Source organism: Stegodyphus dumicola, chromosome 1 (genome assembly GCF_044657685.1).
Source record: "Stegodyphus dumicola isolate Sdum_Otavi_A_Nest chromosome 1, ASM4465768v1".
NCBI lineage: Eukaryota > Metazoa > Arthropoda > Arachnida > Araneae > Eresidae > Stegodyphus > Stegodyphus dumicola.
Window position 1 is genome coordinate 247,019,153 of NC_140768.1, and position 72,089 is coordinate 247,091,241.

A 72,089-nucleotide genomic window follows, 5' to 3' on the forward strand; every position below is an offset into this window, starting at 1 on the left:
CAGGCGTGGTAAGAGAGCTTCTCCGCAAATTAGTTTTGGGGTTGCCATAAAATGGTAAGGGATGACAGGGTTGCCAGATTTGGCGAGAAATCGCTCATTTGGTGATAAAATTGGCGATATACCATGGATGGATGGAGAACCTTCTGGAACGAATTCTTACCGGTTTAGCCCAGAATGTTCTCGAACATAAGCCAAAAACTATACAAACCCTCGTGGTTCCCTGCTCAGTTAGAGTGTGCCTCGTCTAGAGTGCAAGATAGTGTCTCGAGTTAGTCAGTCCGTGCGGAGTCGATCGAGTTGACAGGCGGGCAGCGAGTGCCGAGTGGCTCGTCGAGTGCATCGAAGAGTCCTATAGTGTATCGCGGTTAGTGCATCGTCGAGAGAGTGTGTTAAGCTCCGGGAATGTCTGAACCGAAGAATCGGGAGCGGTGCTCTGTGTGTCGTCGTGTTCATCGCGAGTTGTAGCGTGGAGAGTCTCGAGAGTACGTGGAGTTCCGAGAACGACCGAGCAGAGTCTGGAGCTGTATTCTGGTGCTTTGCAGTGAAGCTGTCTCCACCGTTATTGCCTGACAATGTGAAGGCTGTGTCGCGGATTGTTCCAGAGTGTTTATAGGTGATCTTCGACAACTATAAAAGTGTTTTAGAGCAGTCCTGATTAATATTGGTAAATAAAGTGTGTTCGGATATTCCATCAAGTGCTGTCGTCGTTATTCACTTCAAATCCACACAAACTCCGTACGAACGTGAAGGAAGAAAATAATGTAACAACTGGTGTAAAAAAAAAAAAAAAAAAAAAAAAAAAAAAAAAAAAAAAACGTAACAATAAACAGAACCCAAAACATTTGAAGAATACATGAATAGTAGGCCGATATTATATAATTAGATGAAAGACAAAAGCTTATTTAGGGAGTTCCATCTCGCATATTCACAAAGCCTACAGACCTTTTCTTCTTCGGTCTGCTCTCATTGGATGAAATATCTGCTTGGCTATCATATTTGTAATGGCGAGTTATCGCCTTGTAAGCTTTGTAAGGAAAGCCAACCACACCTTGTGGGCTTTCAGTAAATCGAGGAAAAAGAGTGTTTGTATCACTAGATAAATGTTTATTTTATGAATGAAAATTAAGGGGAATTGTATGGAATATATTTTAAATAACAAAATCCGTGTGGTTGAAATTGATTTTTCCCCGGTTTGGGAATCATGATGATCTTTGCAACTTTCCAGTGAATGGGGTAGTAAGAAGTTTGAAATACAAGCATTGAAAATGCTAGTAATTTTGGTGATGATGTTTTCGGGAGATGTTTTAAGGTATTGTTAGTGATACAGGAGACAGGAGACAGGAGACCCTCAACAGAGTCAGCTGCACCGTCATTATGACTTAAATAGTTTCTCTATTCATGAAAACTGTCTACCATCCGCTATCAGCGGCATTTATTTGAAATAAAATTTTGCAATGTTACAATGGTTGTGCAAATATACATATGGCATGCAGAGACAAATTATTCAGGTCTTGTGGTGTTTACATAGATGGCAATGTTTACAATAAAACTCATAACATAAATATTTAGAGAATTATTACTTAAGTTGAAAATTTATGTTTACAGATTTTTATATATTAATTTTGAAGAATAACCAAATTATATAATATAAAATGTCATTATACATTAAAAAAATTTTAGACATATATAATTTAGAAGTAATTAAGCCAAATTAAAAAAGAATGAGAAAAACACTAAATATAAAATAAACATTAAATAAATTTATAAAAATGTAAAATGTAGACTAGATTGCTTTACCTCTCAGCAATACTTGAGCGAATTTCGTGGCATGAGCTATGCTTTCACATCATTTTGAGTTTATTAACTTTCTTTAGAATATGGTCACTTTTATCTGGTTGCATGTGTAGTCTCCTTTTTATTTTTTTTATTATCTCTGTCTTTAAAATATATTGAACTCGGATTCACTACATTGATTATATATTCTTGATGAAAATGAATATTTAGACAAAATGATGCATAAGGCAATTTAATGAACATTATATAACATTACAGAACTAATTCTAGAATGGCAACTATGTGGAAAGCTATCAAATACTGTATTTTTAAAGTAAATAATAGAAGCATATTTCTGTCGTAGTTATATGAGAACTGAATAATATGAGATTGTAGTATAGATAGTTATACGAGAATATCTGAAATAATATTTTCACAAGCATATGCATAATGTTTCAATACTTGGATTTTTAAAGCAGATAAAGTTGTAAAATAATGCACATCCAGAAATAAGTGTCAAAAGTAGCTAGTTAGCTGATACACATATAGATCATATGAGCAGGAATGGGATATATTAAATATATGAAATCGGATTGAAAAGTAATTGCCCTTTTCGCAAGAAACGCCCATTATTAGACTTTTAATGCTAATTTAGCAATCAGCATGACGGAACCAAATTAGCAATCAGGTACCATACAAATATTAACACATCTTAATTCCGCTTCTCCCCATATATTTTCCTTTTCTCCCTAGCGCCCATTCCTCACATGATATTTACTTTCGTTGGCATAATGAAATGTCGCTCATATCCTTAAAGGAGCCAATTAAGCGCAACCAAGGCTGTTCTCCGAACCGTATCCACCCTTTTTATTAATATCAAGAAAAGAGGAATCACTTCCAAGAGTACTTTTTAATTTTTCGCAGTATCTGTAAATTTCTAAATTAGAAAAATCAATTAATTTTAGTGGTACATCTGCTATAGACACCACTGTGCAAACTGTGCACGTGCGGAGATTGTTGTTCTTAAACCAGGTGACCACATTTTTCCTCTTCTTCTCTTGCGGAATGTATCTCATTACAATTTATAACATTATTAATTATACAGGAAGTGAAAATACAGTTGTATTGTGTGGCAACAGTGTTACCGGGTTTCATTAACTGTGTTGACTGTGTTGTAACTGTAAAATTTGTTGTGTCATTTTTACTTTTGAGTAAAATTTAAGTAAGTAATTGTGTAATGAATTTGTAATTTTTTTGGGCTTTATTATAACGTTTATTTGTATCTTCAAAGAAAGCGTTAAGGTTGCGTAGTATTAGTACTCGAGGTACAGTGATTTGATTTCTCGGTTAGGTACCATGAAAAGATGTAAAAACTGTATCAAGTTATGTTGAAAGTGTTTTATTGATCGATTATGCTCTGAAATGAAAGGATGTTCATCTATTTACTGGCTCGCTGTTTTGTGTATTCATGCTTTGTGTGTATTCAGGATGCATATTAAGCAAATTCAGGTTTGATGTGTTTTCCTACTATTATTCATGTGCACATAATGAATGAATATTCTGTTCATTGTTTTGAAACAGTCCTGTTATCATGACATCTACTTTCGTAATTAGCAAGATTTTGATAATAATTGAGATACCAGCATCGGTAAGATTTGTCATTTTTCTGTACCGATGTATCAGATTTTTTTTTTTATAGGGATCTTCAGTTTCTGATTTTAAATGTCAGAATCCCTTGCTGTCGTACATATGATAGAGATTATGCTCCTGTGTGCAGTATACTATTTACATTACTTTATTTAGTAGTATATCACTTATTCTTGTGCATGGAGTATTTCATTATTATATTATTTAATTTTGATAATATCTTACTTGTATAATTTTTATGTTATATAAATATCTTGTTTTCATGACATTAGTTATTATGCAGTTTCATATACCAGCACTTATGCTTGGAACATATTGCAGATACAGGAGTACTACTGTTGACTTCTTAGAAAAAATAGTGCTAAAGACTGTATAAGGCATTGTATTAGTGCACTTTTATATTTGGTATTGCTAGAGAATTAATTGAATGTTGTTATGATAGGTATGATTTGGATGACACCAGAGAATGCAAATGCAATCATGATTATATTTTCTAATATTTTATTAATTGAATGATGAGAATTTGTTTTCTGTCAGAATCTTGATTGGTATCATAATTTTCAATCTTGACTCGCCTTTTTTTTTTTTTTCTTTATCTTCATGTTTTGTTAAAGGTATTATTTTAGTAGTTTATGCTTTTCTTTTAAATTTTAGGATGTTTCTAACAAGGTCTGAGTATGATCGAGGTGTTAATACTTTTTCACCTGAAGGACGTTTATTTCAAGTTGAATACGCTATTGAAGCTATAAAGGTAAATAATTTGTACATATATTGTGCTCAGAATCTGTTGAGGCAAAAATAATATGATTAAAATTTTGCATTTGTCTGGCCAGCATTTACATGATAAGTTATTTATTTGAATTTTAAAATGCTGACAAAATTTTAATAAGAAAGCATAAAGGAGGTGTAAACTGTTTTAGCAATAAAACAGCTAAAACATTCTTTTATAAAATTTGAAATCAGGTGAAGTATTTCAGTTTTTGCAATAAGAAGCCACTTCATTATTATTATTTTGCGACCATCACATATGAAATATGGAAAACAACAGTAAAACTCAGCTTGGTATCATATTGCAAGCTCTGTATGATATATTTAAAAGTGTTTCACTTTTTCTTTCTTTTTTTCTTTTTCTTTTTTTTAATTTTATCAGAGCCAAGCAACATAACTGAAAATTTCTTTGCTTGCATTATTTATGACAATTTACCTAACCAAGATGACCTGTTATCATATATACATCAGAATTCCATTTAACTCAACTAAATGGAGTTCAGACATTTAGGAAAATCATTATAATTACTTTTCGCAGTTAAAAGTAAATACCTTGAACAGTGTTATATAAAAGCTAATTATTTAACATTATATTAATATATCAGTGATACAAGATGTTTGCATATATATTTCATCATCATCATTATTATTATTTTTTGAACAGCAGGCTCTCTTGTCTTTTTTCTAGAGTAGCCTCTGTTAAAGGAAGTGGTGGCCATTTTTTTGTAGACACACCTAGTATGCGAGCACCGTTACCTCCTATGAAGGGACTGACAGTTACAACCATATCTTCTCTGGGATTCGTACTTGGGCCCTTCGGTATTGCAGTCGGTCCCCCTAACCACTATACCATCTGGGAAACATATATTTCATCATCCCTCTCACTTCTTACTAACAGTTATGCCCTATTGGGTCTGTTATGCTGTGTATCAACTGTTATGGATTTATCTCTTTCTGCAAGGAAACATATGATGCATGAAATAGCACAATATTTCCTTTCATTTCTGTATTGCAAAATAATAAAATGGGTAATTTCTTATTATTACAGCCCCATTTTATAAATGGCATCAAGATTATTGTAAATCATCAATATGAATCATCATGAAATAGTGGGGAGTTTCCAAGACAAGAAGAGTTTTGAGTAAACCATGTGTTTTTCTTTTTTCTCATAGATATTTACAGTTTACAATCAGTCATCATTCTCTCATCATAAGAATAGCTCTGAGTATTCCTCTGTGAGTTCTAAAAAATGTGTTAACAGGTAATTTTTTAGAGGTTTAAATATTGATTTGCTAAGAAGTGATTAAAGATGTATTCTTGTCTTTCGAAGAAAGACTCAGTTTAACTGGTTCAGTGGTTTCAGAATACTGTTTGAATTGCATAGTGATTTATTTATTATTGGGCTGAAGGACTGACATTAATTAAAAGGTAAGAAGCTACTCCTCCTTTATAAAAAAAATATAATTATTGATTGGTACAGTTTATGAGGGAGGTATTCTCTCTTTCTAATATATTCTGTAATTTTAATCAGACAATCAAATAAGTGAGTTTGTAGGTGGGAAAAAATATGAACATAAACAAAATTCTATTCGTGTGGGAAAAAAATAAAGCTGGCAATACTGAATACTGGCAGGATTCTTCCATTCTACTGGATATTTGCTAGGTTATGCCAAGAAATTTGTGAATTTTTTCTTGTTGAAGAGAGTCTCAATATATGGCAGTATGGTGGCTGCTCTACTATGTACAACACTCGGATCAGTAAATAAGTCGTCTACAGATGATTTGACGCCTGCACAGAATGGATTTCAAAGCTGTATTTTTGCTACATTATGCCAGGGAACAGGTGAATTTTTTCGGTTAATCTTTGGATTATGGGAACTTGGCGAAAATTTGGCGACCAACTCTGCTACAGCAACCTGCTAGTTTTGTTTTGGACGCCATTTTTTTTTTTTTTTTTAACATTTTTTTTTCAACAATCTGCTAGCCGAATTACGCTTATGCTAGAACTTTTATGGAACAAAAGTGCTTAATCATGACGAAGATTAGGTGCGAAATTGGGAGAAAGTGCAGAATCACCCACTGCTTGCCGCGTTTTTAAGAATTGCACGTACACGGTATCATCCATGTACACGTCGACTTATTTTCACTAAAAAAACATCCCAGAATTGCACAAAAATGGCATTGTGCACACTCTTGACTTTATCCATGTACACTGCTAAAGTCCTAGCTAGTAACCTTTATCGCCTTACCAAAATGTCGCCAAACTACCTGTTACCATATTCCAAAGATTAGCCGTTTTTTCTTGTTTAGGCTTGAATAGAGAGGCAACTACAATCATTGCAAAAATATCATCTGTGTTCGCCAAGGCTGATGTTTATTTTGACTGTTGATGAGCATATAAACTAGAGGAACAGGAAAAAGCAGGTTTTACTGTGAATTATAAATTTAATTTTGTTGATATAACAACATCTGTGCATACACAAAATATAGAAAGCAATGGTGGAAATATGACAGTTTTTATATTCTTAATATGACAATCATTTTTATATTCTTAATGCTTTGTTCTGAAATAGTCTTTTAATTTTTTTTTAATACTCTGTTACAATATAAGCATGCAAAATCAGTACAGTGATAAATCCAGTGATTAGAAATTCAAATACAGTCAAAAGTCGTTAATTCGGACACCCATAATCTGGAATGATCTATAATCCGGACCTCAAAGCTAAAATCTTTCTGCGCATGCGCCTCATTGACGCATGAGCATAGGCGTTTTACTCGTGCGCCCAAGACATTTACGACTGCGCATATGCATCTGCGCAAGTGCAGAATACGTTTTCGCGTGCGCGTTTAATGTATAATGGACGGTATAAGCTAAAATTATCTAATTATCTATTTCAGTTAATGTTGATGATTGCGTTGTTCCTTAATCTTCGAATTGGATCCCGCTTATTATTTTTTGCAGACTGTAAGAGCAATTTTCTAAAGTAAGCTTGAACTTTCGATTATGTCAAATAGAATTTCCGATGCTGGAGCTCCCAAAGGATCTAGAAAACAAAAGTATGTTTCGATGTCCATCAAACAAAAAACGAATTGCTACAAAAAATGGATAAAGGCATATTCTTTGTTTATCTAACCGTTCCGAAATCTGTTTGTCAATTTCACGCTGCTCTGCGCGGGGGGGGGACGTCACAGCGCGCAATGAACTGGAAGTTGATTTGTCAACACTATCGTTATCTTCAGGGCAGATTTTTTTTTTATTCGGCTTATAATTCCTTACTAAATGTAGTATTTAATTTCGATGTACTCCGTCTTTGATATGATTTAAATCAAATTCCTCGTCATTATAAATATCACAAATACAAATCAAATAGTTTTCTGGTTGCAATTTTCTAATTTCGGCTATGTGTAAGGTATGCTTTACGCATCCGCGCATTAAAAGAAATGTTTAATAAAGTAAACAAATAAATATTAGGCTTCTTTTTTGGTAAATTTTGATACCCTTTAGATCATAATTGCTCATTATTTTATAAATTATGGTTTCATATTTTTAATTTTATAATTTCTGCATGCCATCTTACCAGATTTAAACTGATGATCTATAATCCGGAAAAATCGATAATCCGGAATCGATAAGTCCCGACGAGTCCGGATTAAAGACTTTTGACTGTACTAAACAGTTTGCATCATATACTATTAATAGTTTGAACCATAAATAATCAAGACAGTGTATAGCAAAATTTGCAGACATTTCTTGTGTTTGTGTTTAACCTGCAATACAATAATTTTTTATCATAGAATTTATCCTTCAGAAGAATTTTTTCATTAGATTCTGAAAAATTGCTGTGGGAATTTGTGTTGCATGTGTTGTTTTGTAGAATGGTGTACAGTTGACTAGTTGTCATCAAATTATGAGATCTTGCTTTACATGTTATTTTCTGAACTGGCTTGCTATATGTCATACTTCAAATATCCAAGTACTAAAACCAAGGGATTGATTGAGTGTAAATCGATAAAAACTAGTCATTTCATTATTAGTGCATGTTTACAAATGCCTGTTATCAAGCATCTGTGAGGTCAAGGCATGTCCATTAAAAAGGCAGTATCATGATTCATTTTGCATTGCTGATTTATGTTGGTCCTCATTCCAGTGACAGTGTTTATCATTCATTTCCAAATAACGCTGACCATTATATAACAGATTCATCAACAGTTGCTGAGCAACAAAATGGTCCTGAACTCCAGCTGGTACATCTTAACTTTCCTTAGCAGCCACCAGTAATGGTAAACTTGTCAAATTGATTCATATATAATGTAATGTATCATATAATATATAATGTATTACATAATATAATGTATCATTTAATACAATATATATAATGATTTATTTGTATAAAATGTGAAATTTGTGTAGTTTTTCTCACTTTTTTAAAGCAAAAACAGATCTCTGTATACTTGGGAGAACAACTGTAATGTATTATGTATAATGCAACTTAATGTATCATATAATCCTTATTTAACAGTTCAGATTTGTATTTTAAATTGTTTTCTTTTGATATGTTGATAATGATCAGTGATAAATATTTATGGTGCAGTAATATGCAAGATGAGAAGAAATGACACTTCAATTCTCCCCATGTACACATTCCATTTTTCTTTAAAAAATACCAGAGAATTATGCTAATTTGACATTGTACACAACCTGGGCATTACACTCATTAAACTACATAATATTATGACTGCATTTTTTTTAAAGTCGCAATGCCTTCCCCCTTCCCCCAGTTAATTTTAAACAACTAAATTTCATTGAAATGCTTGCTACCAGTAAGTGTGGTTGCTGATTTAAAGAGAAACTACCCTTCAACTGCAAACCATCTTCTAATTGATAAATCTTATTATTTCTAAACGGGTATACCTGCGAGCAGCTGTTTTTTTTTTTTTTTTTTTTTTTGAGCTATGACTGAAATAATTTGCTGCAGTTGCTCAGTTTGTGTGCTGATTTCATTTGATAATGGTTCAGGCTTCACTGACACTAACTTTTCTGCAGCGTATAGGCAGCTTAACTGACAGCTGGTTTTGATGCTTTGATGACATATGATAATGTTATTCATAGTTAATTAGGACATACTCATTTGCAGAGAAATCTCTTTGGTACATGACTGAACATGAAGGCTTCAATTATCGTGTTCCATTTGAATAGACTCATTTGTTATTTTATTGTATTTCATGTATAAGACTAAGTAACAGTTAATTTATAGTATTGTTTAGCATTAGATTTGGTTCTATTTGATTGCTGGACCGGGAAAGATTATAATCATGTCGTCATGTATATTTCATGTAGAATGCTAGATTGGTGATGTTTATCATGTTCGGACATCACTTGACATGAAAAGCAATGAAATTTGAAAATGAATTGCATATTTCTGAGGTGCTTGATTCTGAAGACCACTTGCAGGAGATAGAAGATCAAGTGCAGGCAGCTATTTTTAAAATGTAGTGATAAATGCAAAAAGAAGAAAATAATATTTGAATTCTTGTTTTCCTTTTAAGTTTTAAATATGGTAAAAGTTTAATTTAATGACATTTCTTTCTCTAATTTTTCAAATAATTTTCAGTAAAACCCTTAATGGTTGAATTTGTATCTTTTTCTTCTTTAATTATACATTTTGCTCATCTTTAAAATTACCAAACCATGAAGGAAATATCCAGTACAAATTACAGAATGCAGAAGTGATTAGCACTATAGTATATATTCACATCTTAGATACCAGTAACTCCTTTAGAAACAGTACAGAAGAGGGGAATAAAAACAAGCTTTTTCATATGGATATATTTTTGCTTACTGTAATGTCATATAGTGTTAGTAATAAAGAGGAAGATAAAGTTCAGTGTTTATTTGCTGATTACTTGAATGTAAAATTACAGCTCATGTTAATGGAAATCTCTCCCTTGTCATGCGAATATTGAATCAGTGATAGGAGAAATGAATGGAGTAAAATGCAGGATGTTAAGGCTTGACTCTCCATTCACCGATATAAAACCATTTTATCTCAGTGACCACCAGACTTAAACATCTTATGTGCACTGTTGCAAGCACAGGGTCATAGAGCTACATCATACATCATAGTTCATGAATTAAGGTCTGTGACACAGCAACAATTATCTGTTTATATGGTGAAATATTGCTAGTAGTACTATGGAATGTTTTCAGGGCTACCATTTCTTTGCCCACCTTTGGTACTGTTTAACTCGCTGACGTATCGCCATGTTGTAAGGGTATCATGTATGATAATTAAAGGGGTTTGGCTATCAAATGAAATGCCATTTCATACTTTAACACTTGTTGTTAGTGGCAAATGTAAGTAGATAACCGGGACTGTTGTCCGGGTCGTCTCCGGACAAGTCTTCGTTTTGTCACTGAGGCTCAATTTGAAGAGTTCTACTGCAGTCCTGTAGAATTGAAAATAGTTCTACTGCATTCCATGAGATCCCAGGTCAAATGTGCCTGGCATCACTGCGAATGCACTTGGCAATGTACCATTAGAAACAGTCGGTATAATGACCTGCATGACCTCAGCTCCCATTTGCCGAGTTGTCTATCAATGATCTAGTTAGTGTGTTCCGTTTATATGTTTGATTGTTGATAAGGGCACATCAGGAGCAGTGAGCATCAACTGGACAATCACCTTGTTCTCACCTGTTGTAGTTCGTGGTCAACAGTTACCTTCTTGATGCTCTGATGTCCATTGTTCACCCATTTCAGCCGATTTCATCAAATGGTAATATTGCTTTGATCCAAATGTCTAGTTTGACTATCTTGCTTTAGACTATTTACTCATCATCTCTCAAATGGTGACACATATGAGGTGGTGACTATTTGGGAACATATCTGCAAAGTATTGGTACAGATCATGTAGTTTGATGGAACCACATTTGCATAAAAGTTATGCCTTAGCATTGGGATGTCCTCTGTTTTGTAGATCATCTGGATGCTTCGTTGTATTGCGTTGGAGCTTCAGCTAGTTAGTCAGTAGCTTCCAAAAGTTAATCATTTGCGTATTTTATCATAAGGTATGGGCATATATAATTTTGTCCCAGTTTGAATAACACCTTCCTTGATACATTGCTTTTTATGTTTTAGAGTGTATCAAGTTCAAGGCCTTACTACCCATTGAAAAGGAAGAGGCATTCAAATTAATAAAAGAAAAATTTAAAGATGTTGCTTTTTTAGACATTACATTGAAATTTCTAATTTTTGCCTCAACTTTGTACAAAACCCTTTCAAAAAATATGTCGATCAAGTTATACTTCAGTAGTGGAAATCAATAGCTCTTATGAAGGAATGCCGAGGAGAAAAATGTTTAGATATCATTAAATACAGCAAGCTTATTAACAGTGGGAACTGAAAAAAAGTTGTTTTTTGGCTTTTGGAATTGTACACAACAAATCGAAAAACTAATTAACAGTTGAAAAGACAACAGCACTTTTCTTTTTCAGTGTATTTAAATTCAGATAACAGTAATGCTTGTAGAATGAGATAAACTGTTTTGAAAAAGTTGCGTAAAATTACAGATATAAGTGTCATACCTAGGGTTATATTTAGTTTGATTCCTTATTTGTATTCATTTCAACTATTTAACTACAAGATTCCCCTCTTCCTTAATAGTACATATGTGTTTGCAAATTTATAGTTAAGTGATTAAAGGGATTTTACTATTATTAACAGCAGAAAGCTGCTATGATATTTTATGTTTTTATGCTACTAACTAATAAAGTTATGCATGATTTATATCATTTCTAATTAATTATTATATTAATTTATGTGTAAAAAGCATGTAGTATTATGTGTCTTAGTAACATCTAAGTAGAATTTTAATTGCTTTGAAAGTCTTCATTGAATGGTAACAGTTTAATAAGTTAATGTAAGGAAAAATCTGATTTTATCCTCGCTGCTCTAATCTACTCTGTCCTCAGCTATACAACAGCAGTTATTGCTGCCCATGATAACTGTATGTCATATTTATCTCTGTATGTTTTAAGTATCATAACACACACCAAAAAGAAAAATAATAATCACTTCATCCTTGTATCATAAAATATTTGTAAACTACACATGATTATCTTATTGCCTTCATGGTGTTGCAGTTATATTTATATGTACCAGGTGCATCATAATTTCGTGCAAAGCTCAAAAATTCGTAATAAAAGAAGGAATGCATGGAAAAATTTTCTGTTTGCGCCAGTATAGTCAGAAAGACATTCGATTAAAAAAAAAAAAAAAAATCTAAAAGTAACTGACAGAGGGCGCTTGCATGTCATACTGAGAGGTTTTATTCAAATCATGAGGCATTTTATTCAAATCACGCAAACAGAAACAGGCAATGAAACAGATCACAGTAACATGACACTATGCGTTTATTTTATAGTAAGAGATGTTCAACATTACCACCACCACAAGGGGATAGGCATGTCACTACGCTCATTACAGCTGAGTGTAGCATGTCGCCATCGATGGCAGCGACAGTCAGTCGAAGGGCATTTTTCAGTTCCACCAGTGTGGTTGGGGAGCCCCAGTACGCACGAGACTTTAAGTATCCTCTCAACCAAAAATCTACCGGGGTCAAGTCTGGTGAACTTGAGGGCCGCTGAATATGACAATCGCGTCTTATCACTCAGTCTTCAGTGAAAGATTCCAACAGGAATGTCTTGACGTTGCTTGTAATGTGGGGCGGGACACCATCCTGCATGAAGGTGACAACAGGTAACACATGTCTTTTCTGCAATGTGGTCACGCAAAAGCGTAAGATGCTGTGCTGCAGTGACTGTACAGGTTTTCACGCCGGATACAAGACAGGGTTCTTCAAAAAAAAAAAAGACGCGGTGAAGCCATACCAGACACTCACATGAGGATAATGTTGTGGCTGGCTGTGGTACTCACAAGGGTTTGACGTCCCCCATCCATCCACATGACTTTCACCAACAATTGAGGGTTACGTTCCATTTGTGCCAGCGTCCATGTAGCAAATTTTTGTCTTGCATCTGTATTTAAGTAATAACTGGTAATAACTGGATTTTGTATGGATACAGATCCAACATTCCATGCAGAGTACGTCGATTGGACACTTTTGGAATCCCCATTCTTCTCTCAGCTTTACGAGCACTGCTACTCCCTGTTGATGTTTCGGCTGCCGTATCTTTCATGACACTTTGTACCACATGGACACGGTCCGCTCTCAAGGGTGGTCTGCCACTTCGTTGATGATCCTCCAAACTCTCTGTTTCCTCAAAATGTCGTACTAAACTCCATATCCCATTCAATGAAACAGGGCTTTTTTGCGTCTTCAGTCCTTTCTCCGTGTGAAACTTTCGCAATGTAACAGTTGTGGATTCACCATTCTTGTAGAACAATTTAACCACCAACGCCCGATCTGGTAAAGAAAACATGCTGCTGCCTTTGAATAACGAATCCGTTTCCAGCCAAGTGTTTTATTGATAGCTTGATTTGCATAAAACATCTCAGTATGGCGGGCGAGCACCTTCTGTCGGTTACTTTTGGAAATATATATATATATTTTTTACATGTAAAAAAATCCAATGTCTTTCTGACCATATTGCCGCAAACAGAAAATTTTTTTGTGCATTCCTTCTTTTATTACGAACTTTTGAACTTTGCACGAATTTATGAAGTGTCGGGTATATACAGAGGTGTACCAAGGGGGGAGGCAGACCACCTCAGGCCTTTGATCAAGGGAGAGCAGAGCCCCAAAGGACTTAAGTTTTTATGTACCTGTATACAATTCCTTGCGACAGGGAGGCTCCCGTCCTGGCATCAAAGGCCTTTCGGAATTGGATACCAACCCTACGCTTCTTACAATCTACCATGTTGCGACCCCACAGAGCAAGGGCAGACAAGGCAGTACCATTACAGTCCCTGCCGAGCCTTACTCTGTCCCGAGAGCCCTCAGGCCTTCTGTGAAGTCTGTTAGTATACCCCCGTGGTTGAGACTGCCTAGGTACAGATCCTAACCAGTACTTCCCAGGCATTCACCTGAGTCAACCCCTGGGGGGGGGAGTACCTGTATACAGGAATATAAAAAAGGACGAAGCTAAAAAGTAGTCTGCATTGAAAATGTTAAAGTGAATAGCAGAAATAGACTTCAAAGAATCAGTGCCTAGTTTATATTTGGCACTAAAGATTTTTCTGACAATGTGTGTTTGAGTTGCTTCTTGCTAGAAAAGCTTTTTGTTGAAGTTGATTAAAAGCTGTTTTCAAAACAACAATGAGCAAGGTGGAAAGTAACGGTTTTGTAATCCTTTCCATTGAAAATGCAGGAACTAAAAACATTAATTTTGACGAAACCATTAAAAAAATTTCAGAACTCAAACCTCACAAAAAACAATTTTAGCCTTTTTTATTGACAGAAAAGTTTAAAAAAAAAATCATTAAAAATGGCGATTAATAAATTCTTTTAAATGTATGTCTGCTAGATGCAAGTTTTTTTTTAGTCTGAAGATTTTTTTTGTTTTCCAAATTATTTTATTATTTATTATTATAATTTAATTTTAAATAAATGCTAATTATGCATTTGTGTTGACATTTTATATGGTGATCATTCTGATAAAGGGGACCCTAGGAAAATTTCTGCTCTCGGCCTCCATAGCTATAGGTCGGTTACTGTATTGTGTGTATATTAATACAGTACAAAGTCTTTAATCCGGACTCTTCGGGACTTCGACGGTTCCGGATTAGGGGTTTTTGCAGATTATAGATCATCAATTTAAATCTGGTAAGATGGCATGCAGAAATTATAAAATTAAAAATATGAAACCGTAATTTCTGAAATAAAGAGCAATTATGATCTAAACTGTATCAAAATTAAAAAAAAAAAAAAAAAAAAAAAAAAAAAGAGCTTAATATTAGCTTACTTTATTAAACATTTCTTTCAATGTAAGTTGTTTAAGTTGCTTCGTTTTATGTGATAATACTTTCTCTTTAATTCTATAAACAGACATAATTTCTTGTTCAGTTACGAAGTTCCGCTGTTCAAGTCCTGTAATTGCTGTGCCGAGAATACCGACTAACTTGTCAATCGAAATTTTTTCGTTTTCACTAACCCCTCTGTCACTTTCTTCATGTCTTTATTCATTTTTTCCAGCAATTCCACTTTTTGTTTGATGGACATCGAAACATGCTTTTGCTTTGTAGATCCTTTGGCAGCTCCAGAATCGGAAACTCTTTTTGACATAATTGAAAGTTCAAGTTTACTTTTTATAAAATTGCTTTAACAGTCTGCAAAAAATAATAAGCCGGATCCAATTAGAAGATTAAGGAACAACGCAATCTGCAACATGAACTGAAGTAGATAATTAGATAATTTTAGCCTAGCTTATACCATCCGTTATACATTAAACGTGCATGCGTAAAGGTATTTATGTGCATGCGTAAACGCATGCGCATAATACCTTTATGCATGCGTAGAAAGTTTGTAGCTTTTAGGTCCGGATTAAAGACTTTGTACTGTATTAATTTTATTTAACATTTATTATTATACTAATTTATTATATTTGTGAGGGAAATTTCTTGACAAAAATTTGCTTGTATTAAATTATTTTAAATTTGTATTTTTTTTTTTTTTTTCATTTGTTAAAAATTGTCATACTATGTTTTTCAGTTGGGTTCAACTGCAATAGGAATTCAGACAAATGAGGGTTGTGTTCTAGCTGTTGAAAAACGTGTCACTTCCCCTTTAATGAAACCAGTTACAATTGAAAAAATAGTAGAAATTGATCGACATATTGGTAAGCTCGCAATTGTTACTAAGTGAAAATGTAATATACTTTTTTAAACATGAGTTTTTTAAAATTTTCTAGTTAAATATTAAGTTCTCCCCAAATTTTTTTGTTAAAGCTAAGAAAATGTTAAATATTTATTAGAGCAGTAGTCTGCAACCTTTTTTACTAGGAGGACGTATTTCAGAAATGCAGGAGTTCAATGAGCACAATAGGGCATTTACAATGATAATAAAAATAAATGTATAATAATATTAAAAATTAAAAAGATATAATTATATCAAAATGGAATTAATTTATATAGATACTTGAAGTTGTAGTGTTCTTAAAATTTGTTTGTTATTGCAGAAACATTTAAGAAAAAATATTGCTATAGCACATTTTTCATAACTGTTGCTAACTGTAGAAGAAAACTGCAAATTGTTGTTGTGCAACTGAAATAAGTTATGCATTTAACTGAAATGAAAATTTTTTTTAACACCAACCATCTTTTGTTACCTATTCATTTGAAGAAAAAGGTGCATCTTTTGTTTACAACTGAAAGTACAAATTCATGAAAGAACAGGTTTATGTATGAACGGAGGTTACAGTTGTAAAGTGTAGTATGCCATGGTTGAACAGAGTGTACAAGGATAAGGGTACAGGAAATAGTTCACTATATGCGAATCAGTTGTTTCTAACAGTAGAAAATTTATTCAACTAGTCGTGCACTCCACAATATGTACTATTGTTAAAATAGTAAAGATGTGTTCAAATATCTAAAATTTAGATATTTGAATGGCAGGCAATTTAAAATACATCACAGGCATCTTTTTACGAGCAGGCAGCACTATTGCTAACATCTATATCAGAGCCTTTTTAGCCTTAGTCACCTTGCATTTTAATTAGAAGACATAAGAAATAATGTATAAACAAGTCATATATAGAATATAATTCATTTAAGAATACAGCATAAATGAAAAAGTATATTGCCACATCTCGGATGCAAAATCATATGACTTTTCCTTTCTAAATGTTAAGGAAGTCCTCAAAACATTTTTGGTTCCTCCAGTATGCCAGTATATACTGGTCATCAATATTAATAGTACAGAAATAAGTGTAGCTACAGAATGTATAGAAATGAAATGTAGCTGATACTTAATTATTAATAGAAATTGATACAAAAGCATTAGTTAACATAAATTACAATGTTTAGCAGTTGGATTATTTATAAAATATATAAATTAAACCAAATTTATGGAAAATGATGGAAAAATTAAGCCAACTTTTGTGGGAAAAAATGTTCTTTAATATGATGTATGGTATCATATTGAAGAAATTATCATAAGGACATTTTAATGTTTTTGTTATGGCCTATCATGGTGAATTTTTGCAGAAATTTACACAAAGAAATAATATCTTAATGTGAATTGTTCTGTATAATAGAGAGTATAGCAAATAAAATTTTTCTTGCCTATAATCCAAAAGAAATTTATGTCGGAACAATAACTTATAGATATGACTATTGTGTTGAGTAATAATTAAATTTGATTATATGACTCTGAATGCCAGACTGTACCGTCTGTTATAGTCTGGCATTATTTTTCATTTTCAGTAACATATCAGTAAGTATAATGAATGAGGAAAACATCTGCTTTTCATATGTGGGGGAAAAAACAATGCAATTTCTTAAAGAAGTCATGCTTTTTTAAATAAAAGCCAATTGTTCAGGCTTTTTTTTTCCCCACAAAGGCTCTCTTTTTTAAACCATAGCTGTAGTTAGATAAATTTAAAAATAACTGCGTTAAGTGTTATATAACTAGATGTGTTTGTATATGATATAATTATTTAAGTGTATTTTCTTTCATATTATTAGAATTTTGACAGAAAAAGGTTGTTTTTAAAAGAGTAGTTTTTCTTTAAAAATTGATGCTGTTTTTAAGAGAAAACATTTAAACTTAGAGTTGAATGTTTTGTATTGTAGTGCAGTATCCAAATGCATTTTTACTTTTTTGTTTAGGTTGTGCTGTTAGTGGCTTGATGGCAGATTCAAGGACCTTGGTGGATCGAGCACGAGTTGAGGCTCAGGTAAATTTTTCCTAAATGTTATTCTACTGTGGTATAGTTATGTAACACCTAAAAGCAGCTGTTTTGTTTTTTCTTAGGCTTAATCCTGTCAAAATTAGCTAACAAGAAGAATGGAAAAATCAACTAAGAATCCACGACAAGTCTTGCATAGATGCTGTGCAGGTTTTACGTATAAACTGTGTTACTTGAAACAATTAGCTCTTGAAACAATTAATAATGTCCGTATGGACGCTGTTCACATGTATACGGGCAGCAGTAAACTTGTTAATGACAGTTCTGGCAGTGGCATTTATATTAGATTTCGGGATCAAGAAGTAAGAATTCAAAGAAGAAATCTGGACTTCTGCTTGGTATTTTGAAGCTGTATTCTATATTGTAATTCTGGAGAGTCTGGACTCCATCATGTGGCTTCCTCAGTTAAAAGATATCTGGATCTTTTTGGATAGTAGAAGTGCCACCCAGCACTTGGCTGATTGGCATAATGTGAGGGATGGTACAAGTGCAGACATCCTCAGAAAACTAAAATAACTTTCCCTTTCTCATTGGATCCACTTTCAGTGGATTCTGTCCCATGTCGACGTTGCTGGAAATGAAATTGTAGACAGCTTGTCTAAAGCTGGTGCTAGCGAGACCACAATGCCTGCCGCTCCTCTTACTTATATGGAGCTATTTTCTAAATCTGAGGCAAAGAATAAGGCCGTTTGGATGGTCCCACCAGTGCACCCATGATATCAGAGTAAGTGCCCTGGTGGCCCCTTGGTTCAGAACAGCAATAGACAAGATCAAACTGCACTTACTAGATTCCTTAGTGGCTATCTGTTATCAATGACTTTTGTCGGTGGTAATAAGCACTTCAAAATATGCACTAGGTGTTTTTCCGCGCAGGCCTCTCCTGACCACAACTTATCTTGTCTGGGGCTTACAGGCAGGACCTGGTTAAAGATCCACTTTTTGTACTGGACTCTTTCAGGGTGAATGAGCTCATAGACCTGATCTAGCTGCTCACAGGGATGAGAAACAACAATGTATAAGCTACAGCCTAGGACTCCTGCTTTCTTGGAGGCTCCCCCAAAAAACCCTCTAGGTATCCGAAAATCATATTTGGCGCAGACATATAATATCTGGATTTATAAAAGCCCCCATATCTCTAATAGTTTAGTGCCTTATCAAGTCCAAAATCCAGCCCTGCATAGATGAAACATAAGACCTTTAATTTATCTCTCGTATATCTCTCCTTGTGCATATCAAATTCTCAGAGTGTTATCATTCAGCAAATCATTAAGTCTTTTATATTTCACATTTAATCAATCTGTTACTGATTAACAAAATCAAGCAATTTAAAGGGGTATTCTCTGAAATAATCGCAGGTGAAAATGTCATGGGAGGGAAAAAAGTAAGGGAAGAAAACATCACAGTTCTCAAGCATCATTGTAGAAGGTAAAATAAGGCAAACATTTTGCACTTTTTAAAACATCATGCACAAAATATCACGGGTAAAACAAAAAAGTTTTGTTTAACTTAAGTCATTGCATGATGATGTGATTATTATATGACAAACATCTTGTGGAGAAAACAATGCAAAGGAAAAAATATCATGGTATAAAACATCGTGTTAGAAAATAAAATGGTGCTGCACAAACGTCACAGTTTTAAAATATTGTTGTACAAAATGTGTTAAAAAATAAAGCATCTACAAATCATTTCATGATAACATTGCAGACATTAATTTTCTGATTAAAAAAATGAGTGAATTAAAGAAGTGAATTTCCATGTGATGACTTATGAGCACAAGAAGAAATAAAAATTATTTTTACTTTCATATTTCATAATTTTGTATTAATTAATAAATCGTTACTGATAAGGAAACTTCTGCGTTCAAAGCCTGAAAATTACTAAAAGTTAGTACTCTGAGCAGTTAATAAAATTTTGAACTTATATCAGCTCCACTTTTTAGTCTTTTGGGTACTATATTTTTTCATTAAGAACTACTGATATGTCTCTCTAAAAGGGGTTACTTAAAAGACAGTTGACCATTAAGTTAAACATTAAGTTAAATATTTTTTTAACTGGTAAACCTAGCATTAATTTTTACCAACTTGCAGATTTTGAATGGTTCAGTTTTTCCCTTGATTTTTCTTCAAAATTGTAACATATAGAAATGTAAAATAAAAGATGACCATATTCCTTATTTCTTCTTATGCCCACAAATTATTATGCAAAATTTCCCTTAAATTTTGTATAATCAGAAAATGCATGTCTGTAATGATAACATACATCATGCAATGATTTATATGTCCTTTATTTTTTACCATGATATTTTGTATGATGATGCTTTAAAACTGCAAAATTTTTGCTGCAGCATTTTATTTTTTATCATAATGTTTTAGAATTGTGGTATTTTCTCCTTCCTTTTTTTTTCTGCCGTGATGTTTTTCCCTTGCATTATTTTCTCCACAATGTTTTGCTGAACAGCATTATGAATATGTACTGTTTTAATTTACGTTGACAAAAATCAAAATAATAGTAATTCTGAATTTCTTGAACCTGAATTTTGAATGTTTCTTAAGTCTTAAATAATAATAATCCTGAGTATAAATAGCAGATACTATCATCTGCTATTTATATCATTTCATCTGGATCTTGAATTTTCAAGTAATAATAATAATAATGATCATAATAAATACATAAATCTGCATTTAATAAAAAACAAAGGATATAAAACTTGTCTTAAAATTATCATGAATATAAATTTAAAAAGGAATGGAATGGTAATTAGATTTTAAATGTATAGTGCTTTAAATGTATGCATAATGCTTCAAAATTCAAGTTATCTTTATTTAAATTATTGCACTTTCTATCATTTTATCTATTACTGCATTAGTTTGCTAATTTTTGAGTATGTAAAAATATCTTACATTTTAAAAACTTCTACATTTTATAAATTAATGCATGTATTAAAAGAATCTTTTATGTTAACTTGAATTAATTTGCTTTATAGAATCACTGGTTTGTGTATGATGAGCAAATGGATGTAGAAAGTATTGCACAGTCTGTATCAAATTTGGCAATTCAGTTTGGTGATAGTGATGATGATGGGAATGCTATGGTATATTATCTTTTCATTTGATTGCATTGTCTAGCTACTTAATTATGTAATGAATTTATTAAATACATTGATGTAAAATAATGCAGATTCTCAAATGAATTAAAAAGTGTTAAATAAAAAATATGGACTTATAAAAATAATTTTAATTAGTATATTATTTTCAAATTAAATTTTTTCTATAATGTAAGTTTTAATAGCTCACATATATGAATTATTTAAATATTGTACATAAATGTTAAAATTTACTGCAAGCAAAAAATATTTTTATTTACAGTTTATTAAATAAGCTGTAGCAAAACTGTAAACAAAATATGTAAACATAACAAAAAGTAGGCTGTTGGTTTCATCATCATTGCAACAAAGTACATCAAAGTAATGTTTTCTAGTTTTTTAATATTTTTGTCACTTTATTTGTATAATTTTTTAAAATTAAAAGTAATGAAATTTTCATGTATTGCATTTGAAGTATAGGCATTTTTCAGTGCTATCTTTTTAGCCTAAAGAGGCATTAACCCTGAAGGGATATTAGTCTCAAAATGGCATTTTGCATTGAATCGCTAAAAGTGTTGAATCACTTTTCAAATTATTACCACCAAATATTATTGCCCTGTCTTATATTTAAAGAAGTTAAATGATGATGTTTTTCGCATTGTGAAAAAACAACAGTACATATAGCCATCAAATTTTGAATAACGTAGTCTTGCTCCCGAATATGGATATCCGGAAACCTGAATTTTAAATTTGTTTTATTATTTATTTCATATTTTGTAACGAATTTTTGATTAAAGAACTCAGCACATTTCCTATCAGATTTCAGCACGTTTCCTATCACAGCAGTGGCAATACTGTACGGAATAAAACACTTTTATTTCCAGCGTGCAAGATTGTCTGTCGGAAATTCTAAAGATATGCTTTTTTTAAATATTTTTATCCCAAATGCTTTCAGAACATGTATGTATATGTGTGTAAATACCCTTTTAGGCATAGATATAAAATCTAAAAACTTTCAGATTTAAAAAAATAAATAAATAAATAAATCCATAGTAGAGCAAAAATGTAGTTACTTATTTAATTTTCTTATTATTTTTTTAAATGTGAAAGGTATACTTCCCCCCTTATAGTAATTAAATTGACAGATTTGTTTTGTATAGAAGAACTAATCTGTGACCTGATAATTTGCTTTTATTACTCATTTAAGTATTATTAGAGTCCTGCAAGATCAGTATTTAATATATGGTACTGTATTTAATGCTAATCATATTTATGAGCTTTAAGGTTGCATTATGCTGAAATTGCATTTGCTTATTTTGAAAATTTCTGTTTTGTTGACCTTGCAATGAAAGTTCATTATTTTGTTTATGCTATGTATTGAGGTTATAAAAGTATTGCTGAATGTATCATAAAAGTGGGATAAGCATTTTGCAGATGAGTGTGGTTGCAGACGAATGGACGTTTTCAAAGTTTTCCCCATATGTGATGTGTATATAAGCCAGTTTCCCTTAGAAAGTCCTCCACCGAGGCACCCCTTCCCTTAGGCAGATAGCCCTTGAGGCTTAGCCATAATTACATGAATCTAAACTACCGTATATACCCGCGTTTAAGTCGAGATATTTTGGACAAAAAAAAGACTTCAAAGTGGGGGGTCGACGCGGGGCCATAAAAAATTAAAAGAATCGGAAGTTCAAAAATTTCTTTATATAATGCAGTTGTTTTCTTCTCGCACTCAAATTGGACGACTTATCAAATAAGTCACTTACTTTAAGTAATTTCATGACTTAAATTATGTGATGAACTAATCACAGAGTTTCATACTTTAACTAGAGTAAGTTTCGATTAAACCAAAGAATTTTCGGCTCCCGAACAACCGATCAATATCGAGCAATAAAAAAGTTTCGCCAACGTGCCAAATAAAGAGTAATGCAGATAGTTTTTACGTACGTATAAGTCTTTATAATAGTTATTTTTCATTCATGAAATACTTTTGTTAACAGTCGTACACGTCAAAATAAAAAAAAATAGCACACGCAATAACTGAACAGTTTTGAATATTTCTTTTAACTTTTAAAAAAGGTAAATGCAGATAGATTTTACGTACGCGAATCTTTTCCGGAACAAATTCTAGAAGGTTACTATATACGATCATTTTTTCCCAATTATCCTGCGTTTTGGATATGTTGGCGACGCCTTTGCCTGCTGGATGCTGATTGGTTGTTCGAGGGCAGAAAACTCTTCGGTTTAACGTCCAGATTCGACTGATTCTTTGCTAGAATCACGTGCCCCACTGTTAAATCTTACTTGCTCTTGTCAGTACGTTTTTATTTCCCTTCTTGTTTCTGTTGATATGGCTGATTTATTGGTAGTTAAACAGAAGTCAGTCATACGCTGCTGGATTTAAGTTAAAAGTTATTGCTTTCGCGGAAGAGGCTAATAACTGTGCTGCTTCTCGTCAGTTTGGGGTTGACGAAAAATTGATTTGCGATTGGCGCAAGAATAAAGTAAAAATACAAAAAATCCTGAAATCGAAAAAGGCGTCGCAACATGGAAAAGCTCCTTTTCCAGAACTGGAAAATGACTTGTATGCTTGGGTTTTAGAGTGCCGGCAGAATGGTTTCATTGTCACTAGAACTGGCATATGTTTACGAGCAATGAAGCTAGCAAAAGAAGAAAAGTATGGTGTTCCAAACACGTTTCGTGCATCAACACATTGGTGCACTAAATTTATGAATCGCCATGGTTTGTATTTACACCAACGCACCAAAGTGGCGCAAAAGTTACCATCTGATTTGGAAGCAAAGGTTATGGTGTTTCAAAAATACATTATCGATGTAAGAAAAAGGACTTCTTTTGAACTTTCCCAAATAGGGAATATGGACAAAACCCCCATGTGTTTCGATCTACCAGAAAATAAAACAATTGACTGGGGGAAAAAAGCATTTTGATAAAAACGGCCGGGCATGAAAAAACCCATTTTACGGCCGTTCTTTTGTGCTTGGCTGACGGCAGTAAGCTTCGTCCGTTGATCATTTTTAAAGGAAAAACTTTACCGAAAAACGTTGTGTTTCCATCAGGTGTGCTGGTTCGTGCCCATGAAAAGGGATGGATGGATGCTGACGGAACAGTCGATTGGCTTAAAAATGTGTGAGATAAAAGACCGGGAGCAGTTTTCAAAAAACCTTCTCTTTTAATATACGATTTTTTTCGTGGACACTTTTCTGAAGAAGTGACAAAAGTGACAAAACACTTAAAAACGACTGTGGCCGTAATTCCGGGAGGATTGACATCCGTCATTCAAGCCCTAGATGTCTGCCTCAATAAGCCCTTCAAAGTAAATGTTAGAAAATATTGGACAGAGTGGATTAGTTCCGGTCGACCAACATTTACAAAGGGAGGCAACATTAAAAAGCCCGATATTACATTAATTGCTCAGTGGGTTAAAGATGCTTGGAACGAAATACCCTCTGAAATGATTATAAAATCATTTAAAAAATGTTGTATTAGCAACGAACTAGACGGCACAGAAGATGATGCTGTTTTTGAAAGTGAAAATGACGACGAAGGCTCTAGTAGTGATTGTAATAATACAGAGTATGAGACTGAAAATATGTATGATGACGAGCCAATGATGACAGAAGAGTTCTATGAAATGTTTGGCGAAACTGACCATGAATCGGACGTTGAAGGATTTTGATTTTGTTCATTTACCAAGGTGTTTTTTATCGTATATTTACTTTTTTTTCTCAGATGATTTTGAATAAATGTAGTACTTAAAAAATATTTTTCGAAGTTTCTCGATCGATTTCGGAAGTGGGGGGGGGGTCGACTTATACGCGGGTTTCTTATTTTTTGCAAATTTTTTATGTCGAAGTGGGGGATCGACTTATACGCGGGTATATATGGTACTTATTAAAATTTAGTTCCATTCCAAACACAGCAGCTGAGTTTAATAGTTCTAATTGTGATGTGAGTTTTAAACTTTTTGAGTAAAATAATAACTAACAACAAATTCCATAATTAATCCTAAAGTAATAATTGAACATTAATCTTAAAATTAAATTATTTCTGTAATTTTTAAATTTTTTATAAAGTTTTTTTATAATTATGTTTTTAATGAAATTTAATCTCTTATAAACATTTATCCTATTTGTGTTTGTATTTCTCCCTAGCAACTTTTTCATAAGTATTCTCAATTTCATAAAACTACAGGTAGTAATTTCTGGGGTCTAGGGCTTTTCACCATGGCTGTTTTGCCATCAAGACATATTTTTCTTTACATGATTTTATTACATCTTGTATTATACTCACATTAAATTGATTTAGTTTAATAGTTTAGATGCGTAATAAAGGTTGTTTATAATATATATAGTTGTTTACAAATATGAGATATAAAGAAATTGCACATAGTTAAAAATTATGTCAGTATCAAAGTGAATTGGGGCTAAACCTCTGATATAACAGAAGTTATATTATACGAGGGCCATCCAGGAAGTAGATTACGTTTCCGTCTGTGTCCGCTAGGGGCGGGGCTAGCGCGGCCATCTTGGGGTCAGAGCGTTGCGCAGCTCAGTCTGCATCTAGCCATGCTAGTGAGAGGTTCGTGCTGTGCTCCGTTCAGATACTGTGACGGTTTGAAATGTCTGCGTTAATTGAAAATCCCGCGAGCTGCGAGGTGCGCTCAGTAATAAGGTTTCTGACTGCAAAAAACTGTAAACCGATAGAAATCTATCGGCAGCTTCGTGAAGTGTATGGGGACAACATTATCACTGAAGGTGGAGTGCGTCAGTGGGTCATAAGATTTCAAAATGGCCGAACCAATGTTCACGACGAAGATCGAAGTGGGAGACCCAGCATAGCGACCGCCGAACTTCTCGAAAAAGTCGATGCTAAAGTCCGTGAAAATCGAAATTTCACAATAACGGAACTTTCTTTGAGTTTTCCACAAATTTCGCGAAGTTTGTTGCACGAAATCATCAGCGAAAAGCTTGGTTACCACAAGTTTTGTGCAAGATGAATTCCAAAAATCTTGACAGAGGACCACAAAAATCAGCGAATGGCTGCAGCGTTGAACTTTTTGGACGCTTACCATAAGGATGGTGACTCTTTACTCGATCGCATCGTTACTGGTGACAAAACATGGGTGAAACATGTGAACTGTGAAACGAAATTGCAATCAATGCAGTGGGGGCACACAAGTTCTCCCCAAAAACCCAAGAAATGCATGCAAACAATGTCGGCAAGGAAGATGATGGTGACTGTTTTTTGGGACAGAAAAGGTGTAATTTTGGTGGACTTCCTGGAAAGAGGTACTACAATAAACTCAAAGGTATTGCCAAACTCTCCAAAAACTCAGAAGAGCAATTCAAAACAAGCGCAGAGGAATGTTGAGCTCTAAGATCTTGTTGATTCACGACAACGCCCGGCCCCACACGGCAAATGTCACTCGTAAAGTTCTTGAATCTTTTAAGTGGGAGTTGTTTCCTCATCCGCCGTACAGTCCCGACCTGGCACCGAGCGACTTCCACCTATTCCCAGCAATGAAGAAGTGGCTGGCTATGCAGCGTTTTGATGACGACGCACAGCTGCAAGAAGAGGTAACGAAGTGGTTGAAGGCGCAGGCGGCCGAATTTTTCGACGAAGGAATTTCCAAGCTCGTACATCGCTACGATAAATGCCTTAATTTGTATGGTGACTATGTAGAAAAGTAGTATTTGAGTGTGGCTTTCATCTGTATATAATAAAATTTGTTTCCTATACTTTGTTTATTTTTTTATTCCAAAACGTAATCTACTTTCTGGATAGCCCTCGTAAATTTTAAAATTATGCAGGTACAATATTTATATGATTTGTCAAAATTTCTTTAAATTTTAATTGGTTAGTTCAGCAAAATCACTCATGCAAGCAGGAAATTTTTATAAAATCTGAATTAGAAATAGAATTACTTTGGACTCTTATCAGAATACTCTCTTAAAATTATATTTTATGCATAGTATAAAATTGTATACAAAAACATTTCATACCTTAGTAATTCTAGAAGATGTGTTTAATTTTAATTGCAAAAGGTTTTTTTTCTTTTAAAATTTAAGACAGCCAGAGGTATACAATAGGTAAACAAAATAATTAAATTAAATAAACTTAATAATATAATATGGCAAGTTAAAATATAGGCATAGAAAGAAAAATCTCTCTTAAATATACACTAGATAAACTGAATTATTAAACTAAATCAACTTGATATAGTACGGCAAGATATAATATCAGTCATGTAAAGAAAAATATGTATTGACTGTGAAGTGTCCCAACAGTGAAACGGCCACACTGAATAGTTCCATTCCCGCATTATTGATCAATACCTTTCAGTTCAAGAATTTCCCTCAGAATTTGCAGTGCTTTTCTAGATTTGATTGATGTTGGCATGTCATCACGTTTTTCTATATCACTTTTGCTGTCAGTTTCTGCTGTTCTTTAACATTTTCATAGTCAGTTTTTACACAAGTTGTGTCAATCTTTTTTTGAATTGATGCATATTATAAAAATGAATCTGCATAATTTCCCTCACTGATATTTCAAACATCAGCTATAGCTTGCAGTTCCACTGGTGTTTCCTCTACATAAAAGCCGCATTTTCGTAAAGACCTTTTTAATTGATTTTAAGGGTTTAAACCTATACCTACCTGTATAACATTGACTATAATATGCATAGTATCTAGCAGGGCTCTCGACTTATGTATGTCTTTTAAAGTGTTGCTTTTTCACAAAATTCAGTTCTGCTCATCATTTTCTAAAGAGCATTTTTGCAAGATATTTGAAACTTTTATAGTACCCTAATCCAGTGGTTCTCAGCCAGTGGTATGTAAGAGAAAAATAGCTGGTGCACAAAACAACAAAGTATTTTTAACAGTTAAATTCAAAAATCTCCTGAAGAAAAAGAACAAGTCACAGAAACTTCCTGTGATCTAACTCTTAACTGAAAATTTCAAAAATAACCCACACACACACACACACACACACACACACACACACACACACACACACACACACACAAACACACACACACACACACACACACACAAAAAAAAAAAAAAAAAAAAAAAAAAGCTATAAAATTTTTATTTCCTTTGGACAGCCTATTTGTGTGAACAAGGATTTTCTTCCATATTATATTTGAAAAATAAATACAAAACAAAACTAGAAGTGGATTGTAATTTACGGTTAAAACTAAATAAAATAAGACCCAGACGTAAAGAAATTGATCTCTCTTAAACAGGCCCTAATTCCACACTACATTTTATAATTTTATAAATTGAATTATAAAAAGCTGGGGTTGGTACAATGCACTGAAGAATCAGATTTTTCCCCTTCTGAGTTTGTGAATATGAGCCAATCCCCTTAGAATGTCCTCCATGAAGGCATCCCCCTCTTACGCAAATAGTCTTCGTGGCTTTGTGATATTTAAATAACCTAATCTAACCCTTCTGAGTTTTATAAGCAGCGGAGGTCGATTTAAGAAATGGCAGCTCTTTTTATTGATTAGTAGGTATTTGATTTGATTCCTGATAATTTGAATGTGATAAGAGACTGAGTTTATTAACCAGCGAATTAATGAGCAGCAGGAACTATATATGTAAAATAGATGTATTCAAATATATTTAAATATTTGTCATTGCAATTGCATAATTATAATAGTTGCTTATTTATATGCATAATTAATTGAGATATTCATATAAAAATACCTTTGTGTTTCTAACTCCATTAAGAACTATTAAGAATATATATTTTATGAGAAGAGACTAATGTAATAGAAAATTATATTTGCATATTATTTTAATGAGCAACTGAGGATCTCTTATTATAACCATTAATTGTTAAAGCTGTTGTAACTCATACTTAAAACTTGATAAATTTAAATAGCTATAAATTCAATTCAATATGGCATTTTTATTTTTAAAGCCTTGATCATTTTATATTTATGATCAATACTTAATGGAATTTGACTCAAAGATTTTATGTGCAATATAAATTTTTTATTTTAACTAAAACTATTAAAAATCTTATTAAATAGAAATGAATACACATGCACATACACATACAGATGTACATATTATATGTGAAGTACAATATGCAAATGTTTTGTGAATTCATGTAATTGTGAAATTTTACTTATTGATTGTTAATAAAATAATGGTTTTTATGTTTAATTTTCCATTGCTAATTTCTCTGTTTTTCTTAGAGCCGTCCCTTTGGAGTTGCAATCCTTTTTGCTGGTGCTGATAAGAAGTCTGATCCTCAGTTGTATGTATTTAAAAGATTTTGACTCTGAATACTGAACAATAAGTAGTTAAATTTTAACTGGTCGCAGACACTTAGCCGACGGGACACTTAACCGACAAGACATTTAGCCGACAGGACAGTTAGCCGACACAGACACTTAGCCGACAGGACACTTAGCCGACACGGACAGTTAGCCGACATGAGATTAAGCCGACAATGAGTCTCGCTTTTCCCAGTGGTTTTTAATTTCTGATACTTTCACATTTCATTACTACTTTGCTCAACACATCACACTACATTCATTCCTGTATAAAGTCGTTTCGCTCTTCCCACTAATGAAATTTCTTTTCCCTGTCAGGAAGTAGAGTGATTCGCCCTACTCCTTGCCACACTGGAACTACTTTTTTTTTTTTTTTTATCTAAAATGCTATTTATACCCTATACAATTACAGCTTAGGCATCACATATTTATTACAGGTTACCACAATTACAGGTTAGGCATCGCATATTTATTAATATGTTATAGTACTCCGACACAGGAATTCGTACCTTGTGGCCTGCGGCCAGAAGTAGGTTTGGTTTATGTAATTATGGCAAAGCCAGATGGCTATCTGCCTAATGGGAGGGATACCTTCGTGGAGGACTTTCTAAGAAAAACTGGCTCGTATACATGCTACACATGGGGAAAACACCCATGCAGCTTGTCCGTTTGCGGGATTTGAAATTTGAACCAAACTGCCAGTGTTCAGTGACTTTACCGCTTGGCCGCTGCTGGGCCTAACAGAAATAGAGTGACCGTTTTACTTAATATATAACCAGTCTCTTCCAATAAAATTGCCTTTTTAGGCTAGAACTTTATAAATGCATTCAGGAAAGTGGACACAAAAAATTTCCCTATTACCATGTAGCTACAACAGAAACGAGAAAGAAGGAACAAAAGAGAAAAAAAAAAGTTAAAGTTAATGAAAAATGAAATGAAAATTTATACATTTTTAACAGATATTGAGAAAGTTACATTTTTTATGAGAAAAACATGACACAATATAACATATTAAAATATTATATTGAAAATTACACATAACAACTTTCAAAACAGAGTACATAATATTATCTAGTTACATGACTGATCTAGTTAAATTTAGCTTTGATAGATGGGGGTCACATTACGGTGACTTTTCAGGATGTCTCGCTTTGCTCCACCCTGCTTGGTGCTCCTCCTTCTTCAGATTCCTTCGATTTCTCTTCGGAGATTTTCCAACGTGTGGAATTTCATATCAGCAACGTTTTCGATATATGAAGAGTGAAAAATGTAGTTTTTGAGAATAGAATTCAGTTATGAATGAAATAAAACCTTGAAGAATATTTGACTTCTAAATTAAACATAACACACCAGTTTAGTGCTATAAACATTAACCTAAGTATTTTAAGAAAGAGGCGTGGTCAATAAAATGTTACAGAATTTTTATCTCAAGTATGGTGGCATGAACAGCCCATTATAGAGGTCAATAATTTATACCTTTGTTTGTCTTGATGCACTTTTTTCTAATTGTTTCTAATAACAAAATAATATATATTTCGAAACTAACCCTTCACCACCATATGTTTCTATAAAAAGTATAATTCAAGAATAACAGTTTTTATTGACTTATTTAGATTTTTTATGACAGGGAAAGGAAATTTTATTTGTGGGAGGAGCGAAACGATTTTGTAAAGAAAAGAATGTAACATGATGTATTGAGTAAAACAGTAATGAAACCTAATGATATTAGAAATTTTAAAGCATTTGGAAGAGCGAGATTGGAAAATTAATATCGTTAAGTAGACAAGAAAAATTATTAATGATGTGAAAGTGTTTGAAAGAACCCAGTTGATTTAATGAAGAAGCTTTATGGATAATTTTTGAAGATCCCAAATGTAATTAAGTGACCGCCGTACTTAGCTAAAAAAATTATTTTTCCGTTCGAAATTTAATTCATATTTCCTGATGAGAAATTTCAGCGCTTTTTCAGTTTTGCCAATATACACCAAACAGCACGATACATATCAAACAATGCTAAATTAACACAATAATTAAAAGCACATATGAGATCTATAAGAATCGAAAAATGAATAGTGTATTTAGTATACAGGAATTTTCAATTAAATGCAAAAATTTTAAAATAAAAAGGAAACTTGTTGAAGAAAGAAACTGAATACATAAAGCAAAAGAAAATTATTCTTCAAAGATATGTATTGCTTTTATTATGTAAACTACCCAATTGTTTATAATTTCAGCCTTTACTATAATTTTCAATTTCTATTTTCTCACCAGAATGCAAATCACTTAGACAATTTTTAAACTGAGGTTTTTGGAGTTTAAGAGAGAAAAAGTGTGTGTCTGATCTCCATTTGTTCGCTGCATTAGTTCCCCTCGGCTCTGATAATTCGTAATTATTAGTCTTTGCAATATCACTTCTGACATTTGAATTTGTTATGATGATAGAGTTACTGAGCCAGCTTAAATTAAATTTAAATTGTGTAGTATTTGACCACTAAATCCACATCTTTAGTTTGAATTCGACTCTTCTTGTTTAATTGCATCACCACGAGCTGTAATTGATTTTGTTAGCATAAGAATGCACTTTTATGTCCTTTTTAAATAAGAGGCTTATCCGAACCTTTGTCTGACTTTATAGTTACTTTAATAATTTGCTTCATGTCTTTCAGAGGTTTTGGAATATTTAAGTTTTATCAGATCAAGTAAACCCTCATAGGTACATTGTGGAGAGGTTGATAAGTTAGGAGATAAAGCACACAGAAACTAGTGAGAACATTGGTTTGCATATTGGAAACAAATTTCTAATTGTTAGAAAAGATGCTTAAAGATAAGGAAATTGATATAAGTTAGCCAGAATGTCTCCAAAGGCTTCAAATTAAAAAGATGCATAAGTATTTTATTGAGTACTGTTGCTACATGTTTTGTAGCTTTTAATGTGTAATTATCGTAACATTGTTTAAGACTCAATGCCATAAACTACATGTATTTTAAAATGTGAAATTTTATTAGATTGTGATTTTAATAGGGCTATTTTAACAAATATTGTTAAAAAATAAATAAAATTTAATAATTCGTAATGACTAAGGTTATCTAACTACCTGATTTAATTATTTGTAACTAATTGCTTAATCTTAAAAATTATCTCTGCATATTAAAGTGAATTATTGCCTTTCATTAATCCTTACTGTGGTCACAAGCTAAAGCACAAAAATATAAAAATTGATGTAAAACTTATTCTTCGCATCTAGTAAGACTTAAAATAATACAAGGTGCTTTATTATAAATAATACAAGGTGCCTCTGGTGCTTTATTCACTTATTGGAACTTTAAAGTATATTAACTGAATTACAACCTCTGGAACTCTACGGGAAGCTACAATACTAACTGCGTCAGACAGAGCCCAGCTAACTTTCAAAACTTGCCGGCTGTGCCTACATTAGGCCTTTCAGGTTTGTTCTGATCAGCAGATCTCTCTCTAGGCAAGCAGCAGCGGTGATAACAGCCAGTCTTTTTTTGTTATGAATCATGCTGATTATGATTTTACTTCTCAATTTAACCTATGCCACTTGACATAAAATCTACCTGCTATTTACTAAACCTCTAGACTAAGCAAGTATGTGACAAAATGAGACATAAAAGAAAAGATCAGCATAAAGCTAACTGTTAGTACAACTTAAATAAAATGTCACTTGTCTTCTTTCAAATATGTTCAACTATTATAAGTGTAAAGTATTTAAAAAAAATTGAAATTTTGATAAATTTCATAAAGTTTATTTTATTGTAAAACTTATTACTAATTATGTTAATTAAGTTATGTTTAATAGTAATGCATCCTAATTATGGATCTATTTATTTTTAGGATGGTATTACAAAAGTGAAGTTCAGGCACAGATAATATTTTTAATTAAACGTATTCAGTTCCCATTTGTTCACAGGTCCTTAATTTTTTCATTAAGAGTCCTTAAAAGAACTTAATTTCTGTGTGCAGAAACATGTATAAACTCTATTATGCTATTATCCAAGTTAATTTGCATGCTCATGTATACATATTTATTTTTTGATTAAAATTAGTTATCTGTTACAAGCTTTCCTGTTTCAATATTGTATGAAAAAGTTTTTTCCTAACTTTTGTCATTTATCTAGGAATGAATTGCTGTGTAATTTAAAGTTATTACTACATGTTTCTTCTGTGGTATTCCTGCTCTACAAATTTCTTGTTTTCTAAAAATATAAATTTCTGTTGTATTTAGTTTTGTTAAAAATTGCATAATTCTTTAAAATGAATTATGAAATCTGATTTTATCTTAATTGCCTGTCTTTTGTCCTTTTTATTAATAGCCTGTCTTTTGCATCACAGAATTAACTTTTAAATCTGATATTCTTTGGTTTTAAATATTATTTTTTAGATACAATGAACCTAAGATAGCCACCTGTAAATCCAGAAGATTTATATATCTTCTGTGAATGTGGTCACCTAAGGAAGATAGCATTCGTTACTTTTGTTTGTTTATAGTCTCAGAAATATAAAAGTTTGAGAACTGGAAGAATTAGAAAAGTGGTTGCAAAGAGTTCATTAAATTTCTTCTATAAATTACTTGGAACTTGATTTTTTTTCAGTTACTTTAAAATATGTCATTGCAATAGCAGTTCTTTTCCAGCATTAGTAATATAAATTCATGAATTCGTTTCTGCATTGATATCATTTCTGCTAATTCCACATTTTTCATGAATTCATATTTTTAATTTATGTTTTTGCAAGTTTTCTCATACATTTGCACCAACCCAAGTATACTTTGCTTAAAATATGTAGTGTCACTATACAAGACTTTTCAGTGCATATAATTTCTGAAATTTTTTTACAGATTTCACATGGATCCATCTGGAACATATGTTCAGTATGATGCTAAAGCTATTGGTTCTGGCTCAGAAGGTGCTCAACAAGCTTTGCAGGAGCAATATGACAAGGTATTTTAAAATTTAATTGATATGAATATTAATTCTATGTAATGATATCTAGATGATGTAATATTTAGCAATAAAATAATTCATTGTGTGTAGAAAATAATAGCATAAACTTTCATACTATGTTTAATACTCAGCTTGCATTCTTGAAATTGGAGTGTGAATCTGATAATGGAATTTGTATAATTCTGTTTTTGAAACAAAGTCTGCTGGTTCATTATGGACGTATTGCTCTGTTAATTTTTTTAGATCATTAATAACTTTTTACTGTTAAATTCTTAAATCGTTGAACAACTTTGCTGTTCATTGTTCACTGTTCCATCTTTGTTTGCAAACTGTACAAGCTTTTCTTTCACTTCATACATATTATTATTCCCTCTAATCATACTTTCTTCAGACCTTTTATTTATTTATATTAGTATTTATTTATTATACCTTGTTGCTATTCAGAAGCAGTATATGCTTTTTAAGGCTTTTATGAGAGTTCTACATATGCAAATGTCTGTTATCGCACACTATTGTTTTTATTTGATGTCAAATTAGGTATTGATGTCTTGACTACCCCACCAATGGTCCCAGGTTCAAATCATAGAAAAGGCATGGATATGTATAATGTCTGTGTGACGAGGGGACACTTAAAGTACATGGCAAGCCAAAATTCCTCTCAGGAAGTTGGTGAAAGGAGAAGAGGGGGTGATTGACTCTCATACTGCCCACTGGAGTATTCTCCATCAAAACTGGGGTGGAACTGCACAGTTAGTTTAAGTCTATATCTATATAACCAATGGTGAAATTCTGGTGTTCCATCCACTTCTACCTACATTTAAGTACTGACATCATGTTATGTAAATCATCATGCAACTGTCATCATAATCCTATTGGTTGATGGTAGATTGCACATATGTACAGTCCTGCAAGAGCTTTTAGTGCAGATATGTCTAATTGGTTTTTCAAATATCAGATGCACAAAGGCCTTTATTTTGTGTGTAACAAAAACTGTTTCAAGGCATATCTGAAAAATAAAATTGTCATCAAATTTTACCATGATAAGAGTAAAGGTGCTTTCAGTGTGCTCTGTCTTCATAAATTAAATAAATATCTAAAAGCTTGTAAACACATTATATATGCTGTATTTGCTTAATGTGTGCAGCCCCCTTACCCTGCATAATTTCACCATCTGTCAAATTAAAGAGCTAATTTCCTGATTTTCTTAATATTATGTATGGCTTTCAAGATATTTTAATTCTTCTAAAATAATTTGTTTTTTATTTATATTCTATTTTATTTGTAAAGCTCCTAAATATGTAAGTAATGGGCCTCAAAATTTGATATTACTCCCTGATTAATTGGCTGTAACAGTAATGTAATTCTGAGACTAAATTGGTTATACAAATTTAAGTAAAGCACACTTCCTAAACTCCATCCTAGTTTTGAGTGAGCGGCCACTTAAATGTCAAATCTGAAGGTATGAGATCAAATGCTTCTTCTCCAACAATCAATAAATTTTTTAGATGACTTTTGGCTCAGTAGATAATATTAGATTGGATTGGATTATTTAATTATGGCAAAGCACACGAGGCCTATCTGCCTAAAGGGAGGGATGCCTTCGTGGAGGACTTGGGAAACTAGCTCATATACACGTTACACATGGAGAAAATTACAAAAACGCCCATGCAGCTAGCCCGTTTGCGGGATTCGAACCTTTGACTGAACTACCAGTGTTCAGCGTTCTTTACCGCTCGGCCGCTGGTGGGCCCAGTAGATAATAAATGTCGTCATGTTGCAAAGATAATACAGTCACAAATGAATATGCTGTACCTGAGAATTTTAATCTAGACTTAACGTAATGGAAATGAAGTCTGCTTTTACTAACCGCTTAATCATAGAGGTGGCAAAGTATTTTTGGATAGAAAGTATTATTTCCATAAAATAAGGTATTTTCAATGTTACCAAGAGCATCGTAAACCAGCACCATACTTTAATAATACACTGGTGTGCAAAAATTAAGGACGAGACGGTTTCTTCAATGTAACTTTGTACAAAAGCTTTCCAAATCAACACATTTAATACCGTAAGATCCCCAATACATAAGGACATGAGTAATGTAAGCAACACTTACTAAAAGAGAAATCAGAGGGATAAAAAGAAGCTTTATTGAAAAAGTAGCATGGAGCGCAATGCGACTGAAGGCCGAAACATCACTTTGATGGGTGTCCAGCAAGAAACATCGGTCTTTAATAGGGGATATGATCTTCCCTGACTGCGAGGCAGGTTTCACAGCGTCTGCCCATGCTGAGAATGAGGGTGTCAATGAGTTGTTGAGGCATTGCTGCCCATCCGTCTTGCAGTGCCAGTCGAAGCTCCGGATTCGTTACTGGTGGTAAGGTACGAGCTGCCAAGCATCTGCCTAGAAAATCCCATACATGCTCGATGGGATTGAGATCCGGAGATCGTGCCGGCCAATCCATACGTTCAATATCCTCACTCTCTAAGAGCTGTTCGGCAGCTACTGTGCGATGACATGGTGCATTGTTGTCTATGAAAAGGAACTGCGGACCCATAGCGCCTCTAAAAAGACGCACATATGGAAGAAGAATCTCGTTACAATAACGGGTCCCGTTGACTGAACCTGCGTCGAAGATGTGAAGGTCTGTACGACTACCAAGCATGATGCCTCCCCAAACGAGAACACCGCCACCTCCATACCTGTCCCTTTCAATGATGTTCAAGGGATGATTGCAGTTTCCCCGCTCTGTCCAGATGAGTATGCGATGAGAATCGCTACTCAGACTCAGTCTGCTCTCATCTGTAAAGAGTACTCGTCCCCATTCATTGTCTCTCCAATTCCAGTGTTCCCGGCACCACAGAGAATGCCTTCTCCGATGGGCAGGCGTTAGAGCTACACACCGTGCAGGGCGTCGTGCAAACAGACCACTACCGTGCAGTCTTCTGGCCACGGTAAAACGCGATATCGGTCGTCCAGTCGCCTGTGTCGTGTGTCTAGCGATTTCTCCCGCTGTCTGCCGCCTGTTTCTTCTGGCCTGTAAGGCAATATACCAGTCATCTGCGGGTGTGGTTCCTCGTGGACGACCACTACTAAACCCCCGGATAGATGTTCCTGTAGTTTGAAATTGTCTCCAAAGTCGTGAAACGATGCTGTGAGCAATTCCGAACTCTGCAGCCACACTTGTCACACTGCGGCCTTCCTCCAACTTCCCAATGATTCGACCTCGGGTAAAAGCATCCAGATGTCCTCTAACAGATTGATTATTCGCCATTTCTCGCTGAGGCAGCAACTCGGTGTGATTTTTACTGCTATACGGCGTGCAATGTCTTTGCCAGAATTACTGATCTTACACCGACAACATGCTTTTATACTACTCAGACACTCCCCCATTACGTCTACCTGCATATCTGCGCATGTGTTACCGTACATAACCTTACTTAATCTCCTAAGTGGTCTTTCTGTCCGCTCTGCCTCTTCGTTCAGCTGATATGCTAATTTTTCGACTTCGTCCTTAATTTTTGCACACCAGTGTATACGTAAAAGAAGAACATCAATTTAATCTTTAAAATAGTCTAAAATTCAGCTGTAGGTAAGGATTTTTAAGGAATGCTTTTGGCAGTTAGTTTACACAACTTTTGCTTAATGGAATGAGAATTTGCACTGCCTTATGCCAAATTGAGGGCTTAAATATAAAATAAACGAAAACAATCCACAGTGATTATGTACTGTCTTTTAGTAAACTGAAAGGAAAAGAGGAAGGTAACAAATAATTATTGAATAAGGTTTTTATATATTTTTGGAAAGATATTGTAATTTAACTCATGATTTAAACTGAAAAATATTGAAGCCTTTAATGAAACATAATTCACCATTTAAAGATATATTTTAGTTAGAAACACAATTCATTATTTAAAAGTAATTTTAGTATGAAAGCATTTTAGTATTTTTGGATAATTTTAGTACATTAGAAAGTATAAAAAGAATTGCTAACGAACCAATAGGATCAGCAAAACTAGGCAATCCAACAGTACCATCCAGAATTGTACTCTTAAAAAGCAGTGCAAGGAATGAGGAAGTGCAGTAACATTGTGTTATCTTAGCTTTGTATATGAATTTTTCTTTAGAGTTCAGCTGTTTTGTTTGTAACCTGAATATATTCTAAGTTGCGAGATCTCAGCTAACTGTAGAAGTGTACAGCATGGATAGGCAGCCAGCCCTCTTAACCCCTGAGCTTCTAGTGATTTTGTCAGATTTATTAATTTCTGTTTGCTTTGAGGTTGCTTTAAGTGTCTACAGTAATGTTTGTGAAAAATGCACCAAGGAGGATTGTCAGAAATGAATGAAATTTATTCTACTTATTACTGATAGTGGTTAAAAAAAAAAAAAAAAAAGAGAGAGAGAGAGAGAGAGAGATTACATTTACAAGACAAAAAAACAAAACATATGTTGGAAATCAGTACTTTGTATGTCCGCCATACTGAGCGATGAGAGCTTGTATACTTTGTGGCATTGAATCATACAGGTTCTGAATGTAATCCTAGGGAATGGCTTTCCATATGGCTTTGTCTTGACACCAAAGTTCAGCCTTAGTGTGTACCCCACCAGCTGTATGAGCGAGTCGTTGACCGATGAAATCCCATATATGCTCAATGGGTGACATATCCGGGGAATAAGCAGGCTGGGGAAAGCAAAACCTGTTGTGCCCTAAAGAAGCCCTTGTGCAGTCTGAAAAACATATGCAGGGCCATTATCCTGCTGAAATACAGCGTCTGTATTGCATTGAACAATGGAGAGGACTTCTGGCTTCACAACTTTCCCTTATGTAGATATAACTGTTGAGGTTGCCCGCCATCTGCATTGAATGGGATCGACAATTATACTCAATAGCTTTTCACACCATGATGCGAGGTGTTTGTGCGGTATGATGCTGGATAATACTTTATGGGAGCTGACGTTCCCTTTTGTAATATCGTACTTTTTCATCATTGTAGTCTAAATTATAGAGATATTCATTGGAGAAAACAACTGGTTGCCACAAGGTATGCCACACGCTGTGTTGCCGTTCCCATTGAAGTCGGAGGCATCTGTGATTCAGCAACAGGAATCCTGAGTAGTGGAACACTTGCACACAGTTTCATGCTGCAGCAGACTGTGTCGAACTGTGAGCTATAAACATAGCACCTGTAGCAGTTCAACGTTGTACTAACGTTTGAGAAGATGTATAATCCGTTAGAGCCATGTAGATGAATTAACTGTTGTTTTATGCCATTGTGCTTCACTACCAGTATTTTACCTTGTTTGTTTTTTCTCTGTTCATTTCTTCCAAACACACATCACTGTTGTGGCATTATGCTGTGCGTAAGCTGCGATTGCTCGATATGAAAGTCCACCCTCTCGCATACCCACGATGTTGCCTTCGTAAGTTCTTGGTTACTCCGTTACTTCCCGGTATGGCACCTTCCACTGTTGACGAGGCATATTGACCATAATTAAATGTTCACCGCTACAGAAGATGATAAACAGGTTTCAATACAACTTAACAGTCCTTTATATACGAGGGCTATCCAGAAAGTAGATTACGTTTTGGAATAAAAAAATAAACAAAGTATAGGAAACAAATTTTATTATATACAGATGAAAGCCACACTCAAATACTACTTTTCTACATAGTCACCATACAAATTAAGGCATTTATCGTAGCGATGTACGAGCTTGGAAATTCCTTCGTCGAAAAATTCGGCCGCCTGCGCCTTCAACCACTTCGTTACCTCTTCTTGCCTTCCATCTTGCACAAAACTTGTGGTAACCAAGCTTTTCGCTGATGATTTCGTGCAACAAACTTCGCGAAATTTGTGGAAAAGTCAAAGAAAGTTCCGTTATTGTGAAATTTCGATTTTCACGGACTTTAGCATCGACTTTTTCGAGAAGTTCGGCGGTCACTATGCTGGGTCTCCCACTTCGATCTTCGTCGTGAACATTGGTTCGGCCATTTTGAAATCTTATGACTGACGCACTCCACCTTCAGTGATAATGTTGTCCCCATACACTTCACGAAGCTGCCGATAGATTTCTATCGGTTTTACAGTTTTTTGCAGTCAGAAACCTTATTACTGAGCGCACCTCGCAGCTCGCGGGATTTTCAATTAACGCAGACATTTCAAACCGTCACAGTATCTGAACGGAGCACAGCACGAACCTCTCACTAGCACGACTAGATGCAGACTGAGCTGCGCAACGCTCTGACCCCAAGATGGCCGCGCTAGCCCCGCCCCTAGCGGACACAGACGGAAACGTAATCTACTTCCTGGATGGCCCTCGTATATGGAAAAATCAGCGGTTCTCATTCCACACATGTGCAATCGCTGTGTAATTCTTATCATTTGCATGTGTTACCTCATTTTACATTTCTTGTAAATTTGGTTCATTTTGCATAATCCCTTTATGGTGTTGCAATTTTCGCAAACAATAGTGTATAAAAATGTGTGCATTAAAGAACAGAAATCTTGTACTGAATGATGTTAAGTTTTTTTTTGGGGGGGGGGAAGAAAGAGATCTGTGTTATATTCTCTGTGCATGCATAGAGCATTTTTTTAAAAATTCAATGTCCAATATAAAGCTTAATTTTGTTTAATTAAAAAATCTATATTAAAAAAACTGTGAGCAGTGTTAGATTTTATCTAAGTGTTCTTGTTTATATCTGATCATAAGAAAAACACCTTGTTTAAAAATTGCGATGGCATTAACTTATTATCACATCGACTGTAAAACTATGTTACAGCTGCCCTTTTCTCTGATTAACCTTGATTGATTCTCGATAAGCCGTCTTTTGTTTTTATGAATCTACTTTCTTTCCTCAGCCTACCAGATAATGTTATAATTTCCTATGTTGTGATTAATTCCACTGTAAACAAGTTTGTGAAAAAATATTATATTCTGTATGTTATATTTACTTGCTAATGACAATCTGTGAAGGCTTCTTCAGCCGAGGAAACCTGCTGTAAGATCTTTACCTGACCCATTATATCTTGTAATAGTTGTAATTATCTACCATATGGCTTTTTTCCCCCCTGATGTAATGGTTAGAATGTTCTAAAGATATGTATTAGAATTTATGTAGAAGCTAATCAAATACAAAGACTTTAATGAAGTACTGCAGATAACTGATTGAGTTGAATGTAATAACCGAGTTGTATTATATTTTTTGGAAGACTGAAATAAAGGTATTGATTGCATTAAGCAATCTATAAATGTAATGTCAGTGAATGAATTAAATAGGCTTTATCAGATTTTATATTATCCATTTTTATGCATAAGTATTTTAAAATTGTTTCTTAAACATATTTTTAATATGTATGTTTATTTTAGCGAATGACTTTAAATGAAGCCTTGAAACTAGCCCTCAAGATATTAAAGCAAGTTATGGAAGAAAAATTGAACTCTTCTAATGTTGAAGTAAGTTAATGTATTTTTTAACAGTGTAATGTTATATTTAGGACTATTTAGATATGTAAATTCAGTACTCTTTGATTATCTGCTCAGCTCTGACAAGAATAACTAGACAAAGCATTTCATTGCCAAAGTAGGCAACCCAGAATTTTACAAAAATTTATTTATCTGGCAACCCATTGATGGTTGCACGGGTTGCAATTCTCTGTTTTTTTTAAGTTAAAACAGGTCAATGTGTATATATAGAGAGAAAAAGCAGTGCCAAATTCCTCTGTAATGCCAAAAATTTGCAGTTCTTTAATTTTTTTTAAAAGGTAAAATATATTGCTGTGCACTTGGGCAGAAGGCTGGAAAAAGAAAAGTTTTTCTTCATGGAAGTTTCTTGCATTTTAAAGTTTATTAATTCATTGCTGTTTTATGTAATTTTTGAAGTGGATACTGTTTTTCAAAAGTTAAGGTTGTTGAAAAATGAATTGCCAGCGATTGGCAACTTTGTGGGAGGGTTGTGAAGATAATCTGAGAGTATAGTAAATTTTTATGGGGGATATCACATCTATCGATACATAAATAGATGAAACTTTTTTGAGAAATGATCTCCACCTCCTCCTACCATTGGAGTGTTCCTAGCTGAAACATGTATTGCTGGAATCTATGTCCTGTGTAACTGAGTGATAGATTTTAGAATCGAGATGAAAATGGTCTTGCTGAAACTTGTGTCCCTCATAGCTTTTCCTACCGAAATTAACTGGTTTTCACAGAAGTCAGCCAATAAGATACGCAAAACCCAACTTTCTGAGAAAAGTTTCTTTTGATGCACTGTTGAGAGTAGCGCGTAGAAGTGATGCCGGTTTTATGTTTGATCATTAAAAATAATAAAATGCGATAAGCTTTGGTAGTTTTATTGTGCCCCATTCTATTAGATAACTTATCAAATATAGTGAAAAGTATGAAGTATAAGCTATCTGAGGATTAAGGTACAATAACACGGCGAACAAGTATTCATTTAGACGACAAACAACAAAAATTAGCATTGTATTTTGAAATTTTCACAGGTTTCGATGATATTACCGAACCATCATCCTCAGCTGCAAAATCTATTTCCTATGTAACTTATTAGATATATATTATCACTATATCTTATCTTGTTCATTTGCGCTTTTGCAGCTGAGGATGATGGTTCGGTAATACCATTGAAACTAGATATTTGATATTGAAACATCGAAATTTTATATTTATATTACATATAAAATCAAAGAGTAGAAAGAGGAGACAGCATTTTCTGTCTACATCTTCTACTTCTAAAATATCCATTTTTGAAGGTTTCAAAAAGAAATGTGAGTGACAAGCATTAAATGCATATGTGAAATTTACTGAATATATATATATATATATATATATATAATATTGAAGAAATAATGAATAGCCACATTCTGTGAATTTTCTCCTTTTTCTTCTCCCCACCCAAAAAAAGCAGAATGTGTGAAACAAATGGATAATTAAAGAAGTTCATTTCCTAGAATAAAGATTTCAATGTAGAAACTGATTAAATATTAAACTGTGAGTAAATTTATTTAGTGAAAAGTTTTTAATCATCAAATATATTTTCAGAATTACTATAAGCAATTTTTTTTACATTGCTATATATATTCAGCAATAAACATACACAAAATTTTATGCCAGTATAATACAATTTAATTTAATAATCTGATATATTAAAATCTCTAATTTGCTGAATTATCAGTGCATGTGTATGGGTCCCATTAAAGAAAAGTACCAACTTTTTAAAGTAAAATTTTATGAGAATTTTTAAAAGGTGCTTATAATATCACACAACGGCATAAAAATGCTTAGTTTTGTAAAGGTTTAATTTTTGTGAGTTTTCTTTTAATGCTGTGGGGTTGTTATTCATTTATGGGTAAAAAATAGCCGTGAGTTTTCTTTTAATGTGCTTTTATGGATTGAAAAAATACAGAATAGCTTTGTCATGATTTCATGCACTTTGTAGATGTAACAGTGGAATGATGATGTTGACTGTGAATGTGCAGTAACATTATATAATAAATAAGCTTCTGTAATGTACCAATGGAATTTTGATGCAGAAATAGTGTGCCAGTGGAGTACAAATGACTAATAATATTTGAATGTAATATATTTTTACTAGATTATTGTGTTTCTTCAGCTATTGACAGTTTGCTGTTTCTTTGTATAGGTTGCTACAATAACTAAAGAGCAAGGTTACCATATGTTTCTTAAAGAAGAAGTTGAAGAAGTTATAAAAGGAATATAAATGATGTGTATTATAGTTACATTTTAAGCTGTTGATGGTTTTTTTGATAAGTTCATAATAAATTAATGGTATATTATACCATACTTTCTGTTTTGTCATGCATTAATTTATTAACTAGCTGTTAATTATTTTTGTTACCTTTTCACAGTGCACTGTATATTCTTTTATGTGTTTGAGAACATGGAAGTTTTAGCAACTTAATTGCATCAAGAATGTTGTAGTGCAAACAAAAAATGTGTAAAAATTAAATGTCTAATGATTATATAGGTTTAAGTACAAAAGTGTGCAATAAGAAAAATCAAACAAGTTAATTTGGCTTTTAGTAGTAATATAATTTGTTTAACTAATTTTAAAACCCACATTTTAAATGTATGAACTATATATATATATATATATATTTGCATAATATTGTCTGCAAATCAGTAACTCTCAAACATGCATCTTTGTGGTAGCTTACCTCATTAATAAAAATGCAATAATTTTTATTGCCCCTTATGCAAAAATATTGTTTCTGAATTATATCACTTTAATATTTAGAAATGGATGTTTGTTAACTGAATATCAAAAATATATGTTAAAAAAATTCTAAAATAAATTAATATTAAGGCGTAAGGCATAACAAAATTTCTGTCATTATTTTGAAATCTAATTTATACTTATATTTTTACAGTTGGCTTTATTTTTATAATAAACTATAATTAAAAAGTATTTTGTCTTATCTAAATTTTTGAGTAGTTAAAATATATGGGTGTTTTGTTTAGTGGGGTACTTATAGCACTGTAGAGTTAATGAATATTCTTGCATGAAGGATCCCAAATATTAGTAATAATGTTAGTAATTAGTAATTTTTATAATTTCAAAGAGGAAGTCTAACAATATTTTATTGCTGATGTAGAAAAATGTTTGATCAAGTGTTATACATAGGAAATCATTTGAATTTAATATATAAGGAAAGGTTTTTATTTGTCAAGAGCAGATAAGTATATATGTGCACCATGAAACACACTCAAGAAATTAAGGCAGTGTATTAAAAGAATTCAAGAGTAAAGTACTAGGTGCATTTTGGTATTATAATCAAGAAAAAATTTTTTTTTCTCTTTTGCAGTTTTGGAAATTTGGGAGCCAAACCATATGTTGAAGGGTTAAGTGATAAAAAAAGATAATTTAAAACATACAGTGTGCATTTTTTTTTTACAGGATACAGATAACTCTCTATAAGATTACTGTTCACTTCCACACCTATCGAATTAATTTCTACCTTTTCGTTACCCTGCGTTGGCAACACGCTTTTGAGATTTGTCGTTCGTAGAATTCCGTCGCTAAAAGCGTAGCTGGCCTGTAATGGTTGTAATTCCTATTTTATGCTTATCTGTACTGCTGAATTATTACTAAATGTTTACGTGTGAATGTTATATTATTAAATGTCTTCAGTTTGATTTAAATACACCAAGAGTCGTTGAATGTATTAAGGATATTTAAAACCGAAACTGCGTCATCCATGTCGGTGCCATTCTAATACGAGGAACGTAAACAAATTTCTGGAGGCACCGGCGAGATCAGATCAAGGATTCGTCAGCATTTCAAGTACAGATAAGTGCTTTTTATTTCGATTTACATCTAAATTTGATTTTTGAAGTTTTATATATATTTTGTGTTGATTTTGATTTTGAACTTGAATACTTCGATTAATTATTATGGATCAAGCTACTGTCAATAGATTGCGTGGTAGGGCAAAAGCGGCCTTCACAAGGCTTCAGAATACTATTTATTCCGATTTATCTAAAAATGAAGTAATTGATGTTAACGCGTACATTTTGGATAGGTTAACTTTGCCATTGCCGGAACAAGTCATTAATGTAAAGCATATAGAATACACTAAATCTATTCCGTTAGCGGATTTGAATTTTGCTCAACCCAAAGAAATTGATTTGATTTTAGGAGCTGATTATTTTTTCTCCGTTTTAAGATGTGGCCAAATATATGGTTTGAAAAATGAGCCTGTAGCTCAAAATACTATTTTCGGTTGGGTGATTGCTGGGAAGGTCGGAAATAATATGGAAGGCCCCAGAACAGCAAATGCACACTTCATAAAGCTAGAAGATAATATAAATATTGATTACAAACTTAAGGGTTTCTGGGAAATGGAGGATATTGTCGATGTTGGGAAAAAGGAATTTCTGACACCTGAGAAACAATTTTGTGAATCACATTTTCAAAACACTCATTCTGTTAATTCAGATGGGCGATTTGTTGTAAAACTTCCATTTTATAAATCGCATTTGAAGTTGGGTGATTCAAAACCGGCAGCAATTTCTAGGTTGCGTTCCATGGAACGAAAAATTCAAAGATAAGCCGGAATTTGAAAAACAGTATAAAGATTTCATACATGAATATGAACAGTTAGGACATATGACTGTGATTAATGATGATTTATCTAACAGATCGGATACAGAAAAGTTTTATCTTCCTCATCGTGCAGTCATTAAACCTTCCAGCACAACGACAAAATTAAGAGTAGTTTTTGATGCATCTTGTAAATCTGAAAATGGTATATCATTGAATTCTCTTTTAGGGGTAGGTCCGAAATTACAAAGAGATATTTTTGAGATTTTGATTAATTTTCAATTTCCTAAAATTGTTTTCACAGCCGATGTGGAGAAGATGTATCGTCAGGTGATGGTAGCCCTAGAAGATCAGAATTATCAATTGATACTTTGGTGATACAATTCCAGTGACAAAATGCGTACATACAAGTTGAAAACAGTTACGTATGGTCTTTGCTCTGCTTCATTTTTAGCAACTCGATGTCTGAAGCAGGTAGCTTTAGAATCTAAAGAGGAATCAGATGTATATTGCAAGAGGATATGTATATGGACGACTTATTGTCGGGTGCAAATACAGTTGATGATGCAGTATCTGTCTGCAAGAAAATATCTTCAATTTTACATGCACGTTGTTTTGATTTGAGGAAGTGGAATTCAAATTCTGTAGAATTCTTAACTGAATTTAAGGAACATTGTTCATTGAATTCTGATTTTGAGATATCTCCTAATTCGAGTTCGAAAGTCTTAGGACATTTTTGGAATTCAACTACTGATACCTTTAGTTTTAAAGCTACACTGCACATCAACGCACCTATAACAAAAAGACACGTATTAGCAGAAGCTGCTCGCATTTTCGATCCTTTAGGTCTCTTATCTCCTTGCACTATATTGATTAAAATATTCTATCAAAAGCTATGGTTAGTTAAAGGCGACTTGGATTCAGTTGTTCCCCAGCATATGTCAGATGATTGGTTTAAATTTCAAGAGACATTCAGTCAAATGAATAATTGTGAAATTCCGAGATGTGTAATACAACGGACAGTGTTATCCAACTACATGGATTTTCTGATGCATCTTTGCAGGCCTATGCAGCAGCCATTTACTGTCACCAAAAATGCAATGGTACAGTTAAGGTTAATCTTTTGGTATCAAAGACTAAAGTTGCGCCTATAAAGCAAGTATCCATTCCTCGATTAGAACTTTGTGCTGCGTATTTGTTGACCAGATTAATGCGATCACTATTGAACATTTTAAAGAAGTTTGATTTTGAAATCTTTGCGTGGACGGATTCCAAGGTCGTTCTGTCTTGGCTATCAGCTCATCCACGTAAGTGGAAAACTTTTGTGGCAAACAGAACATCTCAAATCATAGAAGTGATACCTATTAAACATTGGAATCATGTTCCCTCTAAACAGAATCTTGCAGACATTGCTTCTCGTGGTATTGAAACTCAACTCCTACCAAATTGTACTTTGTGGTGGAATGGTCCACCATGGTTGCGTCAGGAAGAGGAAAAATGGCCTAAATATGAATTAAAATCTGAAGATGATACTGAAATAAAGGCTGAACAAAGATCTGATCCTATTTTTATTTCTCATATACGTGAATCGAATGATTTATTAGCTAATTTGTTCGAGCATTATTCTTCGCGTTGTAAAATTGTTTGTACTTTGGCTTACTGCCAAAGATTTATTACTAATTGCAAGAAGCATCATGTTACTGAAAACATTTCACGTAGTGGTATTAACTCCAGCTGCCTTATGCCGCTAACATTTCTAGAGATTCGATTAGCAGAAAATTTCATTATTCGTTGGATTCAGAATCATTATTTCAAAGAGGATTTACAATGTATTAAAGAAGAGAAACCTTTACCCAAGAAGAGCCAACTACGTTCTTTGTATCCATTCGTAGATAAAGATGGTCTCTTATGGGTGGGAGGACATTTTCAAAATTCATCTTTAGCATTTAACATCAAACATCCTGTCATACTTCCTTCTCGACATAAATTTAGCAAATTACTAGTGAAAGAACTTCATATTACTTACCTTCATGCTGGTCCTTCTTTATTATCGCACCTCATCAGGCAATCTTACTGGATAATTGGAGGAAAGAAACTGATACACAGTTGTGTCAACCATTGCTTAATGTGTCATCGATTTAAAGCTGCTCCAAATCTGCAATTGATGGGTGACTTACCTGAACATCATGTGACTTTGGAACGACCTTTTTATGCATCTGGTGTGGATTATGCTGGTCCTATTACCATGAAATTTAATAAGGGTCGTGGCTCTAAAACAATGAAAGGCTATATAGCTCTGTTTGTTTGCTTGTCGACTAAAGCTGTGCATATAGAAGCTGTCAGTGACCTGACGGCAGACTCGTTTATCGCGGCACTTAGACGTTTCATTTCACGTCGCGGTACGCCATGGCACATTTACAGTGACAACGGTACCAATTTTGTGGGTGCATGCCGAAAACTACAAGAACTAAATCAGATTTGGTCTTCCTTGTATGCAACAGACTCGGTTTCCCGAGAACTAACTAAGTCATCTATTGAATGGCATTTTATACCGCCTGCTTCGCCCCACTTCGGAGGAATATGGGAAGCTGGCATTCGCTCAGCGAAATTTCATCTGAGAAGAGTATTGAAAGACACTCTTTTAACCTACGAAGAGTTGTCAACGCTACTTACCCAGATCGAGGCTATTTTGAATTCACGTCCACTTACTTATGTGAACGATTCTGATATTGACTCTATTAATGTTTTAACCCCTTCTCATTTTATTGCAGGTGATATGTTGACTTCCTTTCCAGGGACACATCAGTCTGTTCGCACAAGGAGTTCTAGGTGGGAACTTGTACAGAATTTACATTGCGGCGATGGGAGTACTTGACTTCTCTTCAGCAGAGATCCAAGTGGCAGCACACCAAAGCCAATCTGAAAGTCGACACGGTGGTTCTTGTCATCGAACATGGATCTCCACCTCTAGCTTGGCCTATAGGATGGATCGTCGATGTCCATCCGGGCAAGGACGGCGTAGTTCGCATAGCTACAGTCAAAACTAAAACTGGTGTTTTCAAGAGACCAATTAATAAACTTTCACCTATGCCTGTGTATCAGGACTAAACCTGATAGGGTGGGAGTATGTTCACTTCCACATCTATCAAATTAATTTCTACCTTTTCGTTGCTCTGCGTTGGCAACACGCTTTTGAGATTTGTCGTATTTGTCGTTCATAGAATTCGGTCGCTAAAAGCGTAGTTGGCCTGTAACGGTTGTAATTCCTATTTTATGCTTATCTGTACTGCTGAATTATTACTAAATGTTTACGTGTGAATGTTATATTATTAAATGTCATCAGTTTGATTTAAATACACCAAGAGTCGTTGAATTTATTAAGGATATTTAAAACCGAAACTGCGTCATCCAGGTCTGCACCATTCTAATACGAGGAATGTAAACAATTACTGCTCACAGTTCTAGATGATTTTGGTCTTTTGTAAAGCTGGTGACCTTGGAAAGGTGACATTCTATGCTGGTATTTCTTTATGCTCTCAGAAACTGTGATCACTTTCTGAGAAGGGACTCTTTCTGAGATCTCTCATAATATTAAACTGAGAAAAATGTCTAGGAAGCATATGGATTAGCCTAGACTGCTTGACAAACATTCTGCTGTAGATGTTAATGAGAAGTAATAATATATGTGCATAAGCTTACTTTTCCTTGTTTATACCACAAATCATTGCATAAAAATAGATTAAACAAATCTAGTGATCTAATGTCAACTTTCTCTTTGTACATTTCTTGCCTTCCCTACAGTATATAGTGTAACTGCAATTATTTTATTTTCTATGAAACTTTTGGTTTTTTTCGGGTATGTGCCATGACACACCTTTTCGGGTGGATATGTGTATGCATGCATAAAATTTCGAATTCTGGAAAATTTCTGATGTGTTGATTTTTTTAAAAAATAATATTGAGCAGTGTGTTTATATTAAATAAGAAGAGTGTTCTGTACTTGTAACTTTATCGTTTGGCTGACGGAGTATTTTCCCATCGCATTTTTGTTATTGTGCATATATTATGTTAATCCATTAGATATAAAATATGGCAACATGAAAATAATGTAAAGTTTTATTTCCTGATAATTGGTAACTGATATATTTCACTACGAAAAGAACGCTTCCTCCCAAAATGTACTTGTTGACCTACAAAACATGCATATTTGTAGAACAAAAATACGAGAATAAAAGAATATCATATTAAAAACATTTTAAATATGCCATCAATAAAACATGCATCTGCTAAAGAGCTTCACATCATATTAAACAATATTTAGAAAAAGCTCGTTAAAAATCTTAGATTTCGCAAGAGATAAACTATCGAACGTTTTGTTATTAAATGTTGTTCTTGACGATTTAGACTGTGAAACTCGAAAGCAGTATGAACTAACATTAAAGGACAATGAAGTGCCTCATTTTAATACATTTTTGGAATATTTAGAGAGAAGTCAAATTTTAAATACTATTGTTGCGTGTGTACGGGTTTGTAATAAATTGAATGTGTAAGTCCAGTGAAAAGTGAATAAAATTTATTATTATCACAACAAATAAAACAAAATGCTTAAATTTCCTTGGATTTGGAACTAATTCAAAATAGAGAAAGCTAATCCGATTTCACTGTGAATTTGCTACAGTAAATAACAACAGTTTTCTAAACAACTGAGCTGAGATGTTCTTTCTCTGACTTTTTATAAGGTTTTAATCAGCATGAGCATAGTCTGGTATTTTCTCGATTTCCCCCGAAAAGCAAAAGCTTATAATTACAAGATATCTATTTATTAAATGCATGTGCTCCTGTATTTTTAATTTTTCTGGCGTAGCTTTCTATTCAAATAAGTCGTGTGCAGCATTGCACGGGGAAATGAAACAATTTAATAACAATTGTATTAAAAATAACAAACTAAATAAATCAACACAGACACCTTAACACTATTAATGCTAACATTCCATCTAAATTTAATCCAGAACGATCAAGGTCTCTTTTCTTTTTAAATCTAATAAATCACGTAAATTATATATAGCTTGTAAATCGCAATCGCAGGCATTATATCACTGAGATAATTTTCAACAAATGAAATTATCTGACCGACTAAGTTTGGTAAAAAACATCGGCTTTGCTGTAACTATCTTAGCGAATTTCATTTAATATCTCAGTGTAATTCCAAGCGTTTTTATTAAATTTCTAAGAAAAAATATCATCATGCATTGTTACATGCATATTTGTTGCCGCTGATAGGCTCCAGCGCTTATGGTGTAGATATCACAGGGATGATAGAGCTACAGGAACAAAATAAACCAAAAATAAACACGTTAAGGTCAATTGATTCACATCCGTCAGAAAATTCTTATTTGTATTTCTTTCTTCTCAAATGAAAATAATAAATGTGTTTTGATAAATATTGTAATAATTTATGGGCAAAGATTCGACTATTGAAAGCAGAGGCCTTATGGGCGATTCTAGATTCGGCCTCTGAAAGCTCATTTATCACTACTAGAGCAGTGGATGCTTTGGGTTTAAAGAAAGAAAAAATAAACATTCCGATAAGTGGATTAAATGAAAAATCGCTAAACATTACAAAAAGGTTTCAGCTTATCTATCAAATGAAAGTAATGATTCACACTGGGAAATTGACGTATTAGTTGTACCCAACATAACTAATTTCACACCTTCCAAAAAATTAATATTTCGAATTTTTACATTCCAAGGAAAATCAAACTTGCTGACCCATTATTTTTCGTTCCTGAAAAGGTCGATATTCAGTTGGGTGCTGAATTATTCTTCTCAATTTTGAGAGATGATAAAATATAATTGGGAGACAATTTGTTCTTGCAATCAAGCTGTTTTGGCTACCTCATTTCGGGTAGTATTTCAGACAATTTATGTTAGATACCAAAACACTCTTTCTTGTTTAAAAATTTAGAAATTCTTAACAAAACCTTCACAAGCTTCTGTGAAATGGAAGAAATAGAACCACATAGAACTTGCAGTGACGAATTAAATTATTGCAATGAACACCTCGCGGAAACGCATTATAGGAAACCAGAGGATAGATACTTGATTGAAATGCCAATCAAGCCAGAATCTTCGGAAACAATGTTAGGAAATTCTAAAATTGCATTAAAAAGACTAGATCAGTTGTGGACACGCTTGGGATCCTATTTTGAAAACAATTTACGTAGAATTTCTTAACGAATATGAAAATTTGCATCACATGGAGAAGATGAAAGAAGATACACTTATAGATGAAGGGTATTATCTACCACATCTCGGCGTGTGCTGCATCCCACCAGCAAAACAACTAAACTATGCGTGGTTTTTCCAGCGCCCTAAGTGGGTGTTTAAAAGGCCAAATATAACTCTTGGCATGCTCATTTTATTTAAAGACTCTTAACTTCCCATCTGCAATTAGTCTTTGGCTCGAATTATTAAGGTAATCCCAGGACCTGACGGAAATGTCAGAGTTGTAGACGTACGCCGCCAAAGGGTGTTTTCAGAAGACCAATTTCAGAAATTTGTATTTTACCTGTTATGGATAATTATATTTCTACTGTAGGATAATTTATTTTGTCCTCATTGAATTATTAATTGGTATATTTGTATTTGCAATATATATATGTATGTTGTGTTATTGTAAGTTTGTATTCACACATTGTTTTTTTAAATTTTGAAGTAATTTAATATTTCAACATCGGGCGCGATGTTCCGTACTTGTAACTTCATCCCAGTTTTCTGAATGCTCATGATTGAAATATCACTCCTTGCTTTGGGGAAGTAGAAAATAGTCATACAGAGCTATATCTATCAAATAAAAGATTAGAACAAAATGCAAATACATTCTCTGGCCAAAACTCTTGGGACCATGATATGCATATAATGAGAGCTTATCGTTAAGAAGAAACCAGCTACACACTTCTCAGTATTTTGATCCTACTCTATATATTGTAGACACAGGGATTTTGGAATGTAGCTTTTGGAAATTCAGAGTCATGCCAAAATACACTTATCTTTTGCCTTTAATGATATTTTTAAGGAGATGTATGCTTTTTCTGTGGTTTTGATAAGTTCGTTTAACATACTGTTATGCTTTATATATATATTTAGCTATTTTTAGGAGAATTGTAATTAAAATTGTTTTATTTCCCCGTGCAATGCAGCGCGCGACGAGTTTTAAGAGTCAAAAAAGTAAAAATACGGGATCACGCGTATTTAACATTTAATAAAATAGATATCTGATAATAGCACTCTTTTACTTTCCAGAAACCTCGAGAAAATACCAGAATGTTCTCGTGCATGATTAAAAGCTTATAAAAGCCGGAGCAAAACATCTCGGTTCAGTTGTTTAGTAAGTTTATGATATTGATTGTAGCAAATTCGCTGTGAGATCGGATTAGCTTTCTCTGAAGTTTGAATTATGTTCTATTTAACGTTTTAGTAGTTTAAAATATAACTATTGTGTGATATTGTACGAACATTTGTAAGGAAAATTTCAAATTTGTGCATTCAAACTGTAACGAACCCGTACGCACGCAACAATACAGTAGTTTAAAGGGAAAGTTTTCAGGATTGGTACTGGTACAAGGCAAGTTGAAGGCACTGAAGCCGAGTATGATCAGTATAATAAAGATAATATAACTATGAAAAGGATAATACAGACTAGCAAAATGCCATACTTTTGATTATGTGGGGCTTTGTACAAAAATATATGAAAATTAAAATATTATATGAGTTTAGTAGAGAAAACATCAATTACAAACACGTTCTTATAGCTGAAACAATAAAAAAAAAAAAAAAAAAAAAAAAAAAAAAAAAAACTCATAATTTTTAAATACTTTGACAATTTTGGTGATCGTTATGCACTAAACTGTCTAAAAATATTACTAAAGACAGCTAAGAAAATAAGTATAAGATTGCAAATTTCTACTTGTCTTTTTTTGTTATATAAATAATGTATAAATGTAGGTTTCAAATTTAAAATAAAACTGAATATTTTTTTTATATTGCAGCATTTAATTTTTATATAATTCTTAAAAATTGATGCTTTTTATCTTTTGTTTTATGTCAGAAAAGTGAATTAAATCATATAATTTTGACACGATTTTTAGACGTAGTCTTGCATATGGCAGTTTTTAGAAGGGTTAACATTTTTTATATCTCTAATAAAAGAGCAAGTTTGGTGTATATATGTGTGTGTACTGTGTTGTGCAAAGATGGATGGTCCCAGAGGCATGAAATTTGGAACACATTTTGTGCTGTTGGTGAAAGTATGATCTTAAAGCAATTTTTTTCAAATACGATATAGTTTTTATTTTTAAATGTATTTAATATTGGAACCCATATTTTGTGAATTTTTCGTACATATTTTTACTTGATAAACAAACTAACAGTTTATAAAAATTACTGCTTTAACTAATATATACAGTGATTGGGGGGAACTCTTAAATGGAATTTGTTCTAAATATTTATAAGAATTCACCGATTTATGATAATTTTTCAAAAATAGCTCGATTTTTTAAAATAATTATATAAAGTTAAATCCTTGCATCGAGAAATATAAGTTTCACACTATCTTACAATTTTTACATAGCATAACAACACATTTCTTCCATTCTGATTTAAAATAAGAATAATTAAAAATATTAATTAGACAATTTTCTAGATGATTTTTTTTCTTTTAAATATACACAAAATACAAAAGATATTACAATTTTACATATAATTTTACTAAAATTATTTACATATATACAAAATTCGCAATAATAAAATTGTCGGTATTTACGAACTATCCTGTCGACCTTCAAGCTATCGCCATGTAGCCTGACATGGCGATAGCTTCAAATGATAGCCATCAGTGAAAGCCTGTTTATGAAACTGGTCGAATACTGATTGCTTAAATAAAAAGGCATCAATTCTTTCAGAATTCCACAAAAAGAATTGGCGCAACTTCTTCAAGTAGGATCGTCACCAACTTTCATGGTTCGATTATAGCCAACTTTCACAGTCGACGGGATAATACTGTTACGAAATGTACAGGCGCGGTAAGATGGCTTTCCCGCAAAGCAGTTTTAGGGTTGCCATAAAATGGCAAGGGAAAGCAGGGTTACCACGTTTGGTGAGAAATAGCCCATTTTTCGACATTTGGTGACAAAATTGGCAATATACCATGGACGGATGGAGAACCTTCTGGAACGAATTCTTACTGGTTTAGGCCAGAATGTGTTCGAACACAAGCCGAAAGCTTTATAAACCCTGCTGGTCCGCAGTCAGTCAGTATGTCTCAGACAGCGTGCCTCGTCTATCGAGCTGTGCGGAGTCGATCGAGTTGACAGCCGGGCGACAAGTGCCGAGTGGGTCGTCGAGTGCACCGAAGGAGTCTCTTAAGCTGCATTCAGACGGGGGCGTAAAGGGCATAAGTGGTTAAAGCCGAGCTCCGTTGCCAAGGCAACCAGTCTGTGCTAAGTCACAAAATCTGGTTTAGGGCTCGTGGCATAGGGTTCAAAGTTTTCAACTTTATGCCGAGTTTGGGATAAGCGTCGACCAAACAGAGTGAAGCTAAAACAAAGCAGCATTCTATAGAAGATTTCGCTATTACAAAACAAGCAGAGCGAACGCGGGAAATCAGTCGAGCAGGAGAAGAGCGCGGGAAAGTTGTAGACACATCCACTCATGCACAAATTTAGCTCCTCTCATTGGCCACGGCTTACACACCGTTCTCACAGGTGTGAACGCAACTCCCGTCTTTTATGCCCTTATGACTATGCCTCTATGCCGTTTACGCCGCCGTCTGAAGGCAGCCTTAGTGTATCACAGTCAGTGCATCGTCGAGAGAACGTGTTGAGCTCCGGGAACGACTGAACCGAAGAGTCGGGAGCTGTGCTATTGTGTCATCAAGTGCATCGCGAGTTGTAGCGTGGAGAGTCTCGAGAGTACGTGGAGTTCCGAGAACGACCAAGCACGGTATGGAGCTGTACTCTGGTGCTTTGGAGGAAGCTGTCTCCACCGTTATTGCTTGACAGTGTGAAGGCTGTGACGCTGATTGTTCCAGCGTGTTTATAGTAGTTCATAGACGACTGTAAAACGTGTTTTGGAGCTGTCCTGACAATACTGACTAATAGAGTGTGTTTCGATACTTCATCAAGTGTCGTCGTTATTCACTCCAAATCTACAAATCCCGTATGAACGTGAAGGAAAGATATAACGTAACAACTGGTGTCAGAAGAAAGAAAAACGCAACAATACTTTTAAGTACGATATTTTCTTTTCATTTTATACTGATATTAAAATCAAGGATAGGAATTTTTTATTAATACTTTCAGGCTTAATTTTTTTATGACAGGTATGCATAATAAATAAGCTCCAGTGAAGAGTTCATTAAAGAAGAACCTGTTTGGTAAAACTGCAATAACATTGCATTCTTTGCCGCTATGCAAAGTGATTTTTTTACACGGGTTTAATTAGCATTACTGTTTGTTTGTTTGTTAGATCTTGAAATTATTTTTTACCTCTTTTACAGGCATAATTTTCTAGAAAATTTGCGCACGTATGTATTTGCGGTTTTTATTATTGCGCAGAGATAATCCCCCTGCCCCTAAAATTTATTTCGATTTCATTTTTATTTCTTTTGAAGTTTTTCTCGCACATCTTTTCTTAACGATCAAATTAATTGTGGCAGAGTTTTGATCTTTGTTCCATCGGATCGACAGAAAAATTAATCTTCAATACGTTTTATTTATTTTAAAATTTCTGACAAGATTTACTGAATTTCGGCAGTTTACGGAAAGTATTCTATTTCTTTAGCTATTTTGTGTCAGCTAACAGTGATGGGTTTTCAAATCAAAAGATTTAATCCTTCAGTTGCTAGCATTCCCACGTTTTTAATTGGTGATAAGAGCGGAATTCTAAATGAAACAGAAATTGAATATAATCTTACGTCATCCAGTAAATTGGAAAACATAGAAAGAGAAGAGACATCATGTACTTTATTGCTTTGCTGTTAGAAGAAGCAATTCTGCATTCAGAGATGATTTCTTACTGTTATTTTTTTCCTATTCTCTAAACTAAAAAATATGAAATAAAAATGTATATTAAAAAAACTCTTTTAAATTATGTAGTTTTAGTTAAATGGTGTAAAAAGTGATGTTAGTTTTTTTAGCCTTCACAAGACTGATGGTCATATGCGACTAAGTATAAAATCATCCGCTTCGAATATACGAATCGTATTGAGGTTATTAACAGAATTTTAAGGAGTACAGAAGTGATAGTATACGTATATAAGAATGATTATAAGCATTTCCCGTGAATTTCTCTCAGACAATTTTCATTTAAAATTATTGTTATTATTCCCCATGAATTTAATTGCATATGCGTAAGACTATTATAATAAATTAATATACGTGTATATAACTGAACTGGTTATTTTATTTATTAATTTTTTAATAATTAATTTCTAAATTTTAATACAGAACTTGGTTTAAGTAGTCATTTAATTCTTTTTCTCTGAATGGCCCATTTTAGGGTAAAATTGTTTTTACAGTACAGCACCTTACCCTATTCCTTTTTACACGAGCACCTTACCCTTTCCCTAGTCCCTAGTACCTTTTCCTGTTTGCTGTTTTTAATAGCAAACTGAATTAAAATTTATATTAAAGTTTTACTTGACTGATTAATTTACATAGTGTGTTCTTGTTACGAGTTTTAGTTTCTTGGTATATTTTCATGACTGTGTTCTACTGTCAGATCTAGCTTGCATTTTCAACCTATTTTTTCAGCTTATAGGGAGATAGATAGCTAGATGTCTTCTATATGGCCGAAGCTATTGCGCTAAAACCCAACGATGCCGGCTCATTGAAATCAAACCCTGAGGTACCTGCTTTGGTTTTTCTCTTAAAGAGAAATCTGTGGAATTAGGAATCTATGGTAGGTAATAGGTTGAATGCACACAGCACTGATGATAATTTGATAAAATTTATTTTCACAAAAGAAACAATTTACAAGTTCTGGAACTTTCTACAAAATTACTCATAGAGCTCTTCTCAATATGATAGAGGACAATCAATATTTACCGCTTTCTGAGACTAAGAACATTAAACAGAATGCAATGCAAAGCGCATGTAAAGTTTGCACGGAGATGTCTCAGTACTTCGAACTCAACTCTAAATTAGAACTGAGAACTGATATTCTCTCCGATCTTATATAGTTTTACCCCGTCCGCATAGAAAATTTCAGTACCTCCGATTTCTCGAAATTCCTGGAAGGCATATACAGTGATGTACAGGACTGCATACAGTTACAGTTACATATAGTGATCACACCAATGACACTTATCCAAAGATAGGACCAAAACGTCGCCAAGTTTGGCGACAAAAATTAGTTGCCAAAACCATTACCAGCTTATTGGCGATGTAGCCATTTATCTCAATATCAAATGGACTTGCCCTTGGAACAGTATTTTTCAGACAGAGCTCAGCATTTTTGAAGCATTTCATATTGTATTGTACGAAAAATACTACAATTTCACGTATATTAAACTAAAAGTATTTACATATATAAAAATTCGGTACTCTTCTGTTATTAGAACGCATTCAGAAATGTATGTATGGATTGTATGTACGTATGTGTATATGTATGTGTACACACACACATGTACGCATATACATACATACACTTGTGCATGCATGCACACATTTTTGAATCCGATCCCAATAACTGAAGAATACCCCAAATTTTTTACGATATAATATATCTTTTTCTGCGTCTTGCGGAAAAACGGTATCACTTACAGCCACCGAATGTTGAAAACAAGTAATCCTTCACCCGTCCATGTACCCCTAGAAGCCAAAATTTTGAAGTCTGACTTCTTTTTAAAAATTTATTTTATGTTTCGTGCGAACTTAACGAAATTTTGATTAAGAAACTTAGCGATTTAAAATGAGTAAGCTTGCTTCCAGGAAAAGCAAAAAAAGGCTTATTTATTATATTGAATCCAAAAACAGCGATTTAAAGTAAATGTGCTGCTTCTCGCAGAAAACATAAGATGTTTCTTTTTCAAATTTAATCTACAAACTGAGTGATATGAAAGAAATCTGTTGCCACTACCCGAAATAAAATATTATATTCTACGCACCAGCGTGGTGCCATTCAGCAAAACATAAGATAATCTGTTTGTAACGAATGTTTTCCACCCAAAAACGTTCTTAATAAAATTAGGGGGAAAACATAAAAGCAATACCTTTAGTGCAGATGGTAATCAACACCCAAATCTTTGGTTTTCTGCCAACGTTTTGTTAGTTGTTCAGAGCCTTCGGCCCGAAAATTGGTGGCCACGGGTCTAAAAACAGGTCAAGCTCATTTCGGACGTCCTGTGCAGAATGGACGATAGCACTAGCAAGATGTAAAACTACATAGCTACAGGTGTGAAAAAAGGTAGAAATCCGAAGGAGAGATATCGGGGCTATATGGTGGGTATCGCAAAAGATCTTTTTCAAGTCCGTACAGAGTCCAGCTGGTGAATGCAGACACATGTGGTCTTGCAGGCACATGTTGTCAAGGATGAAACATTACTTTTTTGTGCCAGAACTCACTTCAACGTTTTTTTCTTGATAGAAGTGTCAACACGGATTAGCATCTCGCTGTATACTTTAGTGTCGAAGGTTTTATCTTTTTTCAGATACTTTTTGTGGATAATACCATGGCAATCCCACCAGATACAAAGCATGATCTTTTTGTTAGTCAAATTGTGCTTTGCGACGCTGCCAACGGGCTCATCGCAGACCAACTCCCTTTTCGGCTTGTGTTGTTTAAGTTCACTTTTCATCACAAGTGACGATCCGGTCCAGAATTTTGTCACTGCGTTGAAATTCGAGCAGATTAGTGCAGGCTTGAACACGTCTTTCCTTATCTGCTTAAGTCAGCTGAAGCAGCACTCAGCGATTGAACTTGTATGTCAAGTTTATGTGATGCATAATGCGACTAATGGACATGGTACTGAAGTTTAACTCCTTAGCAAGCTCTCGAATGGTTGCATACTGATCTTCCTCCACAAGTTCTCGCAAACGGGCGTTATCAATATCAGTAGGTCGGACTAAGGCTCCTCTAAACCAGGCTGAATCACCAACTTTTCTCTCTTGGCGAGTGAACGCGCTGCCAATTTTGGCGCGTTTATCGCACACGCTGGCTGAATGTCTGCTGTTTTTTTTAAAGATTTATTTTATAGACACGCGGCATTCAGCGCATATAACTTTTCGGATAATTTATTAATTCTCGAATAGTATATAGACGTTTTCACTTGAATAAAAATTTCGCGTATATTTTGTAAACATATTCAAAATAACTTATTCTTTAGATGTTTCAGTTTCGTTAGCAGACTAAAATAAATAAAATATGAATAAAAACTTTCAATAGTGTCAAATGGGGAAATAGTTAAAGCGTAGAGCGTGCAAATAAATTTATCTTAATGACATTTTAACAAAAATTTCAATAAAAACACTGTAAATTCATACTAAAAAAATAACTTAAGAATATGTTGTCATTTAAGTCTGAGGTATATGGAAATAATTGTGCAAGATTCTGAAGAAACACTTTTTTTTAAATGTGTGAAATATTTCATAACATATATGGAAGAAGAAAGTACAGCATTCTGTGTTTTGGATGCTTTTCATCAAATGTAATATAAATACGAACTAGAAACCGTAATAAAAAGTCCTTCCTCTTCAATCAGATCACCTTTGTGTTGCATTGTATTTGTAATACTTCTAAAAATCCAATTTTTACCTAAATTAAAAAACAGTTATTCCATAAAAGATAATAACTTTGAACGTATATAGAATGAATTTTGTAATTTGGGTTATGTTACAAAATAATTCATAGTTTATATATTTTATACTAATAATTTAGATAAAACCTGTCCAATTTAAGAATGTGTGTTAACCACATTCTTAAATTGTAAAAGGACGACTTAACCACATGTAATTCATTTCAAAGCATAAAAGAAAGCTTATTTTTTATTTTACACAGCAACAGCATTTTCATGCAGTCAAGTTTTTTTAACTGCTAGTTATTATACATAATACTTAATTTTAAACCCATTTTTATTAGAAAGCATAACTAAGAAACTTCTTTTTAAAGCACCACAGTGATTGCAAAGAATGTCATTAAATTTACAAAAGTATTGAAGATATATTGAACAGCATTATATTAAGAAAGTACTGTACAAAATATGTAAATTTAGCATAACTTCTTTTTTAGTATTTGCATAGTTTCCTCCAAATGAACCTTAATGGGAAGTTATCTTGCGAAAATTTAAAAGTATTAAAATGGCCTCTATTTAAGATGTAACTGCATTTATAATTATTTTGTAATTGCGAATAGATTATATTACTGCAATTAGATTATGCACTTACAACATAATTGCATAAAGTAATGAAATTAAGAGTTCACAGATACAATGCAATTACCTAAATTGTAATTATAATCACTTATTTAATACCACAATATTATTACAATCACAATGTAATTTAAATTGGGTACTATATTTGCATACCCTCCACTCAAAAGGAGGTACTGATAAGCCTGGAAGTTATTATCAACAAAAAGCCTGTTCAGGACAGTTTGATGACAATTTCCACCGGGCGAAAAGTACATTCTTAAGCCCAGGCAAATCATGACAATAAAAATCATTTAGTCTTATGATTCACTATATTTTAAACCCTAAATTTGAATTCTGCACCAAATTATTTACCTATATTTTAACATACTTTATGAATTATTAGAAGCGATATGGCAAATATCTTCTAAAAATAACTGTAAAATATTTGTATCCATTAATTGATTCAGATACACACTTTTATTATTTAAGTATATCAAAATAACAGTTTCATGTTCCTGAAATACAAAAATTATGGAAAAAGTTAAAGTAATATTCTTAGAAGCATATGATATTAGTCACCAGATGCAAAATTATAGTTAATTTTTTGCCCTAAATACAATTTTATTACACAGTAGTCAAATGTGTAACTTAATAACATGTTATATAAAAAATTAATGATAATAAGTTTATCAGAAATGAATTAATTCTGCAAATAAACTTTCTGCATTTGAAAATTTTCTACACCTGAGGGGAGAAAGAGATCTAGTAAAATTAGATTTATTATAACTTCAGTTGGACCAAACACCTTCTCTCTCTATATATATGCATCACTAAAGAAATAAATAAAATTATCATGCTTAAAAAACAGATATACCATACCAGTTTTTTTTTTCCCCTTTACATTGAGAAATAACAAACAGTACAACACTGAAAAATACTATCCTTGAAATGTTGTTTAAATGAAGAAACACACACCATCTTTTTATTTAAGCATTACACTTCAAAAACAGATACACATACTAATTTATTTTCACTAGCCTTTATACTGATAACATGCCATATAAAAATGAAAAGAATTATCCTTGAAATTTAGATAAAATGAAGTAACACAATGGGAAAATTTATGCACACGGACATCTTTTTTCTATTGCATGTTGCCTGACATAATCCACAAGTGCCTAAAAATGTACCCAAAGAAACGCATTTCAATATTAACAAAAAATTGTTTACAGATTAAAATTCATTCATTTCATACCAGTATTATAAAGATCATGCATGAAACAAATCTGCTTTCCCATACTTTTAAGTAAAACTTTTATACTGGAAAATAGACTATATTTCTATGTATTAGAAACAAGAAAATACTAATTTGAATGTTCTGCATTCATTTCTAAATCTTTACTCCATTGCCAAATTGTATAATACTGTGATTATAAATAAACTTGCACAATCCTTGCAATTATTGAAGTCAGATTATATATATTTTGTCTCACACTATTCAATTTATTCCATTGACTTCAGATGTCAATGTCAAAATTCTGTTATTTTAACCAAGAAACAGTAGTGGGCACCGTGCATAAACAACTCATCTAACTTTTTAACAATAGTGATTATAAAATAAAGAAAAAAATTATATATCATTCCAACGATATTGCAACTATAGTATAATGTTACATATATCTTTAGCAAACATTCAGATTTTATCTTGACTTTTTAGTATAAATTCCACAATTAGCACAGGAAAACAAAATCCGCGCTTTATATTAGAAGAGAAATTTCTTTTCCACATTCAAAACATCTACATTGGCGATGTTTGGCGACGGGTACATTAACCCTAGACTAATTTAATTATAGCTATTATTACAGAAATTAGCAGATACTCAGGTTATTGTACACAAGAATTTCACTTTACTTGCACATTATAAACATCAGAGAAGATATAAACTCTAAATGAAGGCGTAATTAACATTATACTTACTAAGCAAAGTTCAGCGCCTGGACCAGGTTTCCAATTGTCTCTTCGGCAATTATTTACCCATATTTTTCTTCATTCTTCATTTTTAGGAAATTTTACCAGTGTATGACCTTTCCGTGAATGATTTGAACAATTAATAGCTGTACATCCGCCCATTTTACACAAAAAAAAAAACACAAAAAATTGTTGCACCGTAACTACACAGCCGCCATTAAATCTCCCACTTGGGAGCGCGAATGCCTGATGATTCAGCCTGGTATATAGGAGCCTTAGGTCGGACCAGAACGCTCTGCTTCTTGAATGTCACAATCCTTGTTTTTGAACTTTCGGTACCAAACTTTCACTGTGTCATATGCTACAACATTAGAACCTAAAGCTGTGTATATGATTTGGTGACATTCTGTAGCTGATTTTTTGCAACTGAACTGGAAGTAAATGATGGTTCTAATCTGGGAGCGTAATAGTTCCATTTCAGACACCTTGTACTTAATGATAACGATATGTTTTTAGAAATTTCACGACACAATGTTCTAAAGCAAGTCTCTTTCCTTCAGATGCCAAAAATCGTTTGACAAAATATTGAGTAAACATGCCAAAGCGAAAATGCAGTACAGCAATTCTCACTTTTTTCCCCATTAAAGGAAATCTTAAAGACCTTTTTTATTCCATTTGCAATCAAAAGGTAAGAGCAGCATTTTTTGGTTGGAATGATGGATGCAAAATTAAGTAAGTTTTGTTATAACACATTTTGTGTAGCATTTAAGCTGAAGGTTAATTTAAAGTCAATATCAGGTTGAAAGAATTCCAATTCTTTCAAGAAGACATAACACGGTAAAACAGGCAGTTTTATTTTAAATTTAATTATGAGGAAAGGATATAGGTATGAGAACAATAATCACGCACTGATTTTTTTTAACGTCTGTAAACAGCCTAATGCACTTTAGTAACAATAGTTTAACTGTAGTATTTCCTTAATTTTTAAGTCATATGATTTCTCGAATTATTCAAGTCACTTTATTGTTCGTTAAATCACGCTATTCACGATAACACAGGTATTGTATTATGTATAAATAATAAAATTAACTTTGCATTTTTTTTTTTTTTTTTTAGTCAGTAGTAATACTTACTAAATAATGACGCAAAATGATGAGGAAAAGATGCAATTATGAGTGCGCACGTGGATACTTTCGCTGTTACAGTCCTACAGTTAAATTGTGAAATATAGAAGGAGAAAGAAATCTTTTAATTATTTTAATATTTAAGGGCATGGAAAGCACTTTTTATAATTCAGAAAACTGTTTTGCTATCTTAAAACGTGCAATTTCCAAGTTATACGTAAGTGTTTAATAAATTATAAGGTTTAAAAAACTTCAATCTGAAAACTTCAGTTTACAATCTAACACCTCGAAGAGTTTATCATTTATGTTTAAAAATTTAAAAGTAATGTTTAAAAAACTGAAAAGTATAAAAATTATAAGTTTGAGGGAAACTGCAAGCTAATTTTAAGTCTGCAGATTTCAGGTTGATACCTGAAACAATTTTAAGCTAAGCAGTTGCTATAGGCTCATTAGTTTAAGAATTAGTGCCCTCAAAAATGAAACATAATATTCAATATTTAAAATAAACTATTCAAAATGGCTGAACAAATGGTAGGAACAAATTTGCTGTATTATTTCACTGGAAATTATTGCCTCATGGAGACTTGTAGACGTAGTTAATGATGAAAAGAATTGTTCAGGACGCTGAATGTATGAGTGAATTGTTAACATCGCTCACAAAATTTCTAGGAACTCACAAAACAGGAACTACTGCCTTTCATCCAATTTGTAACGGTATTGTAGAACGTATACATCGACAACTAAAAGCATCCATTAAATGTGATGCAACAGTTAGATGGAGTGAAGTGTTACCATCAGTTTTGCTTGGAATGAGGTCATGCATTAAAGAAGATATTGAATCTTCATCAGCTAAAATGGTCTATGGAACTTGCTTGAAACTTCCAGGAGAATTTTTTCGCAATTCGTTTTCAAATGTTGTTCCTGCAAAAGACTTTGTTGACAATCTTCGTCAGCAGATGCGACTTATTCGAGCATCTCCTGCTTCGCGGCATTCTTCGAGCAACGTGTTCATTCATGATGATTTACTTACAATCTCGCATGTCTTCTTTAGACGAGACACTGTGCGAAAATCTTTAGAGCAACTATAGGTTGTGAAAAATTTTTTATAATCGATATAAATGGCAATAAATCTACAGTATCAGTAGATCGCTTAAAGCCTGCATACATACTAGTAGACTCTTGAGAAGAAAATCGTATAAGTCACAACAAACAGTCTGAACCTGATTCTACGGTAAACCAAACGTTCCCAACTTTCACTAAGTCAGGCAGACGCGTAAAAATTGTTCAACCTTACCAAGGTTCTTAGATCGTCCTCTGGACTGGAAGAGGACCACTGTGGCAATAATTAGATTCATCGCATAGTAACGAGTTGCCATAGTAACGATAAGCTCTATGGAACGACAATTATGATATTTTTGACAATTATTTGACAATTATTTGACAATTATTATTATACTTTGGAACAACAATTATTATATTTTTGACTTTTGAGTTTGTATCAGCATACGTTTCTTTCATGTATTTAGATATTCTTAACTGGTAACTAACTAACTAACTAAAGAAATATTTAAATACTAATGGAGTCATATTTTGATACAGCTCATGCAAGAGTCGTAAAGCTGTAGCAGTCCTGTGTCGCCCCGCTGAAAATGCCAAATAACGAGCCTCATTCGTCGCTGTGGATCTTTGGGGTGTACTCCACTGCGCTAATGAAAATCCCCCCCCCGGGTCAAGCTATAGTCCAACTGCGCCAATCAAAATTTCTTCCCCCTGCTGCCTACAAGGTTGCAATTTAACTTTTCGAAGCCAACTGTAGCCAAGAGGAAAATAAAAATAAATAAATAGAATTACACATCACAAGAACAAGTAAAAAATATCTAACAAGCAGGCTAATTACTTGAACAACAGTAATAAATACGAGAGCTAACAAAGAAAATAAAAGGTATTGGTGAACATACATATTAGCATTACAAACATCTTTCATTTATTATAATAATATCATAAATTAAGTTTTAATGCTATTTTACGTAGATTTGAATATAAAATAAAAGTTGCACTTCTGAAACAAGTGAATAATGTACTGATAGTCAACAGGAATTAAAATACAGTGGTTAAAAATATAACTACTTGTTAGAAGGTATGCAAAGTTGCCATGGCTAGAGAAATTGAATGATTATAGAAAACTCATAAAGTTAAGCGCTCCAGTGTGAAAAGAAAATTCTGGAATAAACATGTTAAAATTAGATGGAGAAATAATCCTTAATTTATTGATATCCATATAAATTCTATGCTTTTGGAAAAATGTTACATATAATTTGCACCGATGTATCAATCACCGAAACCGAGTTAATTTTCCTTATTTTCTCTTATTAGAGGAATTTGTAAAAAGATATGCTAAGGTAAAGGTGAAAATTTTTGCAATATTTTCAAAGAATAAATTAAAAAAGTGTTTTTACCTCATTAAATTTCAAAGAATTAATTTTACAAATAATTCAGCCTGAAACTAGGTTAGAAAAAAAACTACATGCTGAAGATTAAGCTTTGCCAAGGTGTTAGAAACATCTTCTGTTAACTAGAGTTTAACTAGAGTTGTGATGCAAGAATTTGTAAAAATTATCATTTAAATATAAATTAGCATAAATACAATACAAAGTATATAAATTCTATATACATGAAAACTTGAGTACAGTGCAACAATATGTGAAAAAGGAATGGATTAAAAGGGAACTGAAAATCCCAGGATATGAATATAAGGGAGTTTTTTGTTGTTAATTATGAAAATTCTGCTGACGCTCATAATTATTAATTTATTAATTAAATGTGTATTAGAAATTAAATGTATGCCAAAGTACATCAGGTGGAAAACAGAATAAATATTTAAACGTTTCTAGTATTAAAATATGGAATTTGTAACAAAGTTAAATAACCTTAAAATAATTTCAATGATTAAAAATGGAAAGCTTAATACGGGAATATATTGCAATAATATTAGTGTGAATTTAGAACGACTTGAGAAGTCCAATTTTTAGATTTAATGAAGAGAATTTTTTTAATTAAATTAGAACTGTTTACCTAAAATGGTAAATTTAAAAGTTAAAACCATTCTGCTATCTAAGAAGATTTGTTAATATTTATCTAGACAAGAAACTTATTTAAGGTGACCTAAAAATGCGGTATTTGATACGTTGATTATGTATCAGTTTTGTGTATTTCATTAATCTATCAATTTTACTAATCAAAACTGATATATATATATATATATATATATATATATAAATCAGCGATTAAAATCTACAACTTGGAAAGTTTTTAATTCTTACAGAGAATAAAAAAGATCTGGCTCATCATTCCTTTAAGCATCACAAAACTTTAAAATGAGTGTAAAAGAAATTTATTTTTACTTTAGCACACGCCAGACTTTAAATTAATATTTGTTTTGCATGCACAATTTTTACAATATTGATAAACGAAAATAAAGGCTTGCAGTGTCAATAGATTATGTCAGTGTCAATAGATTATGCAGTGTCAATAGATTTATCGCCATTAATGTCCCATTAATGGCGATAAATGACTTAATTGTAGCACCCAATCTTCTTGGGAAAGAAATAGGGGACAGGAAACGTCGCGCAGTTCGTGGATTAGAAAAGTGGGGGACGAGGATCTTCGATCAAATTTGGCGCAGTTCGTACCCTACCGATCTTTGTTGACCTTATTCGGGTCTTATCGATATGGATACAATGTCATGAAACTGTTTCCACAAACTTCAGGCGACAATGGGCGTTACATCGAGCTCTGTAGCCACCTGCGCTTGTGATTATTATGCCTCCAACCTACTGGGCATTCTCCATCTTATTCCGTCATCCATACGTTCATGGCTATTCATTTTACCAGATATCTTATGAAATTTATCCAACTCTTGCGAGAAACACGGTGTATATTGTGAAGAAGTATGAGCACACAAATTACCCCCAACTCCCCGTGCGCTTATATTCCCTCCACAATCATAGCTCCGCAGATATATAAGTTTACGCATTCGACTTTGAATATTTGCATAATTTTTCGGAGGTGTAATTAGCACCTTTGGTTCAATACTTTTAGTAAAAATAAACATAATATGTGCAAACTCTCTTAAATTTGCAAGAAAGTATATATGAACATTTGCCAAAGATATTGCAGAATGTACTAAATATTTGCGTTTTTGAGATTACGATTTAATTTTTTGAATAGCTTATTAAAGATTGGAGGTTTTCAGAAACAAAATATGGTGTATTCCTTGGTTAACGGTGCCACCGCACATTTTGGCGAAATTTGTAGCTGATTTGGTAAAAGCTAGAAAAACATTATGGCAACTTTCAAAAAATAAAAATTTGTAGTGGAGGAAAATAATATTTATTTACCCCCGTTGCCTTTTATCCCGAATGCATTTATTCGATTGCTTCTGCTGTTACAGAATTAAATATTAGTACTTTCTGATTTTCGCCAATATTTAATGGTCTATTTATTACACATCTAACTTTTTCTTCAGCCTAATATTATATAAAGTGCAAAACAGAGAGACAAAGAAATCTTGGAAACATAAAACAAATTATCGATACCTTACAATAAATTGGTGACCATTTTTTAGCACTTTCGCTAGATACGCGAAATTTCGTGCATTGAAGATTAAAAATGGTCAACTTTTTAAGAGGGAAAAGTAATGTAGGAGCGATGCCAAATCCTGGGTGTGGAGAGTCATCATCCACAACCCTTTTAGTTCGGGCGCCACTGTAGAGACATAAGTTAATTTTTGGAAGCAGAAAAGATGAAAAATTAGCAACTGTCTTCGCGAGAATCGAATTACGGACCTCTGGAAATACCGGCCCAGCGTGCAGAACTACTACACCACGAAGGCACACTAGGAAGGCGGGAGAAATAACTTATAACTATTCTAACAAAGGGCGCGAACTCTTCATTTATAGTAGCAATTACGTAACATGCCAGAATGTTCTCGAAAGTACTGGTCTAGGTGGAAGATCTTGAAATTGCGGAAAGTTAATTAGAGGTTGCCTGTTCGCGCAGAGCAAAGCCATCATATTTTTTTAATATTTTACATCTATATATATATTAATTTTAGAATTTAGAGTTTAGGTTTTAAAAATTTTGTAAAAGTGCATCAAATATTACTCAAAAAGCAACCAGCTAGAAGTAATTTTATTAGAGCGTACATAGCGAAGGTGTAAGAAAATGAGGCGTTATCTAAAGCACCTGTATAAATATGTGTTGTCTGCCGAAGGCAATTTTAGAAAATATTTATGCTTTGCGTGACTTGGTGCTCGTGTGAAAGAAACATGAGTCAGAAGTTGCATACATTATATGAATACCAGTAAGATGAAAGATAATCTGCTGTAGAAAAGAAGTGGCGACGTGTTTATGCATATAAAAGAGCCTATCGAAGATTTCTCTAAAAATTAAATGAAATTGATGTTAATGTATGCACAAAAAGGGTATACAAAATATGATTAAGAAATCAATTTTTAATACTGGTCTGTAAATTAAAATTTTTTATATGTTTTATTTATTTTTTTAAAACACAAGTTATAGTATTCATGGAATAATAAATGGCAAAAGAATTTTTTTGCAAGTTTCTTGAATGCAATTATGTATATAAAAGCAGGAGGATAAATAATTTAATCAAAGATGTGTTTATTTTAGTAACTGTAACTTTCTCTAAATAAATCTCTAAATAAATTATAAGGAAATTTCAAACAAAAAAATTACGTTTGCATTTAGGAATATTACTTGTAGAATTTTTATTCCGGTATATTTGTTTTCTAGAATTTCTTAATAGGCAAAATGAATCTAGCTCGAAAGCAATAAGGAATCATATAGTGAATTATTATTCAGAAACATATCGAATTTGATTTTTGATATGTATGCCACAATTATTTCGATATTCCATTTTATATTACATATCAAGAAAACTTAACTTATCCTATAACCTAGCGAAACTGAAAACAAAAGTTTGCAAAATTCTTTAATTCCTGAAGGCCGTTGGTCATCCGTTATGTTCATAAAACGAAAATATTTTCTCCGTAGATAAGTAGAAATCAGTAAAAAACTGTATTAATCCATTCCTGGGGCCACTGTTGATTACTTACTCAAAACAAGACTTCGTGCATAAGCTCATCGCTTTGTGCATGAGGCATTGGAAATCATTAATTCTAAGACAAAAGAAGATAATTACAAAATTAAATAGATAAAACATACGAACATTTAATTTTACTGTATTTGTATGAAGGGCACTGAACGCTGTAAATGGATTACTGAGGAAGAGATGTTTTCTGGATGAAAAATTGCTTTCTATTAGAAAGAGATAACTGCTTTTCTGGGACATCTCTTATTTTTTTCTTTTCCTCTTAACGCCCCTCGGCTCACTGAGCCTCCATTTGACTCAAAATTTGTCCAAAGTATTTTTTGTTTTCTACATTTTAAAATGTTTTTCAAGTGAGATATGACCTTTTTTTTTTTTTTCTTATTACGTGCTCCGCTCTTAGGCACTACACGGAAAGGGAGAGATGCCCCGTGTAGGTCTTCCTAAGGGAAACTGAAATGGGGAAACCCACGAAAATGCCCATGCAGCCAGCCCGTTCGCCGGGACTCCGGACCGAACTACCAGTTCGGTCCGGTTTTAACTGCTCGGTCGCTGGTGGGCTGAGACATAACTTTGTGATTGAAAATGCTTATGCTATAGCTTGCTCCTACCTTGTCAGGTGATATAAGAATATGAAAACTTTACACAAATTTCGCGGGTTAAAGAACTAGGATCATTCCTTCTTTTTTTTTCCCCCTTTCTCTCTTTCTCCACAATCGCCTTTTGTAGTTTCTTCTGAAGGTGTAGCAGTTCTTCCTGGCTGAGCTCTTTTCTCTCTCTCTCTCTAAGTCATTTATATCTTCATTGTTAATTTTCAAGCCACGATTTTCCGTAGAGGCACAATATCGTAAAGCAAAACAAAAGTCCTAAGTATTAACCCTTAAAGTCTCTGACTGCAACACAATCTGGCCATAATTTCCTCCAGGCCGAATTCAAGTCCTTGCATCACTTACTTTACTAATGAG

General features: G+C 33.3%; 1 protein-coding gene across 3 annotated transcripts; it reads left to right on the plus strand.

Moving 5' to 3' along the window:
- The first annotated feature begins 2,844 nt into the window (after positions 1 to 2,844).
- Prosalpha5 (proteasome alpha5 subunit) lies at positions 2,845 to 50,602 on the plus strand. 3 transcript variants are annotated; one of them, XR_015044129.1, is made up of 10 exons: positions 3,131 to 3,282; positions 4,075 to 4,171; positions 15,858 to 15,984; positions 17,975 to 18,042; positions 21,041 to 21,148; positions 29,373 to 29,434; positions 34,313 to 34,415; positions 41,785 to 41,871; positions 44,075 to 44,220; positions 49,267 to 50,602. XR_015044129.1 is itself a non-coding variant. In XM_035377456.2 (9 exons), exons 2-9 carry the CDS (start codon positions 4,076 to 4,078, stop codon positions 44,150 to 44,152), a joined length of 729 nt encoding a protein of 242 aa, XP_035233347.1. In that variant the 5' UTR covers positions 2,845 to 2,995; position 4,075; the 3' UTR covers positions 44,153 to 44,235. The 3 variants fall into 3 exon arrangements, 2 of the variants coding, with proteins under 2 accessions (XP_035233347.1, XP_035233346.1); XM_035377456.2 differs by lacking the exons at positions 3,131 to 3,282; positions 49,267 to 50,602 and adding an exon at positions 2,845 to 2,995 and having other exon boundaries at positions 44,075 to 44,235; XM_035377455.2 differs by lacking the exon at positions 49,267 to 50,602 and having other exon boundaries at positions 44,075 to 44,235.
- Positions 50,603 to 72,089: the final 21,487 nt, after the last annotated feature.

What these genes read in the sequence shown, in the direction of transcription:
- Prosalpha5 (XM_035377455.2), top strand. Translation starts at nt 3,242, where the DNA reads ATGCTTTGTGTGTATTCAGGATGCATATTAAGCAAATTCAG. An exon ending in AGAAATTGATCGACATATTG is followed by an intron (nt 15,985 to 17,974) that starts GTAAGCTCGCAA and finishes TTTTTTGTTTAG; the next exon opens with GTTGTGCTGTTAGTGGCTTG. An exon ending in GAGCACGAGTTGAGGCTCAG is followed by an intron (nt 18,043 to 21,040) that starts GTAAATTTTTCC and finishes TTTGCTTTATAG; the next exon opens with AATCACTGGTTTGTGTATGA.